General features: G+C 34.4%; 3 protein-coding genes across 3 annotated transcripts; all 3 read left to right on the top strand.

Annotated features, from left to right (window-relative positions):
• Positions 1 to 11,844: 11,844 nt before the first annotated feature.
• On the top strand, positions 11,845 to 16,879 carry LOC107925060 (ribonucleoside-diphosphate reductase large subunit). Its single transcript, XM_016855628.2, has 17 exons — positions 11,845 to 12,333; positions 12,413 to 12,474; positions 12,566 to 12,653; positions 13,258 to 13,521; positions 13,626 to 13,866; positions 13,958 to 14,034; positions 14,167 to 14,337; positions 14,424 to 14,516; positions 14,612 to 14,761; positions 14,853 to 14,939; positions 15,111 to 15,275; positions 15,362 to 15,481; positions 15,616 to 15,818; positions 15,901 to 16,050; positions 16,161 to 16,308; positions 16,398 to 16,481; positions 16,593 to 16,879. The coding sequence occupies exons 1-17, from the start codon at positions 12,106 to 12,108 to the stop codon at positions 16,683 to 16,685; spliced, it is 2,424 nt and encodes an 807-aa protein (XP_016711117.1). The 5' UTR covers positions 11,845 to 12,105; the 3' UTR covers positions 16,686 to 16,879.
• A 15,590-nt stretch (positions 16,880 to 32,469) lies between these two features.
• LOC107925071 (ethylene-responsive transcription factor ABR1) lies at positions 32,470 to 34,038 on the top strand. The gene is made up of 2 exons (XM_016855638.2): positions 32,470 to 33,081; positions 33,235 to 34,038. The coding sequence occupies exons 1-2, from the start codon at positions 32,700 to 32,702 to the stop codon at positions 33,963 to 33,965; spliced, it is 1,113 nt and encodes a 370-aa protein (XP_016711127.1). The 5' UTR covers positions 32,470 to 32,699; the 3' UTR covers positions 33,966 to 34,038.
• Positions 34,039 to 38,117: 4,079 nt separating this feature from the next.
• Positions 38,118 to 42,509, top strand: LOC107963100 (uncharacterized). Its single transcript, XM_041082331.1, has 2 exons — positions 38,118 to 38,151; positions 40,313 to 42,509. The coding sequence occupies exon 2, from the start codon at positions 40,595 to 40,597 to the stop codon at positions 41,981 to 41,983; it is 1,389 nt and encodes a 462-aa protein (XP_040938265.1). The 5' UTR covers positions 38,118 to 38,151; positions 40,313 to 40,594; the 3' UTR covers positions 41,984 to 42,509.
• The last annotated feature ends 10,124 nt before the right edge of the window (positions 42,510 to 52,633 follow it).

The raw sequence follows: 52,633 nt of genomic DNA, 5'->3' as shown, positions 1-52,633 counted from the left end.
GGTTGTCGACAAATAAGAAGATAGTAATCATTTTTGTTCGTAATCATTATATTTTTCAATTCTTCACGTTCTTGAATAATTAATTTCTTAATCCGATTTTTCCCAATCTAAATCAGCTTGTTTGTTCACAATCCCTTTGTGGGTATCTTTTTTTATCTGAAATTCTTTTTGTTGTTAATATTCATATCAAGAATTTTAATTTAGGGTTTTTATTAAATAATAAAAATTTTAATCTTTTATTTTTCAGTATTTAATAAAAGAGACAGATGAATGCAAGGAAGACATACTTGAAACCTCTATTGAATGCATCTTTATAAACCATTCAATTTGATTTCAACTATTTTGATATTAATAATAATTTTTCCAATCAAATGAAAAAAAACCGTTGATAAAAAAAAGAGACTTGAAGAAAAATTAAAAAGAGGAGATTAATAGATTTTTTAGTTAATGTTTAGGTTTAAAAATTTTAATTAATTAAATTTATTAATTAAAAATCTATTTTTATCCTATTTAGAAATTCAAATTGATATCTAAAATCTAATTGAACTATCACATAAAATTACTGTTAGAGAAATAATGAAACTTAACGGTGGAGTAATGATTTCGTAACCACAGTAATTTCTCCGGAGAATGAGAGATCAAATAAAACAAGTTTAAGGCTGCACAGCATAGCAATCCAGTGGCAGCGAGTGATTCCTTCCTATTGGCCCATTGGATAAAGATAACTTGCCTTGATATCATAGACCATGTATAAATTGGTAAATCCCTAAATTTGTAAATAATATGAATTAAGAGATAAACGTACTTTTTTTATGAGATAAATGTAAATTTATATACAGATAAATATGAAGAGAAAACCTTTTTAAACTAAAAAACATTATTAATTTACATATATTTTTTTAATTATTTAGTAGTATAGTTTTTGTGTTCTTTTATACAATAAAAAATGAGATAACAACTTTATTTTAAGTTTATGTCACTTTCGAAGACAAACTAGGGTGATAGGCATCAATTTGAACCAAAAATAAAATATTTACATTTTACTTCTTTTAGAAAAATTAAAATGAGATACTAATATATGTATTTTGATTTTTAAAATTGAAAAAATGTGTTCAACCCCCTTAAAAATGTTGATTTTATAAGTTTAAACATGATAAAATTACACTTTAATCTCTCAGAAATATATAATTTAATTACAATACCTTAAATAAATTTTAACTTCGCCCCTATTTATTCACTTTATTTATGGTTCAGTCGATAATAGTTCAATTCTAATTTTATAATCATAGTAAAAAAAACTATTATATGTCTTTTAAGTTAAATATAAAATAAAATAAATAACATGTAATGCTTTTCCATCCAGTAAGTTGAAAAACCGTCAATTCTTAAAGTGTATGATATTACGCACTTGAGCACAATCGAGTTCATATCCTCTAAGTTGTCACAATAATAACAACAATACCAATTAAATTAAGACTCAAATAGCATCGAGGGGAGGTGGGAAGGATGCAGGAAGTAGCCTTAGCAATTCATTTATAGCTTTTGTCATTTAAAAAAATTTCAACAGAGTTAACTTTTTTCGTTAATTCTAATAAAAAATACAATTATAAATTTAACCCTTAATATTTATATTTTTTTCAATTTAACCCCTACATTTTTTTTTGCTTAAATTATTATAAAATTATAAAAATTTTCTCATACGTGCCAACAGATTAAATATAGGAAATATACTAAACTTACCATTAATCATTACTATTAAAAATTTTAACTTTTAAATCTCATTTATTGGCAATAAATCTCATGTATATTAAATGATTTATATTATAGATCATTGAACTTAACCTCAACTTTGATATAGATCATAAACTTTTGATTTAATCATATTACATCATTTAATTTTAATAATTAATAATTTCAGTCACTTATAATAACACTATTAAAATATTTTAATAAAATAATTGAACTCACATTCTTTCAATTTTCAACATATAAACAAATTAATAGCTAATTAAAATTTTTAAATAAATTTTTTCAGTTTATTTTTTAAAGTTCGATTAGATGGTAAGATAGAATTCCAAATTTTTTTAATCTTTTTCTTTTTAATGTCGACACTAATATCAGATAAATATTAGATTAACATTAGAGATTAGTATTAGATTAATATTATATTAGGGTTTCATTTAAAATTAATTGGATATCATTTAGGTGATTATTATATATATTTTTAAAATAAAAATATTAAGATAAATCTAAAACAAATGCTAAAGGGGTAGAAAAGCCCACAAACTTTTGTAAAAAAATCAATTAAGCCCTCGCAAAACATCACCCAATTAAGCCCCTAAACTTAAAAATTAAGTCAATTAAACCATTTGACCAATGGTTTTCGTTGTTGATCATGGCTATCTTTTAATCCTGCTGACATGTCACTTAATAGTTACCAACTATATTTTTTAAAACCGAAAATTCCACATAGGCTAATGACATGGCATTTTCTTTTACTTTAAAGGAAAACTTAAACCAAAATTTGTAAAAAGTAAGTGACATGGTTAATTCCTTTTATTAACCCTAACTCCCTAAATAAAACCCTAAAATAATATCTAAAGAAAAAATCTAGCCTGAAATAGTATATGAAGTAAACATTTGCCTCTATTTCTTCTTTCCTAGTGAGTTCTCATCTCTCAAATATAGAAGAAAATTTTTCTTTTATAGGCTATTGATTTGATGTATGGTTGTTGTCTCACGAACTCTCTTTTCTTTTATTATAACAATTCTATGGAGTTTAGGAAGATGGCAATGTCATCACGTTTATCATTTGAAGGTAGCCGAACAAATGTGCACTGATCATTCTGTTGGTAGTACAAGAAATTGTATAGCTATTGTGTTGTCAAATGTCTAATGTGGACAACATGGAAATACACTATAAGAAATAACATTTTTAGTGGAGGAAAAGTAGTCACTATAATTAATGGTGACCAGATATAAAGTTGTCACTTGTTCTCGCAAATACCTCTGTCATTATTGTATTTGTGACAATTGTCACAATGTCATCACAATTATTTAATTTTTTTATCAATTTTTAGTCACTAAAATTTAAGCAATTGTGACAAAAAATGTCACATATATTTAATCTTTTGTGACAAAAAATGTCACATATATTTAATCTTTTGTGACTAAATTGTTGACACTAAAACTATAAGTACTTGTGACAGTAATAAATGCTCCCATATATTCAACTTTTTCGTGAATTTTCGACATTAAAATTGTAAGCAATTGTGGCAAAAATAAACGGTTACAATTATTTAATTTTTGTGACCAAATTTTTTACACTATAATCGTAAGCAATTCTAATGAACATAAATTGTCATAATAATTTTTTCTACGGTGACATATTTTTTTACTTTGAAATTATATTTCTAACAAGAAAAAATAGTCACAATAACTAATTTGCTTATGACGAAAGTATTAACAATAGTTATAAAAATTATTGTCACTCCTGTTATTTCAAATGTCTATTCACTAATGTGTATTGAAATTATATCTCATGAGTTGAGTAATAATCAAATTTTATCTAAAATTAAATCAATATTTTATGATAAGCCTGGTCCCAAAACATGTTTCAAAGTTCATATATTGGTTGATTGAACTTGATCAAAATTTGACAAAAAGGTGGGCATAGCCATAAATAATCCATTAGTTTCTAAGTTATAATTATGAACATATGTAACTATATTTTTTATTAATTAAAAATAAAAATAATAGAAAAAATTAAAAAATACCCTCAATATTTTGCAAGAATTAGAATTTGGTCCATAAGACCTACACATGTTGGTAAGTTAGAGTCACCCAAACACTACTATTAAGGGTCATTTCTGCCGATTAGTCGCCATCCTATCAACTAGAACCTTATCATACCCACACCTTCAAACTAGCAGCCATCAACCCCTCCCAAAAAAAAAGAATTTTCCTTAAGTCCAAACAAGAAACCTGCAAAATACAAAATAAGTAAGTCAAATAAGAAAAAAAATAAAGAGAAGAGAAATTAAAAAAGAAGGGAGAACACCTTGAATCTTGCAATGTTGGAGAGGTCTTGGACCTCCATTGTGAGACTCAAATGGTGGCAAGGCTTATAGGATGAAAGTAGGCAGTGGTCCAATGTCAAACTCGATTTGATGGCAAAAAATGCCAGATCGAAGTTTATTCATTCATGTGGTGAAATGGGGTGCGAGTGTTTTCTCTGGAGGTTTGAACCAAGGAAGAGAATTGGAGAAGGATGGGCTTCGTTTTAGAGTGAGAAAAAAAAGGCCACCAAATGGCGAGGGAAAGTGATAAAGGTGCTGGCTAAGTTTTGTTTGTAACATCCTTAACACCTAGTAAGATGGAAATAGTATTATTTCGGGATTTGCACGTGTTATATTTTAGAAAAAAATTGATTCGAATATGGTTTTCTTACACAACGAAAAATTTAAATTTTGAAAACCAAGCCAATTTGTGATATTCTTAGTAATAAACCATTTTTACCAAATCGCACTTGTGTTTTCAACTAAACGGATTATTGTCATTCCTGATTTTCAACCGAACGACCTTCTCCGCTATTCTCATTCTAAAAACTGCTTTGAGTGTGTGCTCAAATGAATTTAAATCAAACACAGAGCCAAAAATTATTTATTTTACTTTTAGTGAAAAAGTAAATCTCTCTTTAATAGAAACAGGTAGAATTGTTATTCCATAAAATATAATTTATAATTATAAAATAAATTCTCACTATTTTCAGGTAGAATAACAATATATCAAAATTTTATCTTTACCCTACAAGTATCATCTATTTATAGGGAGAAGAAGTGAATCCATTGTTGAATTGGTAGAATTATATTTCAATAGAAAAGCAAAATCTCAGTTTAACTGGGATTGGGGGTGGCAACTCTAGTTAAATATATTAGGGTTTATCGTATCGTGTATTTAGCATGAGGAGCTTTTGGGCCTCTCCTGTATCGAATCCAATTAGAAGTAGTTCTTGGACTTTTAACCAATATTTTATAATTCAATCAAACACAATACATTTTTTTTAAATTCTCAAAATAAACATCATAAATTAATTTCTCAATTAAATAATTTTTCTACATGCAACAGATTCACTATGTCTAATTAATTTAATTATATTTTTTAACTTCAATTAATTAATTAATTAATAATTCTTAGGTCATTTCCATACTTAGTGAGAAAATAACATTCATTTCCAAATGTTCTCATTTCTCTAACTTTGCCATTTTTTGTTCATTTGATTTAACATGCAATTCATTTCTAATTTCAACGAGGTAGCGAATGGACCGATTAGACATATGTGAGTAGGGCTCAAACTATTTATAATTAAATTTTACTTTCCACCTATTAATTATAAACTCATTTAGCCACAAAGTTATTCCACTATAGTATCGTGACTCAGCTCTCCCAAATGATATACCATTACGAAAGCAACTCGATCAGTGCTTGTCCAATGACCTTGTCATAAGTGTGTTACCTTTACATATCATTAACCTCTTTGGGATAAATTTGTTTTCCTGATATGATTATATTTTATCTCATGGTAATCATTACATATTCCTTCATGAAAAGTCAATGTTATCAAATAGCAATCAAGTCATTCATCATAAAGACGAACGACCCGCTTTATTCATATCTCAAGCTATGAATTCCACAATTGTAAATGACGCTACATACTGCAAAAGTTATATACCCAACGCACCAGCTTTCAGTTCCTTATCTATTTGAACTCAGGCTTTTATCTATTTGAACTCAGGCTTTTACTTACATCAAAGTATACGAGTTATGCATACATAGTTCGTCATCCACTCAGGATTAAGGTTATCACACTATGAACGTCACAAGTGAATAAATTCATCAATAGATTTAGGATCTATTCTTATTGGGTCCAGTCTAACATGCTTGGTTTTTGATAATATTTACGTTTTTTAGATCGTTGCAGTGTAATGTACAAAGCCCATGCTTGAATTTCTAATTTTGATGAATATTTTGAGTTATGCCATTGATGGATATTTGAGTTTTGTGATGTTAGTTGATGAATTATGAAAGATATGTTTTGGATTAATATGTTTTGTATTAGAATTTTTGATAAATTTGAGTAATTAGGGTTAAATTGTAAAAAAAATAAATTGAGGGACTAAAATGTGAAATAAATAAAATGTATGGACTTGTATGAGCATAAGGAAGATTCGGCCTAAGCATGGTGTGTGTTTTGTGCAATTTGGACTAAATTGTAAAAAGTGTAAAATGTCAGGGGTAAAATGGTAATTTGCTCATTTATGTGTTTTTGGACTAAATTGAGTGAAAGTATGTTTGAATGAGTTTAATTTGAATATGTTTAGACCAAGAACCAAAGAAATCAAATTTGGATCGGAGGAAAACCAAAGTTGTCGATTAGTCGTTCCGTTTCGATTATCGTTGTCCGAGGTAAGTTTATAAGCAAATAAATGTTGTTAATTTTAAATAAATACGAGTTTTATATGTTGAAATGAACTATGTGAAAATATATATGTGTTAGCCAAATGTGTATATGCTTGGGAGCTATGTTTACGAATTCGTTTCGACCGAGTTACGACGTCCGAAAGCCCCATACGAACCTTAAGAATAGCTAAGATACATATGTCATGACATAGGATTTCTGATATGTGATTACATGTAAAACCATGTCTGGGACATTGGCATCGTATTTGATTCGTGTAAGACCCTGTCTGGGACAATGGCATCGATATGTGATTGTATGTAAGACCACGTTTGGGACTTTGGCATTGTACGATATGTGTGATTATCCGAGTATCCTATTCAATTCCAAATGGTTCAATGGGCAATGAAAAGTTGTGATCGAATGTGTAAATCGAGCTAAAGTGATCAGGTATGAGATAGTTGATTACTTATTTGAAAATAAGGTAAGTTGGTTATTTGATATGTGATGCAAATTATACATGATGCTAATGTAAATATATGTGTAATTGTGAAGTATATCCGGCCACATGTCATGTATAATTATGTGATATTAAAGTTTGATACGTGAGTATATGCATATAAGTGTATAAATATTCAGTTATATATATTGATAATATGTCTTTGAAAGTGTATGATACTTTCATAATAGAAATATGTACATTCGGACAAGATAAAGTTCATTTATGAAAGTATATGTTGTATATGAAACTTTAAGCTTGAGATTAAATGTGATTATGTTATTATAAATTGGTTTGGTTAAATTGAGTTGATATTGGCATTGAGCTATTTATTCGCTTATGACTTACTAAGCTATGATAGCTTACTGTGTGTGTATGTTTGCCTCTATTTTATAGATTTTGGAGTCTAGTTACGAGCTCGGGGATCGTCAGTAAAGTCTATCACACTATCGACTGTTTTCAGTACTTTATAAGCTGAATTTCAAACCTATGGCATGTATAGGCTAGATTACATTTGGATATGTTGGATTTTGGTATGTGTATATATATAAGCCATGCGAAAATGGCTTGTTTATTTTGTTAAGTTTTGTTTCAAGATTTAATAAAATTATAGTTATGTTTGATTACGGTTTGGTGATTCAGCTATGGTTTATACATAGATAAATATATGTGAACTTTGTTAATGTGCTTTGTTAAGGTGTTATTATGTGATTTGGGTTTTTTAAAGTATATTAGATTATGGCATATAGGTGAAATTATGGTTGGATATATGGTTGAGTAATATGCTTAATGAATGGTTGTAGCTTGATCATGTTCAAAGGTAATGTGTATTTTAATGATATATGATATGCGTGAGATATGCCTGATATCATGGATGGATATATTTGGCAATTGAAATTGAAAATGGGTTATTATATGAAATGTGGAAATTGTTTATTAATTTGTTATAGATATGTGATTAACTGAGTAGGTAAACTTGCAAAATGAATTGTCGATCATGGAACGGTCACTTAGGTTGGAAATACAAGTGTTTAAGTTTAATAAATGGTACAATATGATTTGAATATAAATTTTGGCTATATATATATGCGCATAACCGAATTTGTATGTAATGAATTGGTTTTGTGTATGACTTTAATTCTTTAAGATATTAGACAAGTGTTTGCAATGCTTATATATATACATATTTGTGATGTATATGATGTGAAATGCAAATTATGATAAACATATTGGTTTGGTTATGTGAAATGTTATATGCGTGTATAATAATAGAGTATAATGGAAGTAGACATTAAATAAAGCATAAGTATTTAGCATGTTTAATATTCGACTAAAGCTTTAGAAATTGACCATATGAATAGTAACTTATGTTTTTAATAAAAAAGATGGTTTGATGCAATTTTAGTATGTTGCTTTGTTATTGTGCTTTAATTATTAAGTATATGTTATGTGACGTTTTATGTGTATTAATGGAATAGCAATTAGGTAAGCTTGGTTTAGTCAAAACTTATAATAAGGTTGCATGTATATTTGGTCTTGAAGAATAAGTAATAAGTTGTTTAATTTATATGCTTGTATTTGGCTGGTTGATAATAATTTATGGTTGATTGTTTATTGATTAAAGTGTAACATGTAATGTTTTGGTTTGGTTAGTAATGTTCGAAAGTTGTGTCTCGTTCGATAATACCTCGTAACCCCATTCTGGTGACGGATACGAGTTAGAGGTGTTACATTCGATGTTGTTGTCAAATGCTTGTTTACCAAAATCTTTTTGGGTTGAAGCGGCCTTTACTGTATGTTTTCTTATTTACCCTTCTCCATCGGTTGCCGTTGAGAAAATGACTCCACAAGAGGTATGGTCTAGTAATCTTACTGATTATTCTAATTTGAAGATTTTTGGGTGTCATGTGTATGCTCATATTGATAATGGGAAATTAAAACCTGGATCCATTAAATGTGTTTTTCTTAGTTATAAGGCTGGTGTTAAATGGTACAAGTTATTGTGTCTTAAAAATAGAAAAGTTGTGATTAGCAGAGATGTTGTTTTTGATGAAACTGCTATGCTACCTAACTTATCTATTAAATACCCTTCCAATAAAGACCAACAAAAGTAGGTAGAACTTTAGATTGATCCTGGATCTATAACAAAGTTTACTTTTCAAGTTAGTATAGAAACTCAGAGTAGAGCTACTTCTTCACCACAATTCAGAGTAGAGCTACTTCTTCACCATAATATTCTATCGCAAAGAACAAACCTATAAAAGAAATTAAATCTCCAAAGAGGTACGTCGAGGTTGATCTAGTTGCTTATACTTTAAATGTGGTTGAAGATATAGATGCAAATCAAGAACCATCTACTTATTCCGAAGCAATTAGCTGTAAAGATTTAGGAAAATAGATGATTGCCATGTAAGAAAAGATGGAATCGTTCTATAAGAACAGAACATGGGATCTAGTGAAGCTTCTTAAAGGTAAAAAGACTGTTCGTTGTAAATAGGTGTTCGACAAGAAAGAAGGAACTTCAGGAGTCGAAGAACCCAAATATAAATCAATGCTAGTTGCAAAAGGTTATAGTCAGATTTCAGGTGTAGACTTCACAGTTGTGTTTTTTTCAGTTGTGAAGTATAGTTCGATTTGAGTTTTGCTTGGTATTATGGCCATGTATGATTTAGAGCTCAAAAAATTAGACATAAAAATAATTTTCTTGCATAAAGAACTTGAGAAAGATATTTACATACAACAACTAGAATGTTCTATAGTCTCAAAAAAGGAGGACTATTTTTGCTTGTTGAAAAAAGTCCCTTTATGGATTAAAACAGTCACCAAGGCAGTGGTATAAGGGGTTTGATTATTTTATGACTACTCATGATTTTAAAAGAAGCAGCTTTAACAGTTGTGTTTATTTTAAGAAAAACAGTGATGGTTCTTTTATGTATCTACTCTATTACGTTGATGACATGTTGATAGCAGCCAATGATAAAGTAAAGATAAGAAAGGTCAAAGCCCAACCTAATAAAGAATTTGAGATGAAGGATTCGGGAGCAACAAAAAAGATACGTGGGATGGAGATTCTTAGAGATAAAAAAGTATGTAAATTGTACCTAAGTTAAAAAGAGTACATTGAGAAAGTTTTTTGCAAGTTCAATATGCAAAATGCCAAACTTGTTAGTACTCCATTAGTAGCCCACTTCAAACTTTCATCGGCTTTGTCTCCACAATTAGATGATGAGATTGACTACATGTCACGTATTTCATATTACAGTGCAATAGGATTTCTCATGTATACTATGGTTTGCTCACGTCCAGATTTATCATATGCAGTTAGTGCAGTTAGTAGATACATGACGAATCCTGGTAAAGAACACTGAAAAGTAGTTCAATGGATTTTCAAATACTTACGAGGTACTACTGATGTTTACTTATAATTTTGAAGAATTGGAGATAGAGTCATTGGGTATGTTGATTCTAATTTTGCTCGAGACCTTGATAAAAGAAGATCTCTCACAGGGTATGTCTTTACTTTTGGGGGTTGCCCAATCAATTGGAAAAACACTTTGTGAACTACAGTTGCTTTGTCTACTACTGAACCTGAGTACATGGTAATTACTAAAGCTTATAAATAAGCTATTTGATTAGAAAGACTGTTTGGTGAACTCAGTAAAGACCTTCAGATCAATACAATATTTTGTGATAGTTAGAGTGTCATCTTCCTTACGAAAGATCAAATGTTTCATAAGAAAACAAAGCACATTGATGTTTGGTATCATTTTGTGCGTGATATCATTGCTCGTGAAGATATTGTTTTGAGCAAAGTTAATATTCATGATAATCCTGCAGATATGTTGATTGAGTCACTTCCTATAACCAAGTTTGAGCATTGCTTGGACTTGGTTGGTGTTCATTGTTGAAGAACACCCCTTAAGGGGTTTCGTGGAATAGATGGAGAATTTGTTCGTTGAGAGTTCGTAGTGAAGAACTTATTTATTGAGAATTCGTGTCAAGGTGGAGATTGTTAGAGTTGAGTGACTCGAATCCTTGTTAAAATAAAATACAGTGATAAAATAAAATAAAAGTAAAATCAATATAGAACTATACTTCTTTTATTTTACATTTATTAGAATAATGTTTTTCAAGCTTACTACACTTGATATATTTGACATTTATTAGAATAATATTTTTTCAAACCTATAAATAGATGTAGTCTAAACTCCTATTGTATTATTCGAATTCGACATTAGTGAATTTCTTTTCCTTTGCCCGTGGTTTTTCCCCGAAAGGATTTCCATATAAAATCTGTGTGTTCTTATTTTTATTTTTATTTTTTTGCTTTGCGACCGTTCTATATTGCCATTATCAATGTTAGTTTCTACAATATTTTTAATGTTTATCAATGTTAGTTTCTACAATATTTTTAATGTATTATATATATTTAAAATAATATAGCCAGGCCAGGCTGAGCATGGTTTTTAACATTTTTATCTGGACCGGCCTTGGATAAAATTTTAGGCTCATTTTTTAGACTGAGCCTAGCAAATGAGAAAATTTTGGATAGGCCCGACTCGAACTCGACCCGACCCATGAGCACATTTAGGAATGCTTCTCAAAAATACTTTTAAATAAAAAACACTTTTAAGGAGAATCTAAAACTTATAACTTCTGAAAAAAGTAAAAGCATTTTTGAGAAATATTTCTATACTATCGCTAAATCTATTTGATATTATAAAAAATACTTTAATAATTAAATTTCCAGCAATCTTAAATATAAAAAATATATATAAGTTGTATTTATTCCAAAAAGAAAACTAAAAAGTGCAAAAAAAAAAAAAGGTGGACCCATGCGACAACAACTCGAACGATTCAAAAGGGATAAAGAAAGGAAAAACCATTTGATAAAACACGTTCCCATTGTTTTGAGCAAAAAAGAAAAAGAAAGGCGCTCCCATTTTATCCACTTTTGGCGCGAAAATTTCAAAAGAATCCCAAACCAAATTTTAATAACGAGGGAAACCCAAGCAAAAAAAATCTCAAATTTCAAAACCATTTGTTCTTTTCTTTTATCGCATTATATAAACCGCGCTTATGGTTACTCTTTTTCTGCAAGCCTTAAACCTGGTCGACGAAATTGCTTAGAGGTAGAGAAGGATTGACGATGTATGTGGTTAAGAGAGACGGGAGGCAAGAGGCCGTTCATTTCGATAAGATAACGGCGAGGTTGAAGAAATTGAGCTATGGACTTAGCATCGATCACTGCGATCCAGTCCTTGTCGCTCAGAAGGTCTGCGCTGGTGTTTATAAAGGGGTCAGTACTAGCCAGCTTGATGAGTTGGCCGCTGAAACCGCCGCTGCTATGACTGCGAACCACCCTGATTATGCTTCCGTGAGTTTGTTTATTTTTTTTTAAATAATGATTCTAAACATTTTGAAATTCTTTTACTAATTCAAATGTGTAATTGCAGTTGGCGGCGAGGATTGTCGTTTCGAATTTACATAAAAATACTAGGAAGTCATTCTCTGAGACGTAAGCGATTTCTATTTAATTTGATAAAGGTTGTTTATTTTTTTGGAGAGAGGCGAGTGATGTTTTGAGGATGGGTGGTTTATAAATGTAGGATTAAGATCATGTACAACCATTTCAATGAGAGATCTGGACTGAAGGCGCCTTTGATTGCTGATGATGTTTATGAAATCATCATGAAGGTACTATGATTATGTTTCATTCTTTTTTACTCTCAAATTTTGATTATTGCTTTTCTAGTTTGAAATATGGTAGATCTTTTGGCTAGAGTGTCACTTTACACTCAAGTTATTGATGCCTTTTTGATCTCTGTTGAAATTTCTAGTTTAAAAAATGGTAAACCCTTTATCTTGTGGTTGATGACAAAATTGTGTTGGACTAAGCCTACAAAAGCTTGGCATGCTTGTAGAATTGGAAGTGATCCATTTGTGTTATGAACGTTGACGAGTTGTGTATTATCTACATTATGATACTTGATACTGACTGCAAAAATAATGGCCTTGCAAAATTTATACAGTATTTTTAATACTTTTTAAAGCCTTTTTAAGCTGGATTTATATTTGATGTCCTTACTGCTTATAATTTTATACATTGTTAGAAGTAGATGATCACATTGTGAGTGCATCAAATGCTGATCCTTTCTAGTTATGTGAAGTTTTTAGTGTTTGCTTTGTTTTGTTGCCCTTCAGTTATGCATATTTTCAACATTGTGTATCCTTTCTAATTCCTCTTATGTGTAATGATTACATGTATAAAGGCTAAATTTTGTTGTTGTGTTGATTTCAGAATGCTGCTCTGTTGGATAGTGAGATCATATATGATCGGGACTTTGACTATGATTATTTTGGTTTCAAAACCCTTGAGAGGTCCTACCTCTTAAAAGTTCAAGGGAAGGTTATAGAAAGGCCCCAACACATGTTGATGAGGGTTGCAGTTGGAATTCATAAGAATGACATTGATTCTGCTATAAAAACTTATCACATGATGTCTCAAAGATGGTTTACTCATGCTTCTCCCACACTTTTCAATGCTGGAACTCCAAGGCCTCAAGTAAGTTTTGTGTGCAAATATTAGATTGAGGCACCTTATTTATTGTCATTGTTCATTAAATTCTTTTGCTTACATATGTAGTTCTTTGACTTGTGTTCTGGCAGTTGAGCAGCTGCTTTTTACTGTGTATGAAAGATGATAGTATCGAGGGAATATATGACACTTTGAAGGAGTGTGCTATAATCAGCAAATCAGCTGGAGGAATTGGTGTCTCAGTTCACAATATTCGGGCTACAAGTAGTTACATTCGTGGAACAAATGGTACATCTAATGGCATTGTCCCAATGCTGCGGGTGTTCAATGACACTGCTCGTTATGTTGATCAAGGAGGGGGGAAAAGAAAGGGTATACTTGAACTGTTGTAATTCTATATGCTGTGTTTTCTGACAATGTTTGGTAGCCCTTTTATTAAAAATGATGCCTTTGATGCATTTAGGTGCCTTTGCTATATATTTGGAGCCATGGCATGCTGACATTTTTGAGTTTCTAGACCTCAGGAAGAACCATGGAAAGGTATTTTATGTAGTTTGAATTTGTTTGCATGAGCTGTGTTATTTGGGTGTTAAGTTCTTTCTTTGGCTGATTTGTTGCAATACTGTATAGTATCATATCATATCCAATAATGTCCAAGTTTTGTTGCTGTAGGAAGAGCACCGGGCGCGTGATCTATTTTATGCTCTATGGGTGCCTGATCTTTTCATGCAAAGAGTCCAGAGTAATGGGCAGTGGTCATTATTCTGTCCTAATGAATCTCCAGGACTGGCAGATTGTTGGGGTGAAGAATTTGAGGAGCTGTATATTCATTATGAAAGAGAGGTTAATGCTGTTATATATTTGGTTAATGCTTTTATATTTTTCGCAACTAGAATTCATTTCCTAAAGTTTTCTTGTTTGATATTCAGGGCAAAGCAAAGAAGGTTGTCCAAGCACAGAGCTTGTGGTTTGAGATTCTGAAATCCCAGATGGAAACTGGTACCCCTTACATGCTATTTAAGGTGATTTGTCCAAACAAGCTTTATATTTTATGGGGTATTTCTGTTCTCAGATGAGTATTGTGTTGTTGACCCTTTGCCTCCCACTGTTTATCCAGGATACGTGCAATAGAAAAAGCAACCAGCAAAATCTCGGCACCATTAAATCTTCTAATCTGTGTACTGAGATCATTGAATACACAAGTCCAACAGAAACTGCTGTTTGCAATCTGGCCTCTATTGCACTACCAAGATATGTGAGGGAAAAGGTAGGTGTTGTATGGTGCTTATGTTGTACATGTTGCTTTATCTTGAATCTGCATGTTAATTTAATTAGCTTTGACTTTTTATCTACTTCAGGGGGTTCCACCGGAGTCTCATCCATGTAAGCTTGTTGGTAGTAGAGGTTCTCAGAATAGATATTTCGACTTTGACAAACTGGCTGAGGTTTGATTCTTTACTTTGCTAAAGCACTTATCCAGATATTGCTAGATCGTTTTTCATCCATCTAGTGTATCATTGTGATGGCATCATGAGTTCTGTGTTGATGCATGATGTCACTTATGATATTATTTGTCAATAATGATTGTTATGTCTTTCCTTGCACTGTTGTGACAGGTTACTGAAATTGTTACAAGAAATCTTAACAAAATAATTGATGTTAATTACTACCCTGTTGAAACTGCAAAAAGATCAAATTTGCGTCATAGACCCATTGGTATTGGAGTTCAGGGGCTTGCAGATACATTCATCTTACTTGGCATGGCCTTTGATTCACCTGAGGTATATTTGATCATGAATATATGAATCTGATATACCATTTAAGTTGAATCAATTTTGTCTGATAATTTACTGGTTTCAAATTTCAGGCTCAGCAGCTGAACAAGGACATATTTGAGACCATATACTACCATGCTCTGAAAGCTTCTTCTAATATAGCTGAGAAAGAGGGGCCATATGAGACATATAATGGGAGTCCTGTGAGTAAGGTATGTGATTTTGGCAATTCTTTGAAATGCATACAAGTATTCTGGTTATATTTGATGTGATTGCAATATCTTACTAAATGCTCATTTCTTGCTGATATGTTTTGCTCATGACTTAGTTTCCTGTTAAATTTCAGGGTATTCTCCAGCAAGATATGTGGGGTGTTACTGCTTCAAATCTGTGGGACTGGAATGCTCTTAGAGACAACATAGCTAAGCATGGAGTGAGAAATTCACTTTTGTTAGCACCTATGCCAACTGCATCAACTAGCCAGATTCTTGGAAATAATGAGTGCTTTGAACCATATACTTCCAATATCTATAGTCGTAGAGTTCTGAGGTTTGTCCTGGCTTTCTCTTATGCGTCTTGCTCCATTTCTTAGTTGTCCATTGCTTAAAACTTATTTTCTATTTTTCTCCAGTGGTGAGTTTGTAGTGGTGAACAAGCATCTTCTTCATGACTTAACTGAGATGAGTCTTTGGACACCTGTTGTTAAGAACAAGATAATACACGCAGATGGTTCAGTTCAAAATATTCCTGAAATACCTCATGAACTGAAAGCAATTTACCGGTATGGATTGCTGGGTTTTTTTGACTTCTTCGTCTCAATCCCCAGTCCCCTTTCCTCTCATTACCTCTTCAGAATGAAGTTAAAGTATATATTTGTTTCTGATTTACTAGGACTGTTTGGGAAATTAAGCAAAAAACATTAGTTGATATGGCTGTTGATCGAGGATGCTACATAGACCAGAGCCAAAGCTTAAATATACATATGGACCAACCAAATTTCGGAAAACTTACATCCTTACACTTCTATGCCTGGTCCAAGGTATTAAAGCTTGGCTTTTATCATGATTAAACACAGATTAATGCCAGTAGTTGCATGATGGTTGCTGATTCCCTTGACTGTATATACAGGGTCTGAAGACAGGAATGTATTATTTAAGATCTCGTGCAGCAGCTGATGCAATTAAATTCACCGTTGATACATCGATGTTGAAGGTAATACATACTGTTCTGATTCATGTTGAAGTTGCATAACATCTAGAATGTCATGAAATTTGCAAATTATATTGATTTTAATTTTTTTATTATTTTCTGTTCATAATATAGGAAAAGCCTAAAGTAGAAGATGATGAAACAAGAATGGCACAAATGGTTTGTTCCCTTACAAATCGTGAAGAGTGCATGTCTTGTGGGAGCTAAAGATCGGTTCCTTTTTGAAGCTTTGAGAGCATGCAATCAGGGAATTTGGTGTCGACGAATGGCGACTCTATATGTGGGTTTTAATTGTCTTCACAATATCTAATCTAATTTAGATTATCAGTGATTGTTATGTATTGAAGCTTGCTTATTGTTAATTTATTATTAATTGATAATTAATGAATTCCAAGTCATAATCAAAGAGTTCTCTCTAGCAAGGTAAAAGGTTCGCCTCCTACAAATGTGTCCAAAGATTCAACAAGTGCAATTTTTGTACCATCTATCATTATGCCGGAAATGCCAGTTATTTCAGTCATTTAATCCACATTTGTTAGGTCTTGTTTTTGACTGTTGTGGATAGAAATGATAGTATAGAAAATGTTTGTTTCTTATTTTATTTAAAAGGTTTAATTTGATTTGGTTTCAAATTTAATTCATCATAATTTTTTATGAAGAATTTATTACCAGTTCTTAGTTAATCCATTATTTTTTTGAGCGAAATTGTTACAATATGGTCCTTAATAAGAGTTATTTCAGTAGGATAATAGTTAGGAGGATTTGAAAAATATTATGACATTAATATTTCTAAGATTTAGCTAAGGATTAGTTTAGGATTCTATTACTTGTTGTATTTAGTTTGGTATTGTTACTGTGCATGACTTCGAGATTCACGATAATATTATTGAGAAACGTCTTTATCAAAATATTTTTGCTTTTCACTTTGAAAAATTAGAAATAATTTTTTTGTGGACTCGTATATAAATTATAAGCTTTTAACATTTTCATCAACTTAAAAAAAATAGTCATTTTATTTTAAAATGTTTATTTTGACTTTCAACTAAATTTATTTACAAAGTCAGGCCATAATTTGAATATTTGTTAGTCTAAATTCATTTTTGATTCCGCTTGACCTAAAAGCTTTAATTATTATTTATTAAATATTAGTTGTTTTATATTAAAATTGTAATCTTCAAACGGTTTGAATAAAATTAATAGCAACAAATAATAGTAAATGAGAAGCATTATGAACAAACAGAACAATTAACGGTAGTAAGTATGCCAAAGCAAAACTCCCCTTTGATTTATTGGCTAAATTAGTTATATATGTCAAAAAAAAATTATTAATTGGTCAAATATGCCTTTTTTTTTGAAAAATTAAAGAAAAGGGCTATTTTTGTAAAGAATATGAAAGCTTGTTCAACTACTGACATGTTAAAAAAAGCGTGTTTAACTGAAATATTTTTTGAAAATTCTAAAGAAAATGTGTCCAATAGGGGCACGTTTTCTTTGACATGTCAACAGAAAGCTCACCTAGTTGGATGAGTTTTCTTGTCAATTGTGCAGAAAGTGCACCCAATTAGAAGCATTTTCGCACACTCCCTTCAAAAATAATATGTTTCTCTAAATTTTTAGAAAAACTGACCTCTTTTGCCAATAAACTTTTTTATTTTTTTATTTTTGGGATGCAACGAACGTGTTGAAACCTTTTAATTGTAATCTTTGAAGGAAAACACATCTCTTCAATAAGGAAAGTTGGACAGGTTAAAAGCCTATGAAAGAGTTATTGCTTGATTTTAATTTCTTCAAAATCAATATTTCTTTAAATAAGGTAAGTAGCTCTTATAAACTTTTGTTTGATTGAATTTCTTCTCCAATTACAATCTTGTGAAATATTGCTCAAAATCTATAACTGAATAATCAAAATACATTAATCAAACATGCCACAGTTAAAATATCTTAGTAACTTTTTCTTAAATTATAATTACCGTTACAACCGACTGTTATAGTTAACGTTGAAAACAAATTTTCGCTCGACTTACAATAGTTGGGTATTGGAATGGTCCACCTCACATGGATCTATCCAAAACTAAGTTAAGTTATTAAATGGGTGGTTGACAATGGAGTAACGTGGGGTGAGGCACCTCCAACCCACTTTTGCTCCAACGTTGAATATTTGTTTATGGAAGTAAATAAATTGGAAAAATAAAATAAAAGAAGACTGAATAGTCATTTTAAAAGATTGAGTGAGCCCAATAAGCATTTAAAATATATATATATATATATATATATTTTGACAATACATTTAGTCGAATTTTGACCTTTGATTGCTATTTAGTTTGTACTTTTTACTTTTTTGAAACATGACTGAAAAAAACTGGAACCGCTTATTATTCATCTTCAAAGTTTGGCATAATCATATTATTACTATTTAATAATATACATGATTTTGTGGGTCAAATCTTCAAAGTGGCATTGTGAAGTAAATCATTTTGCAGTTTCTACAATAGTTTGAAAAGAAATTCATAGCATAAATGGCACAAGTTTTCTACTAATTTTGGATGCATTGTGGGAGTCAGCAATTAACATCTCTATCATTTCTGAGTTTATAGTTAAAGAGGCTATAAGAGCATGGGGATATCCTACGACATGATTGTGACTCTACTTGTTGGGAGATTGGGACCATTTCCTAAAAGGGTTTCATTCTATTTATTTTAATTATTTTTCTTACAATAACTTTTTTAAGATTGGAATAGGTTAATGCAGTCTTCCAACCTTAAATTTCTCAATTGTTTTATATTTCAATTTAATTTTTAAACTTGACAAAGGTTTGAATATATATATATTCTTTTTTGTTAAAGTTAAGTTTTTGAACTTAATAATTATTCCCACATTGGGCTTAAACTTTTTTTAAAGAAATATCATCAACTAATTTAAACAAAAAAAAAGTTTAAGTTTAATGTGAGAACAATTGTCAAGTTCAAAAATTAAATTGGATAAAAATGTTCAAACTCAAATAATAAATTAACTCATTGGAAGTTACTAATAAGAGTTTTAAGGCAGTTCTATTTTCTTTTGCTTCCACTATATTTAGAGTGAAGAACTGAGTCAGACAAAGAATGCTCATTTATCCTTGAGTTTTGAGGTTGTTGGCTTTTGAATTGAATAGGACCGATTGATTGGATCGAGAATCAGTTAGAGTAACAGTCCGAAGAATGTTATATATTAAATCGGTTGGACCGAAAATCAGTACGAACTAATTGAACTGTTTAAAAATCAATTGAATCGATTTTTTTAAATTTTAATAATTTTTAATCAAATTAATTGAATTAACGAATCGATAACTTAATCAATTTAATCACCGATCCGATTTTAAAAAACTCGAGAAATTAGCGGAGAGAGAGATGAATAATTTGTTGATGAGACTATGCTTCAAGTCGACAACATGTAATACAAATAATAATAAAATTAAAAAAAGTGAACGGTTGCAAACATAAGTTTAGAAAGGTAGTGATGGTGTGGCTATTTCAATTTTCAACCTTCTTTAATTCATCATTGTCAACCCCTGTTGTTCCTGGTATTATTTATGTGGTTGTTTTCTTTAATTTGGACTATCCAATGTCGACTCAAACCTTCGACTTTGACTTCTTGGGGCAATCAATTACCCATAAAGACTTGCCACTAATTTAACTTATTTACCCTCCTTTTTAGAAGAAATAAGAATAATGACGGTGTTGAGTAGTTCATATTAAGATTAGTATACTTCATATTTTAAAAATAGGTTAAATTTAGCTTAATTCAAGGTTTCAGTGTTGACCCATATCTAATATATGAATTTAATTTTTCTTGAAATTTATATTTTAAATTCAATATTTTATCCAAAAAGAAATTTTCAGTTTGGAGGAATCACTGAACTTGTGTACATATTTATATATATATATATATTATATAATGAATAGTTTACTTCTTCAAATAGCATTAATAACTAGAAAATTAGTGGCGAAGGTGGATATTAGACTTCGGGTTACTCGGCTCGTCCCCAAGGCTCGTCCAAAATATAGGAAGGTTTGGACAAAAATATAGGTTTGAAAAATGGGTTTGGACAAAAAAATAAGGCCCGTTTAAAAAAAGGGTTGGGCCTCGGGTAAGGTATTTTTGGCCTGGGCCCGGTCCAGCCCAACTTGAATTCACTAAATGCTAAAAAAATTGCTTTTTTTTTGTTTTTGTTTTTGAATGTTATTTTATTGTTGTTTTCTCCCTATTTTGCTACCATATTACTATTATGTTGCTACTGTTTTGTTGTTATTATTTAGATATTGTATAAAGCTTTTTTTATTATTAATTTTGTTATAATTTTAGAGGCATTTGTTAATTTTGTTATTATTTTAGAGGTATTTGCTTGTTAAGTTACATCTATCTTAGTGCTATTTAAGTCTACATATTTTTAAAAATTTATTTTCAATTTGTTGAAAAATATTTATTTTAATTTTTTAGTATTTTTGATGTACTATATATATATTTAAAAATTATATAAAATAATATAAAAAATTAATACGGGCAGGCCGGGCCGGGCCCGAGTTTTAGCATTTTTATTTAGGTCAGGCTTGGGCAAAATTTTAGGCCCATTTTTTTGGCCCGGCCCGGCCGGAGTCAAATGAATGTGCCTAAATTTTTAGTTGAGCCCGGCCCGGCCTGGCCCATGAGCACCTCTAGTGGATATCCAGAATATTTCAACGACTATTACTATTTTTATATTTATAGTAAAAATGAGATGATAATTTCCTTACCTTATTCAATCAAGTCCCATGATTATAAGATTAACAAGTGATTACACACAATAGGACAATCCATAACAATCATGGTTCGGTAATTTATTTTTTCAGTATACTTTAGGTGTTATCCTATTAGATTTATCCAAAAATTTAAGATCTTAGATCACAAATCTATTACGCTTTCAAGAAACTTATGACCTTGGTCGCTATCTTGGTTATCCAATCCACCATAAAAGAGCCAGCAAAGAGGATTATCTTTTCATTGTCAAAAAAATTCGTTCAAAACTTGCTAGATGGAAACCAAATTTCCTTTCCCTTATCAGGGACTTATTCTTATAAAATCTACTACAACATCTATCCCTTCCTATTTCATGCAATCTCAAAAACTCCCTTCCAACATATGTAATGCCATTGATTACATTAATCATAATTTCCTTTGGGGAGGGACAAAATCTCGCACTCGCATTCATTTGGCAAATTGGGCAACTATCTCAAAATTGAAATGAGATGGGAGACTTGAAATTCGCCAGATGAAAGCTAAAAACCAAGCTCATTTCACTAAACTCTGTTGGAAGCTTATGCATTCCAACTTTGAATTATGGACTCAAATTTTTATGCGAAGTACCTCCAAAATGACAACTCCAAAGTTAAATTCTTAGTTACATGGAAAGCCCTAAAGAGTGTGCAACATATTATTGAGAAATGTATCTGGTAGATCATTAAACATGTCTCCTGAGTTAGTTTTGGGCATGATGATTGGACGGGGTTGGGTTCTATTCGTTTTCCTATTCATGGCCCCCTTATGCTAGGCGAAGAAAACTTTTTAGTCAAAGATTACCAATTCGGTTTGTGTTCTTTGTTGTTTGAAATCCTTAATTTCTTATGGGACAATATTCTTGTGCATCCATTATCCATCTTTCCTGATGGTCTTGATACCTTGTGTTGGAATGCCTCATCGAATGGTCTTTTTTTTTTAATCAAATTGGGTAATCATATTGCTTCAAATCTTATCAACCCTCCCCAACCTACTTTAGGGGATTGGATGTGGATTTGGAAACTTAAACTTCCTCCAAAGTTTTCTTTCTTTGTTTGTATTGGAACCCACCCATTGTTTGAAAAGTCAAAAAGGGTGGGCACCGAAAGTAGAAAGTAAAATTGGTTGGCAAGTTGGGTTAAAAGTTGGCATGGGATAATTGCAATTTTGGTCCCTAATTGTATAGGGACATTGCAAGTTGATCCTTGAACCTCAACTATAAATAGGCCTAACCATTTCTTACTTTCTTCATCCCATAATTGCCATTCTCTACTTAAGGCATTATTCTCTCTCTCTATTTGTAAATTTCACTTGTAATTTTTGGAGTGAAATATATTTGGTAGTGCCCGAGGACGTAGGCAAAATTTGCTGAACCTCGTTAAAATTCTGGTGTTCTTTATTATTTGTTTTGCATATTTTGTGAATGTGATTGTAGTGATTTATTGTGCTATTAAATTACGATAGAGGGATATTCTGGCTAGGAAAGACTTGGTATTTAAGTGATCTTCGTGATCTACCTCTCTTTCCTGGGAATTGAACTTAGTGTGATTTTTCAGTACAATAATTTTACTCTTTCACACGCTTTCGCGCAATAATTGGTACCAGAGCCAGGTTCGTACTTGGGGAATACGACCATTTACGGTACTATTCACATATACGGCACTATTCATGTATACGGTACTATTCACGTATACGGCACTATTCACATATATACGGTACTGTTCACGTATACAGTAGTTGGGATTGAGGAGAAAAATGGCAGCAGCATCGTCATCAGCAAGGACTACTGTGACAAATGCAAAATTTGAAGTAGAGAAATTTGACGGTACCAATAATTTTGGTATGTGGCAATGTGAGATCCTGGATGTCTTATGTCAGCAAGAGCTAGATATAGCCCTTGAAGAAAAACCTGACAAGATGGATGACAAGGAGTGGGCCAAGATCAATAGACAGGCGTGTGGTACAATCCGCCTATGTTTGGCCAAAGAGCAGAAGTACTCTGTCATGAGGGAGACATCAGCGAAGAAGTTATGGGATACACTGGAAGAAAAGTTTCTAACGAAAAGTCTTGAAAATAGGCTTTATATGAAAAAGAAACTTTATCGATTCACGTATGTACCCGGTATGTCGATGAATGACCATGTGAACTCATTCAATAAAATTTTAGCAGACTTGCTAAATTTGGATGAGAAATTTGAAGATGAAGACAAGGCATTATTGTTGTTGAATTCCCTTCCTGATGAATATGATCATCTTACCACCACATTGCTTCATGGGAAGGACACGATCACATTTGATGCAGTCTGTAGTACGTTGTATAGATCTGAGACTCGAAAGAAAGATACAAGAGATCACAGAGATACAACCGCAGAAGTCTTAACAGTAAGAGGTCGTTCACACAACAGTAAATCTGGTAGAAGGGGAAAGTCCAAAGGGAGACCCGCCAAAGATGAATGTGCCTTTTGCCGTGAAAAAGGGCATTGGAAAAAGAATTGTCCTAAGCTACAAAAGGGCAAGGCTATTTCTAATGCATGTGTAGCGGAGCATGATGAGGAGTCAGACTTTAGCTTGGTTGGCATGGCAATGGCATGTCAAACGGATGAGTGGATTTTGGATTCAGGATGTACTTACCATATGTGTCCTAATAAGGACTGGTTTTCTAGTCTTAAAGAGCTAGAAGGTGGAATTGTTCTTATGGGCAATGATAGTGCTTGTAAGACAATGGGAGTGGGTACAGTCCAATTGAAGAATCACGACGGCTCAATCCAAGTCTTGACAGATGTTCGCTACGTACCTAGCCTGAAGAAAAATCTCATCTCATTAGGTGCCCTAGAATCTAAAGGGCTTACAATCACTTTGAGAGTTGGATTACTAAAAGTAGTAGCTGGGCAACTGACGGTGATGAAAGGCACAAGAAGAAATAACTTGTATTTTTTAAATGGAAGTACAGTTATTGGATCAACATCAACAGTTTCTACAAAAGATGTAGATTCAGAGGCTACCAGATTATGGCATATGCGATTGGGACATGCTGGTGAAAAAGCTTTGCAGACATTGGTGAAGCAAGGTTTATTGAAAGGTGCAAATTCTTGCAAAATGGAATTCTGTTGACATTGTGTTCTGGGCAAGCAGAAGAGGGTAAAATTTGGTCCAGCAATTCACAATACGAAAGGAATTCTGGACTACGTTCACAGTGATGTGTGGGGACCTACCAAAGTAGCTTCTTTGGGAGGTATGCACTATTTTGTTACTTTTGTTGATGATTATTCAAGAAAAGTATGGGTGTATCTAATGAAAAGAAAAAGTGAAGTTTTGGATGCATTTCTGAAATGGAAGAAGATGGTGGAGACTCAGACTGGTCGAAAGGTCAAACGACTTCGATCAGATAATGGTACTGAGTACAAAAATGATCCATTTCTACAAGTATGCCAAGATGAGGGCATTGTGCGACACTTCACTGTTCGGGATACACCACAGCAAAATGGGGTGGCAGAACGAATGAATCGAACTATACTGGAGAAAGTTCGATGTATGTTGTCCAATGCTGGATTGGGCAAAGAATTTTGGGCTGAGGCAGTTACATATGCGTGCCATCTAATTAACCGTTTGCCATCAGCTGCAATAAATGGAAAAACTCCTATGGAGATGTGGACTGGTAAATCTGCTACTGATTATGATTCTTTGCATGTATTTGGTTCCACTGCATATTATCATGTAAAAGAATCTAAGTTAGACCCAAGAGCAAAGAAAGCATTATTCTTGGGTATAACTGATGGAGTAAAAGGATATTGTCTCTGGTGTCCTGATACAAGGAAGATTGTTTTTAGTAGAGATGTGACTTTTGATGAATCAACCATGTTGAAGTATAAGGATTCACAAAAGGATGACAAAACCAGTAGTACTTTGCAGCAGGTGGAGCTTGAAAAGGTTAACGATGATCCAGCTAATATTGAAGGGACAAATGATGAAGAGGTTCCTACCCAAGAACCTCTACAGCAACAAGATTCAATTGCATATAGAAGGCCAAGAAGAGAGATTCGTAAGCCTGCTCGCTTTGATGATATAGTGGCCTATGCACTTCCAATTACAGATGATGATGTTCCTTCTACTTACACAGAAGTAATAAGTAACCCTGATGGTGTAAAGTGGAAGCAAGCAATGAATGAAGAAATGCAGTCTCTTCATAAAAAAAAGACCTGGGAGTTGGTGACACTACCCAAGGGAAAGAAGGCAATTGGATGCAAATGGGTATATGCAAAGAAGGAAGGATTTCCTGATAAAAATGAAATTCGATACAAGGCTAGATTAGTAGCAAAGGGTTACGCTCAGAAAGAAAGAAAAGGCTACAATGAAGTGTTTTCTCCAGTTGTGAAGCATTCGTCTATTCAGATTTTGCTAGCCTTGGTTGCGCAATATGATCTTGAACTAGTTCAGCTTGATGTGAAGACCGCGTTTTTACACGGTGATTTGGAAGAGAAAATCTATATGACTCAGCCAGATGGATTCAAGGTTGCTGGAAAAGAAAATTGGGTTTGCAAACTGACAAAGTCGCTTTATGGATTGAAGCAATCTCCGAGGCAGTGGTACAAGCGATTTGATCAGTTCATGAAAGGGCAAAGGTACACAAGAAATAAATTTGATCATTGCGTGTATTTTCAGAAGCTACAAGAAGGAACTTTCATATACTTGCTCTTATATGTTGATGATATGCTAATAGCATCTAAGAGCAAAGTTGAGATTGAAAGATTGAAGACTCAACTCAATCTCGAGTTTGAGATGAAAGATCTAGGAGAAGCTAAAAAGATTCTCGGCATGGAAATATGGAGAGATAGAGCTCATGATAGAGTTAGCTTGTCTCAGAAGCAGTATTTGAAAAATGTACTACAGCAGTTTGGCATGAACGAGCAGACAAAACCTGTAAGTACCCCGTTGGCTTCTCATTTCAAGCTTTCTGCACAACTATCTCCTTCGACGAATACGGAACGAGAATACATGTTGCAAGTTCCGTATTCTAATGTACTGGGTAGCTTGATGTATGCAATGGTGTGTACAAGACCCGACATTTCACAGGCAGTTAGTATAGTGAGCAGGTATATGCATAATCCTGGAAAAGGACATTAGCAAGCTGTGAAATGGATTCTACGGTATATTCAGAAGACCGTGGATGTTGGATTACTGTTCAAGCAGGATAATACACTTGGTAAAGGTGTTATTGGGTACGTTGATTCTGACTATGCCGGTGATTTGGACAAGCGAAGATCAACCACCGATTATGTGTTTACACTTGCTGGAGGACCAATAAGTTGGAAGTCTACACTACAGTCTACAGTTGCGTTGTCAACCACAGAAGCCGAGTACATGGCTGTAACAGAGGCTGTAAAGGAGGCTATTTGGTTACAAGGTATGGCTAAAACCTTGGGGTTGCTTCAGGAGCATATTAACGTGTATTGTGATAGTCAAAGTGCTATTCATTTAGCAAAGAATCAAGTCTATCATGCACATACAAAGCATATCGACGTACGATTCCATTTTGTGCGGGAAATTATTGAAGAGGGGAAAATTTGTCTTCAGAAGATCAAGACTGCAGATAATCCCGCAGATATGATGACCAAGGTGGTAACAGCAACCAAGTTCGAACATTGTTTGAACTTGATCAATATCCTGCAAGTTTAACAGTTGAAGAAGGCACTATCAAGTATTGTTGTCAAAGGCAGAAAGAATTGTGTGAAGATAAGATTATCCTAATCAAATCTTCAAGGTGGAGATTATTGGAACCCACCCATTGTTTGAAAAGTCAAAAAGGGTGGGCACCGAAAGTAGAAAGTAAAATTGGTTGGCAAGTTGGGTTAAAAGTTGGCATGGGATAATTGCAATTTTGGTCCCTAATTGTATAGGGACATTGCAAGTTGATCCTTGAACCTCAACTATAAATAGGCCTAACCATTTCTTACTTTCTTCATCCCATAATTGCCATTCTCTACTTAAGGCATTATTCTCTCTCTCTATTTGTAAATTTCACTTGTAATTTTTGGAGTGAAATATATTTGGTAGTGCCCGAGGACGTAGGCAAAATTTGCTGAACCTCGTTAAAATTCTGGTGTTCTTTATTATTTGTTTTGCATATTTTGTGAATGTGATTGTAGTGATTTATTGTGCTATTAAATTACGATAGAGGGATATTCTGGCTAGGAAAGACTTGGTATTTAAGTGATCTTCGTGATCTACCTCTCTTTCCTGGGAATTGAACTTAGTGTGATTTTTCAGTACAATAATTTTACTCTTTCACACGCTTTCGCGCAACAGTTTGGGAATGATATATGCATGGGGTGAAATTTATTAAAGCCAATTCAAGCTGCCAATTTTCAAATTTGGTAGATCAATTGATTTGCAATGAATTTTTGGATGGAATTCAAACATTTTTGGGTTAAGATATCTACATAGTGTTCAAAGAACCATTTCATATATTCGAAATGTACTTTGAATCACTCAATTTTGAGTCCAGGAGCTCAAGTGATGACTATTTAATTAAAGATTGCTTTAGCAGAATTTTTGGATGATATTATTATGGGAAATTATGAGTTTCAAGCTTCAGTTTAAGTTTGAATCATATTGGGTTTGAGTTTAAGACTTAATTTTGATTATATATGAGCTCAATTAGGTTTTATTTATTTATTCCGAATTTTAGGATATTTTTAAATGCTTAAAATTCTTTAGGAGTTTTATATTTCTTAGTCAACAAGAAAATTTAAATTAATTAAAGTTTCATTACAGTTTTATTTCGATGTAATTAACCTCTTCATTATTCATTAAAAGCAATTAATTCATTCATTAACAAAAATTTCAACTCTTATAGTTACTTTTTTTGTGAAATATTTCTTTATTGTAATTTTTAGAAGTTTTTTTTTTCTTGATTTTCTTCAAAAAGTCATAGGAGTCTACTCTCATCCTTCAAATTTCAAAGAATTATTTCTTGGAGGGTTGATTAGAACCATTAATTAAATTTGTTGGGGGTTATTATCTTAAAGGGTTCAATTGAATAACAATCTCTATCTATATCTATCGATTTATTCGATTAATCTTCCACCTTTAAATTTTCATTTTATTTATGTACGTTTTGAATATTTTTAATTATGAAGAAAGTTTAAATTGATTTGATACCACTCAAATTAATATAATCTTCAAACTCTGAAGTTGAGGTACCCAAAAAAAAGAAGATATTATAGATTTAATTATAAATAAATATGTTGGCTAAAAGGAGGAGTATTTTGTTTGATGGTTTTAATATTCCATGTGCCAACAAATTGAACGTACTTAACCCTATAATTTAATCACCGATACCGTCAAATTAAAAAAAGAATCCCACAAATTGCAAGTTGAAATCAAAATTTTATTTAATCTACACTGAATTATACCTTTTTTTTTTGTTTTGATAAGTCTTACCGACGTCCATCACCTTTTTGCCAAACCAACCTACACATTATCAATCACTATTTAAATTTCGGTGCTGAGTGAATAACACTCCAGTATATCTCACATTATCTAAATGTCATCTCTCATAAACATAAACTTTTGGTTAAATCTTGCCACTTTATAAAAATTATGGATTTAATCCCTGTATTTTTATTTAATCATTTTTAGTTCCTGTACTTTCTAAATTTTAATATTTCAGTCATCACCAAGTCGTAACTATTAAATTCATTAAGTAAAGTTTTGTTATTTCTGAAATCTGATACGCCAAACATATTATCATATGTGTAATGTCATGTCAGTTTATTATTTCTACGTATTATTCACTAATGGATTAACGACTGTCATTTGCGTTAATACTAAAATTCCAAAATTCAAAAAGTATAGGGACTTAGAATGATCCAATTGAAAAAAAATAGACTAAATCTATAGTTGTACGCATAATACATGACTAGTAATTGAATTTAACCAAACAAGTTTAATTGCAATTGTAGGGTCAAGACTAAAACTTCATAATTACAAAAGTATAGGGACTAAAAGTGAGCAATTTGAAAAGTACATGGACTAAAATTGATCAAATAAAAGTATAAGGACTAAATTTGAAACTTTTACAAAGTACAGGGATTAACAACACGATTTAACCTAAAAATTTACATTAGGTTGGGATTTATATTGTGAAGGAAAAGAATGTCAAATTCTGTTATTAGCTTTATACAAGTTGTGGATTTAGTCCTTGTACTTTAATTTGGTCATTCTTAGTCTCTTTACTCTTCAAATTTTAAAAATCCAGTCCTTATCAAACAATAACTGTTAAATTCATTAAGTTAAGTTCTACCATTTTCAAAATATGATATGACAAACATATTATCATATGTGTAATGGTACATCATACAAGCTTGTTATTTCCACATATCACTAACTAAAAATTCAATTAATGGATTTTCAATTGTCGGTTGCACCAAGACTAAAATTTCAAAATTTTAAAAGTATAAGGACTTAGAATGATTTGTTTGGAGAATATGGATTAAATCTACAATTGCACGCATAGTAAATGACTGGTAATTGAGTTCACCCGAACGAATTTAATTACTACAGTTTGAGTCAGGACTAAAATTGTGTCATTCAAAAAGTATAAAGACTAAATTCATAGTTTTCATAAGGTGCAAGGACTAATAATGAAATTTAACCAAAAAAAGAAAAGAAAAGAAAGTTTAAAAAAGAAGAAGAAGAAATTAAAAATTAATTTATTTTAACACATCAATCGTTAAAATCATGACAATAATCATAAGGATGAAATTATTATATATTTAATACGTAGTCACCTTAGTACACATAATAAATTTCTTTTCATAAATGGTGTATTTTGTTTTGGTTTGGAAGGATAAAAAGAATGATGAGTAAGTGACAGTGACGTACCTAAGCCGCATTCTTGTTTAATCTAAATATTGCACTCTCATAATTATTTGGTTATTTACTCCACAACTTCCTAACTACTTGTTCTTTTTTCAATTCAACCCTCCAACTTTTAATTACTAAATTCATATTTCTTTCACTTGCTAAAGATGTATGAGCATACCTTTATTTTTATTACCAGGTACTGCATAAATGTGTCAATGCCATAGTTGTGGATAAAAAACAATGAATGACGTAAAGTAGTGGTGATTAAAATTTTTTATTACCAAACTGAAATTAGGGTTCAAATTTTATTATTGTCGTTTTCTTTTGTGAAATAAATCCAATAAATCAATAAAGTAACAACAATTGTAAAACTTTCAATGTGAAATTAGATGATGTTTATTTGCATTGGAATCAAAATTTGAATTTGAGGTAGGTTATCATCCAATAATGTACCAACAATAATCATAAAAACATGAAGGTTGGTTGATGTTCACATTCTTTGAAGAGATATTTTTGGAGGGGTTAATTGAATACTATTAATGAAATGATGGAACCTACAGTAAAATTTGCTTTTCTTTTTATGTACTAGATACTCTGGTGTTTAATATTCACATTCAAATTTGACTAGATAGAAAATATTGACATTCAAAATTATCTTAAAAGGGATTGAATTTCCAACTATTCCAACCATTAAACTATGTGTATTATTTCTTTTTTATTTATAGATTTATTTCTTTTTGAATATCTTTGCTATATTTATAAGTTGTGATTAACAGATGCTGGTGTTTGTCGTCACTGAAACTCCATCGACCACCAACATTTTCTTTTGGAAAGTAGGTGGTTATTTGTTGGTTTCTTAATATATTTTTGTTTTGAGAGTATTTCAAAATAATAAATGATTTCACAGTTGGTTTAGACCCGTTTTATCTTAAGTTTATATATATATTTGTTCGTTTTTCATTGTTTAATAAGTTTCAATTTTAGAAGTTTTTGTTTGTTCTTATAGCACGATGCATGTAATCATGCTTTTACAAATGAATTTAGAGATGATTTTCTTGTTGTCTTTTCTAGTGTTACTTATGCTCGATTCTTTTACTAAGTTTTACCTATCATTTTGGATCATATGAAGTTGAATTCCTTATTATATTATGTACTTGTAATCACTTTCGTGCTCGAATTGTGATGAATTCAATTGTTAATATATTATAATATTCTACTAATTTTGAAGTTAAAACTTTTATTATGTTAATAAAACTTATCTTTCACCGCTTAAAATGAATTATTAAATTAATATTTTTCTTAAAAAAAAAAAAAAACAATGTCGGACAGTAGTCCAAAGGGAAAGATTGGAACGTACGCTCAAACAACTTGGTGAAACAGTGATGGCCCCCACCTAATCTATTCAGCTAGTAACAAACCGCGTCTTCTGATAACAAGCTTTGACCTGGGTCAGCTTTTAGACACTCACCACCGCCGTTCTATCCAATCAAATTACGCCACCACATCTGTCAAAGTAGTGAACCATTTTTTATTATAAGAAAAAAAAGATGAAGAAGGGTGAAAAAACTCACTATACATTTTTGGACGCCGTTTCCTAAATTGAATATACTGCTACAAAAGGTTTTGCAAAAATTAGGAAGTTTGCACGTTTAGGTTTTATTGGAATTGAACAAAATTTGGGTGATGAAACGGTCAATGTCCTCTCCCATTGAAATTAAAAAGAAAAAGAAAATCACCTAAATTATATTCCCTACAACTTGTGGGTTCAGCTTTGGATTAAGAAGTTAGATTATGCATTGTACACCATCAACTAGACCTTTGCAAGTGTTTGATATGATAAAAGCGAAATGAAAAAAGAAAACAAAATTTAACTTTTTCTTTTTAAAAAATGAAACACAAAAAGCAAAACTTGTTTTTTCTTTTTGAGTTGTAATCAATTTAAATTAAATGAGTTTTAGCTAAAATTTCTTAAAAATGGTTCATTAGGGTAAATTTGTACAAGTCACTATAAAATGCTATCGTACATAAGATGCCTCAATACCCCACTCACACCTTACTTCTCACATCACATTTTATTTCATCATGTGCGTGAATATATTTAAATTAATTATCAAATTTTAGTACCATTAATCAAAACAAAAATATCAATAGTCGGTTCGTTTCTCCCCTTTCACACTTGAAAACGTAATTTCTAGTACACAAATCTCAATTTGCCCACTTGCCAGGTCATCTTTTTTTCCCAAGTACAAAATTCCGTCTTTTTTTCTTTAATAAATTATCCACAGATCTTTTGTAAAATTTTAAAAAGCGGCTTTCATATTGAGCCAAACTGTCCTTTGTTCCAAGGAGATTCAGTGTCGAATCCCCTATATAAGTCTTGTTTTTATTTTTATTTTTATTTTTATGTTGAACTGAAAAAAAAAAATAGAACTTGGTTAAGTTTTGTACGACTTGATTTTTGCAAATTACTGCGTAATCATTACAGAGGTGGCGAACAAGAAAGGAAGAGTGGTCGGTGAGAATAGCAGGGGAGCCGGTGACCTAGACCAAGACTATCAAGGATCATTGATGTATCAGTTGATGATGATGAGAGAAGAAGGGTCATCGTCTGCGGCGGTGGCGGAGGCAGTGCCGTCGTCGTCATTGATGTTGTCCGATGTTTGCAGGGAAAGGGAGATGTCCGTTATGGTTTCAGCTTTGACTCAGGTCGTAGCCGGCGATGTGCCTGCTGATGATGAAGAGCTTTCAGGGAATGAATACTTGGATTGGCGGTCTAACAATATCAACTCTTCATTGGGATTTGGTGGGCTAAAGAGAGGAAGGGAAGAAGTCGACGGTTGTGCTACCGGTAGTGGTGGTGGCGGACGGATGGCTGTCGAGTCTGTTGCTAATCTTTGTTCGCAATTTGTCCACTTGCCACATGGTGGCTCGTCTTCTGCTGTTGCAGGAGGTAAGCAACATAGTAGAAATTTCAAACTATTATTAATTGTTCTTTTTTATAAGCTAAGTCAAAGTTATAGACTTTCCACGTATGCTATGTTTTTAACCTTTGCCAATTATAGTATATGTTGTATTAAGTTAAGCCATCCCCTGTTTTTTGCAGTGAGAGAGGCAAACACCCCAGCGCAATTGGTCCCAACATATGAATACAATAGCAACGAGAACAACAACAGAGAAGAACCAAGGAGGAGATACAGGGGAGTCCGACAGAGACCATGGGGTAAGTGGGCAGCCGAGATAAGAGACCCATTCAAAGCTGCTAGAGTTTGGTTAGGCACATTTGATACCGCTGAGGATGCAGCCAGAGCCTACGATGAAGCAGCCCTTCGTTTCCGAGGCAACAAAGCCAAGCTTAACTTCCCTGAAAATGTCAAGCTCCGATCAGTTCCCCCCAATCAAACAGCAACCCATTTCCCCATTTCCGATTCCCCAAACACCCTTTTCTCCATTCCTACATCTGCTGACCCAATCATTCACCACTCTCAGTCTCATTACTTGGTCCCAAATCCTCAAGTTGCCGGCGGATATCTCGATTATTCTCAGCTTGTTTTGGGTTCTTCCACCAGTAGTGTCCCAAGAGAGCAACAACTACAGCAGCTGCGGCAAAATCAACCCATTTATCCATACGATCGAACAGTTTTGTCTTCATCAGAAAGTTCTCAAGCACAATCGTCTTCCTTATCGTCGTCATCGCCTGCTTCGCCGCCGACTTCATATCCTATCGTTTTTCCGCTACAAGCGTCGGGTTGTCAGTTCAACTTGGGTAACAGTAGTCAAGGTGGCGGTATTGGAGATTTTTCGGTGCATTCTTGGTCATCAGATTCCAACCACTAAATAAAGTCATATGATTTTTGCCTTTTTGGTCATTGTATGCCCTAAACAATGTGATTATTGGTTTTTTTTTTTTACTTCTCTTTTTGAGAGTTCGATATTTTATTTTATCTATATAATTGTTTTCCGTATTTAGCAGTTTTTTCTAAAGATATTTTATATTAAGAGAAAAAATTTAATTTGTCATACAATCTTTCTCTGTAACTATTAAACAAATAGAAAATATTTCAATGTAATAAACTAAAAGAAAAAAATTCAGACATAAAATTCCATATAAAAGAAAATGGTTGAAGCTCTTTATTGGCATTCTCTCCAAAAATATGTATTTTTAGCACATTTCCCTTTATTTCAGTATAAGATACTGTACTTAGAAATTATGTTTTTGTTTTATGTGATTTGAGATACTATAATAATAAAGAAAGAAATAAAAAATGAAGCATATCATTGAATAAAAGATGTTGGAGTTTAGACTAAATTCATTGGTGGGGAGGCAAGTCAACTCTATCAAAAGGAGTTACAATGTTTGGAGGGACGTTGAAAGGTTCAGAACTTTCTTTTCTATTGTGTCCCCTGCGTCTAATGAAACAGTTGATACAATCATAGTTCTCCAACTATGAAACAGTAGCGTCCTCGTTAAGAAACGTGTTTTTTCTTGGAAGTGAGGCCCCAAAGATAAGGTTAAAGATGATGATTAACTAACTATTAGAGGTGTGCATAGGCCGAGACAAGTCGGGTTTAACTAAAAATTTAAGTTTGTTAACTAAAAAATATATTAAAAATATTTAAAAATATTAAAATAAATATTTCTCAATAAATGTTTCTAAAATAATAATAAAATTAACAAATATCTTTAAAAAAATAACAAAATTAACAATAAAATAAGTTTTATACAATATTCAAACAATAACAACAAAAGTAGTAATATAATAGTAAAATGGTCGCAAAATAAGGAGAAAACAATAAGAAAATAATATTAAAAATAAAAACAAAAATAGATTTTTTGTCATTTATTGAATTCGGGCTAGGTCGAGCTCTGGCCAAAAATGTTTTACCCGAGGCCAGGCCAATTTTTTAAACGGGTTTTATTTTTTTTATCCAAGTCCATTTTTCGGGTCTATATTTTTGCCCAAACCCTCCCACATTTCGGGCAGGCTTTCGGGCCGAGCTAGGTGGCCTGACCCATGAGCAGGTCTACTAACTACTCATATTTCGTACATTTTACGTTATTATATTTAATATTTTGTTTGATTCTTAAAACAACAGTCTACAAGGTAACTCTCTGAGTATACAGGTACAAGTACATTTTCCATGGGAAATGGTAATTCTGTTCCTATTGCTCATATAGGTTATTCTGCTCTCGTTACTACTTCTAGGCTCTTACAATTAAAAAAAATGTTCTTCATGTGCCAAATGTCTGTAAGAATTTAATGTTTGTTGGTTAATTTGCAAAAGGCAATAAGGTTTATTTTGAGTTTCACCATTTTCATTATTTTGTGAAGGACATACAAATAGAGATCACTTTGCCAGTGGACCACATGTATGATGGGTTGTACATGTTTAACATTTCATTTTCATCACACGTAACTATTAGAGCTCGTTTTGATCTTTCTAATGTTTCAAAATCAGTACATAATATTCAATTAGAAAGTGTTGATTTGTGACACAAAAGACTTGGTCATCCTTGTAATAATGTGCTCGTTCAAGTTCTACAAGATTGTAATGTTGTTTTCAATAAAACTAACCTGCCACAGGTTTATTCAGCATGTCAATTGGGAAAAGCTCATAAGTTACCTTTCCCCACTTCTCAAATTGTATATTCTTCTTCTTTTGAGTTAGTGGTTTCTGATTTGTGGGGGCCGGCACATACAACTTCAGATGAATATTTGTATTATATTTCGTTTGTTGATGTTTACAACAGGTACACTTGGTTGTATCTCCTTAAGAATAAGTCAAAAGCTTTGATGTGTTTTGTGTTGTTTCAGAAATATGTTGAAGCTCCGTTTGGATGTCATATTAAGATGTTTTTAAAGTCACTGGGGAGGAGAGTTCCAATCTTTCACAAAGATGTTGTTTTAGAATGGCATTCAGTATAGGATTACTTGTCCTCACACCTCTAAACAGAATGGTGTGGTCGAAAGAAAACACAGGCACATTGTGGAGATTGGACTTACACTTCTGGCTCAAGCTTATTTGCCTCTTGGTTTGTGGTCTCATGCCTTTGTTGTAACGTCCCCTAACCCTTTACCGTCGTCGAAACAAGGTTACGAGACATTACCAGTCAGTACAGTCCAATTCCTGGTCATTAATTAAAATAAATATTCACACACATCCTAGTTTGAAGATGTCGTCCCTTTAATGGGCCCTCGCGGTCCAATATGAACAGTAAATTCAATTCGGGACTAATTTAGAATCACTACGAATTTTTAGTAAATTTCAAAATTCATACTACATACCTTTGCCAACCATAATTTACACATTTCATCAATACTTCTACAACCTAAATGACTCTCACAAAACATCCTAGGTACATGCCATTATCAATACTCAACATACTTTACCTCATTGAATTCGGGATCGGCCTGGGATGCTGATTCAACAGTCTAGCCTTAACTTAATTTGCGCACAGAAACAAACCGTACGCTGAGTATACACTCAGTGATATTTTTATAATCTGAACACTTAAACAATTATAAAACATATTAATTTATATATATTGAACTATTCAAACTCAATGAGAATTCAAACATTCACTTTTCAACCAATGTTTTGGTCTACTTTAAATTTCATATCATTTATTATTTTTCAATAACAATTAATCAATCAGTAATGTTCATTAACACTCAGAACAATTATTTATTCAGTAACAGTCAGTTATTCGGTAACAATCAATTATTCAATAATAACCAGTTATTCAGTATCGATCAATTGATCGGTTATCCAGTAACAGTCAATTATTAAGTAAAATCAGATATTCAGTAACAATTAAGTTATTCAGTAACAATCATTCATTCAGCGACAATCAGTTATTCAATAATGATCAATTATTCAGTAATATTCAGTTATTCAGTAACAGTCTAATATTCAGTAATAGTCAATTATCCGGTAACAGTCAATTATTCAGTAATAATCAGTTATTTTATACTTTTATTTACCCCTATTAACATGACTCGGACTCAGACGGATACACGGATCCAACCAACACACCAGTATGGCACATAGTGCCTCATCGGCCGAAGCCGAAACAGTAACAGTAACAGTAGCAATACGGTACACAGAGTACCTCATCGGAACAAATCTGGAACAGTACCAGTAACAGTATTCAATACACAAAGTGCTAAATCGATAACGGTAACAGTAGCAGTAACAGTATTCGACACACAAAGTGCCGAATCGGTAAAAGTAACGGTAACAGTAGCAGTAGTCGGCACATAAGTGCCTGATCAGTAAGCCGGCAAAAACCTGTACTCTTTTATATCCTATGGCATGCCAACTATATCCGACTAGCTCGACTAGTTAATAGAGTATTTAACTAACTTTTCAGTATAATTTCTATCTTAGTTCAGTATCAATTATAATTCACTTTCTCAATTCAATAATTCTTTCCTTAATATACCATTCTAATAATTACATATATTCACACATTTTCACAATCTCATACATTTTCATTCAATTCAATATATATATATCTCAATTATTCACATTAATTCATAATTTAATACAATTCAATTCACTTTTCATTTTCATATAATTAAATTCCACAATAAACACATGTTCATAATTGTAAAGGCCCAATTTTGGCCCAACTTAAACCAACCTAATCCCAACCCAAACACAAAAAATAAATAAATAAATAAATAAAAACCTTGGCCACCTACTCCACCACCTTTGTTGGCCACCCACCTTAGCCACCTACTCCACCACCTTTGTTGGCCACCCACCTTAGCCACCAACTCCACCACCCTTGGCCACCTAAACCACCCCAACCACTCCACTTGTAAAATTTGGCTATAAAAGCCATTCAAGACTTTGTTTTTAGGGGTGGGTTTTTGGTTTTTTGGAGAAGGATTGTTCTTTGTTTTGGAGGAGGTTTTTTTTTTGTTTTTTGGAGGTGTTTTTTTGTAAAAAAGGTTATTTTTGTTTCTTGGAAAGGCTAGTTTTTGGAGATTAATCAAAGATCAAAGCAAAAGAGGTTTCTTTTGTCTATTCTTATCTTTAGTTCTTTGTTTGTTTATTGTTTTCCTTTCAATTTTATTTTGTTTTTTTTATACGAAAGTAAAAATAAAAGTAAGAAGCTTACCCATATTTTCATTATCGAAAAAGGTTTTTTTTGAGGTCCGGCCGCCGTGTACGGTGGCGCCGATGGCGGCCCGTGGGGGTCCATGACCGAAGCAAAGCCGGACCAACGGCCGGATTTAGAAAAGAGGGAGAAAGAGAGTTGAGAGCTTTGTTTTATTATTTTATTATTTTTACTATTATTTATATTATTATTATTTCTCATGTATATATTATTTTTTATATTATTATTATATTATATATGCCCTCTCCATATTTATTTATATTATTACTATCATTATTGTTACTTTTATTATTTTTTATTTCTAACTACTATTATTATATATATGTATTATTGTTTGTATTATTATTATTATCACCCCTATTGTTATTACTTTACTTTTGTATTCTAATATATTATTAATATTACTTATATTTTTATTATTTTTGCTATCACTATTACTATTATATATTAGTGTATATTTTTATGTATATATATATTTTATATATAGTATTATTTTTTATTACTTTAATTTAATATTTTTATTATATTTGCTTTTTGTATTTCTATATTTATTATTATTATATAGTAGTGTGTATTTCTATTATATACATATATATATACATTTATATATAGTATTATTGTTTACTTTACTTTAATATTATTCTTATTATCATTATATCCAACCCAATAATAATTCTTTCATAAAAGTAATATTCCGTATTTGGTAATTCGAGACAATCGTGCCCTAACTTATTGGGTTTCGATTTTTCTCCTTTAACCTAAATAACGGAATACTCTTTTAAATCGTGACATGAGTTTTGAAAAATGCTTATTCTCGGAGATACGAGGTGTTGTTCCCTAACTTACTGGGTATGGCATTTCGTTACCTCGAAATAAGATTTTTGCAAGTAAAGGCAATATTCGGTGTTTGGGAATTCGAGGAAACGTGCCCTAACTTACTGGGTTTCGATTTTCCTCGTTCACCTTAACTAACTGAATAACCTTTTGAAATACACGAATTTTTATATAAAAGGCAAGCTCGTTCTCGAAAATTCAAGATGTCGTGTCCTAACTTACTGGATGTGACATTTTATATTGTGAGACGAGAAGGTCCTTAACATTTGAGCATTTTCTTTACAAAGAGGGATCGTATTTTAAATTCTTTCAAGTTTTCAAATTTTCGACACTAAGACACTAATTAATCAACTAGGTACCAATTTTGGGCGTATCGAGGGTGCTAATCCTTCCTCGTGCGTAACCGACTCCCGAACTCATTTTTCTGAATTTCGTAGACCAAAATCGTTGTTTTAATAAAATTAAATCATTTATTAAAAACAACCACCTTTTGAGGTGACCCAATCACACCTCGTCAAAAAAGGATTGGTGGCGACTCCCGTTTTCATTCTTTTTTTTCAAAATCCAAGTCGACCCCGTTTTCATCCAAAAAATGGTGTCAACAGCTTGGCGACTCCACTGGGGACTTTTTCAAAATAAGTGAGTCAAGCCACGAGTTGATTATTTTTTGTCTTTTTGTCGAAAGTTGAAAATTTGATTTAAATATACGATCTTCTCATTGCATTTCATTTGTTTTGAGCTATAGTTTTCATCATGTTTCGTATTTTAAACTTTTATATCTTTGCATTGCATTGCATGACCGTTGGTCACACCTTTTAAGTGGGAGTGAGAAGCTACTCCTTCGTGAGGTTTTCACCTCCGTGCAGGATAGTGGATCGCTTTCGGGATACATCCGTACCTATGTCTTCGTGAGATTTTCATCTCCGTGCAGCCATAGGGAAATGTATTCCCCTAAACTGAACTCGGTCTATATGAGCCTATAATGGGTGAAGATCGAGGAATCTGCTGGTTCGGGTACCTTTGCTTTAGAACCAAACCCCATGTAGTAAACCTTAGGAACTCACCTTAAGTAGAACTACACCAAACCCTAGTAGATACCCTGATGTGCTTTTATTTTTTTTGAATTGTCTTGGATTATATGTTTATATCTGGTACTGATATTTGTTGTTTTACTTTGGATGCATGACATTTCAACTGCATGGCATTTCATTATTTCAAGGCGTTGGTTCATATTCGGTTTCTAGAAAGAAAGCTTATCATGGAAATAAGGTTTCTTGATAAGGTGGAAGATAATGCGGCAGTCCGAATTTGGTCGGAAATGACACAGCAAGAGAAAGGGGATAGTTTGGCTGAAGGATATATATCAGAGCTATGGGACTTTACCCGCATCAGCATAACCCAGAACGATTTACAAGAGTTGAAAGGAATTTGGGACCATTGGGACGAGGAGGCCAGACAGTTATTTTATTCCCATTAGGGGGACTTGCCGTACCTGCTAGATATGAAGGTAGATAAGCACCTATTCCGGGCTCTCGCACAATTTTGGAATCCCGCCTATAGTTGTTTTTTGTTCGGGAAAGTTGACTTGGTGCCTACGATAGAAGAATATATGGCTTTACTTCGGTGTTCAAAGAGTCAAGTCGACAGAATCTACTCAAGAGCCGCAAATGTACCCTTTTTGAGAAGGTTAATGAACATAACATGCATGAGTGAGCAGTGGGTTACGGCCCGAATTAAACAAAAAGGGGATAACAAGTGCATTTCTTGGAGGAGTTTGAAAGATGTGGCTTTGGTGCACCCGGATATAAAAAAGAGGGTAGATATCTTCGCCCTAAGCATATATGGCTTAGTTATCTTTCCTAGAGCTTTGGGGCATATTGATGAGGCGGTTACTGATTTGTTCGACCGCCTTGATAAAGGAGTTACCCCGGTTCCAGCAATTTTAGCGGAGACATTCAGATCATTGAGTACCTGTCGGCGAGCGGGCGAAGGCAGGTTCATTGGATGTGCACAGTTGTTACTTGCGTGGTTCCACAGTCATTTTTGGAAAGTGGATAAGGTGTCATATCGGGTCTTCTCTGAAAACTATTCACCGCTAAAGGAGATGATAGCTACACCGAGAAGGGACGACATTTCAATGGAAAAATGGATGGCAATTCTTCAAAACTTGCATGAAGAAGACATTGAATGGAGAGCTCCGTGGTTACTTCCAGACGAAATTTTGTACCGATGCGGTAGTTTTGATTGGGTCCCTTTGCTTGGAATCTGGGGAGCTATTGGCTATGCCCCTTTATTAGTGCTCAGACAGTACAGATCAAGACAGTTTATACCCGCAACCCAGGGGTTGGCCGAGTGTGAATTCTCGTATGGGGGTGATGGCTACAAAAAGAGGATTCGAGAGATATCCAATGCGTGGAATCAGACTCGCCAAATGAAGCGATTAGCTATAGGACCAATGACAACCCCCGAATATGAAGAATGGAGGGTCAGAAGAATCAATGACAATGTCCCCAAATCAAGCCCCGAAGGCAGTCATTCGATAGAGGAGCACTTACGGGTCATCCCTTCTGAACTAGAAATTTTGAAGCAAGATTTTGAAAGAAGAAATGCAGAGTTGGAAAAACAGATAGAGCAAATGGAGGAAGAAAAAACAAACTTAAGGTTGGATGTAGATGTCCAGAAGCTCGAGATGGAGCGATTAAGAAAAGGAAAAGCTAGGGCTGAAGAAGATCTGGACAGTCTGAAAACAGATTACAAGAAGTTGCGATCATCAATGAGAACCGCCGGGTTGGGAAAGACTTCTGAACAATGGCGCAAGGAAGTTCAAGAAGAAAAGAACAAAGCTGATAGATGGGAAACGAGGTTTCAAGAAGTTCAAACCCAGAACTAGACTTTAAAGAAGAGTCTGTCAGAGAATCAGAAAGAAAAAGGGGAACTAGAAAATAGAGTGTCCGAGTTAGAAGAATCTCTCCATCGGCATCGAAATCGAAATTCTGTGATGGAATTAAAAGCAAGCCTAAGTAGAATTGAAGAGATGAAACGAAGAATTGAAGAGTTAGAAGCAGCATTGCGAAGTTGCGAGATGCGGATTGAGCACATGAGATCTAATGAAGATCGTCAAACCGAGCAGTTGCACTACTTTCAGAACCAAGTAAGAGATAGAGATCAAATCATGGGAGAAGCCGTGCTTCAAATCCGAGAGGTGGCTGATCACTTGCAGACGTTAGCAGTACAAGCTGATGTGTTAAGCGTGAAGTACGAATTAGAGTCGAGTCGAGGACAGGAGCTAGCCTCGTTGCTTAGGAGGATTAGAATTTTGAGTTTTAGGGCTAAGTCGTATATGTAATCCACCTTATGTAAAAAAGTTTATTTTCTAGTAAAGTTTTCATAATGAAATTGAACTAGAATTAACGCCTTTTGCATTCATTTCATGCATTGCATTATATGCATTAATGACCATTAAAAGACCGTAACTAAATAAAATTATTTCAGTTAACCTGGAAAACCGTCACTCTTACGGAACTCGAGTGAAGTCAAGAAACATGGATCAAAAACTAGAAAAACTTGAGCAGCTCCAAAGAGATATGCAAGATCAGATAGAAGAGCGGTTGGAAAAGATTCAGCGAGAGATGCGAGAATCCCAAGACAACATGATGGCAAAGTTAACGCAACTGTTGAAAGGAGGAAAAGACAAGGGAAAGGACCCTATTGTTAATGTTGAAGATGGAAATAGTGATGAACCCCTTTACCCTCCAGGCTTTACCCCTCTGCACGCGCATACTCAAGCTGAAATGTATCCACAAAGACCCTCTGTTACAATTAGACCCCAACAATTCCAAACGAGTCCTCCAATCGGAATAAGTAACAATTCCGGAGAGAATCCCACCAATCTCATAGTCCCTGACCTCGATGACGTGGCAGAAGTGGAAAAGACGAAAGTGGATCTGTCAAAGCAATTGGAAGACCGATGTAAATGGCTGGAGGAAAAGTTTAAGGCCATGGAAAGTGCTGATTACCACCGAGGAATGGACGCTAAAGATCTGAGCTTGGTGCCTGATTTAATCCTCCCTCCTAAGTTTAAAATGCCAGAGTTTGAAAAATATGATGGGACAAGTTGTCCCGATGCTCATATCACTATGTTTTGCCGAAGAATGACCGGGTACATCAACAACGAGCAGCTGTTGGTTCACTGTTTTCAGGATAGTTTGATCGGGTCAGCGGCTAGATGGTACAATCAATTGAGTCGAGCTGAAATCCACTCTTGGAAAGATTTGGCGCAGGCCTTTATAAAACAGTATAGACATGTGATGGACATAGCACCCGATCGAATTGTATTGCAAAATATGGAAAAGAAAACTAATGAGAGCTTTCGCCAGTATGCTCGAAGATGGAGGGAGGTAGCAGCACAAGTTTAACCACCACTTTTAGAAAAAGAGATAACCATGCTTTTTATCAATACTTTGAAAGCTCCATTTCTCAATCACATGCTGGGTAGTACCACCAAAAGCTTTTCAGACATAGTAATGTCTGGAGAAATGATAGAAAATGCCATAAGGAGTGGCAAGATAGAAGCAGGAGAAAGTGCTAAAAGGTCAGCACCGAGAAAGAAGGAGCATGAGATAAACAACACAAGCATGTTTAACAAGGACCATTCTAGATCAATCACGGTGGGACAAGCCAGAGCAACAACCACTAATCAGCAAGGTTCTTAGAGACGGGAGTCCAATTCAAGGCCAAATATAGAAAGACCTCAATTCACACCCATCCCGGTGACTATAAAGAATTGTATCAGAATTTATTTGATGCACATGTGGTATCTCCATTTTACCTAAAACCCATGCAACCTCCGTACCCCAAATGGTATGACACAAACTCCCAATGCGAGTACCACGCGGGGATTAAGGGGCACTCGATTGAGAACTGCACTGCATTCAAAAAGTTAGTGGAGAAACTTATCAATATGGGGATCGTAAAGATTGGCGACTCATCAGGGCCAAATGTAGCAGAAAATCCGTTGCCCAATCATGACGATAATAGGGTAAACGCGATAAGTGAGAATGAAGGAAGAAGAGTCAAAGCCAACGTGGCAGAGATAAAAACCCCTCTTGGATGGGTTTGGAAACAAATGGTAAAAAGAGGTCTTATCAAGCAAGATTCGATAGAAAGGCCTGAACAAGCAAAGAGATTTTGTGAGTTCCACGCAGAAGAAGATCATGACATCCAGGAATGCACCGAGTTCGGAATCGTGGTGCAAAACTTTATGGATAGCAAAGAGATGGAGTTTTATGAAGAAATCAAAGGGTTAAAAGAGGAAGAAGTTTGTGCTACAGGAGAAGGATCTGCAAGGAGAACCCAAGAGCTTCGTCATCCAGTGGTTATCATTTCAAAGCCAATGAACAAAGAATCTGGAATACAAATAGGGCCAAAAGTTATAATCCAAAAACCTGTATCCTTTCCTTACAAGGATAACAGAAAGGTTCCTTGGAGTTACGATTGCAATGTAACGATTCCAGGAAAAGAGAGCTCGGTAAATGCTTCAGAAAAGAAGGAAGGATTCTATACACGAAGTGGAAAGCGCTATGATCCGGCAGATGCGATAGTGGAATCTGGAAAAGAAAAAGCTTTAGCAGTTGAGCTAGGAAAAACAAAAACAGACGAAATTGAATCGAGTGTCAATCAGCCGGTAACTGAAAATCAAGCCAAATAATTTCTAAAATTCTTGAAACATAGCGAGTACAGCGTGGTAGAACAATTACATAAGCAACCGGCTCGTATCTCCGTATTTGAGTTGCTTATAAGTTCAGAGATACATCGTAATGCGTTGATTAAGGTGCTAAATGAAATTTATGTCACTAAAGATATCTCGGTGAATAAGTTGGACCGCTTGGTTAATAATATCAATGCCGATAATTTCATCTTTTTTAATGATGATGAAATACCGCCAGGGGGAAGAGGATCTACCAAAGCATTACACATCACTGCTCGTTGCGGGGAGTATATGTTAGCTGGAGTGCTAATTGACAATGGATCAGCCTTGAATGTTTTACCCCTATCTACCTTAAGTAGGTTACCGGTGGATAACTCTCACATGAGATCATGCCAAAATATAGTGAGAGCGTTTGATGGTACCGAAAGAAAGGTGATAGGAAGAATAGAAATACCTCTTTTAATTGGCCCGAATACATACGATGTGGACTTCCTAGTGATGGATATCAAGCCGTCATATAATTGCTTATTAGGAAGACCCTGGATTCATTCGGCAGGGGCGGTGCCTTCATCATTGTACCAGAAGTTAAAATTGGTAATAGAAGGCCGGTTAATTACAATTGACGCCGAGGAAGATATCATTGCATTGGTAACCAATGATACACCATATTTGGGAATAGACGACGAGGCAGTTGAATGTTCTTTTCGATCTTTGGAGTTCGTAAATGCAACCTTTGTCATAGGGGGAAAGAAGATTCCGGCGCCCAGCATGTCTAAAGCCACAAGGATGGGATTACAAGCGACAGTTGGGAAAGGAGCTGTGCCTGGAAGAGGACTTGGAAGATGCCTTCAGGGAAGGATGGGGGCACCAGTAGTGAAATACAAACAAGATCGTTTTGGTTTAGGATTTAAACCAAATACCAAACAGAGAAGGAAAGAGTTAGAAAAGAGACAAGATAGAAGGAAGGCGCGTTTGAACGGAAAAGAAGTCGACTGGGAACCTATGGCTTTCCCCACATATCCAGGACATTCATGTCGGGATGAACTATGTATTCTGAACTGAGGGCTCCAAGAAAGAAGACCGCAGAGGAAATGTTAAGAAACTTAAGCATCAATGCCATATGTGAAGAAGAATTTGAAGGAGGAAGTACGTCAGGCATCTATCCCGTTGAACCTGGGAGTGTTTTAAACAATTGGACTGCGGAAGAAATGCCTGAAGTTTTTAGAGCTTTTCCAGAGTAATATTCAAAACATTAATTGTTCTAAGCCTAGAGAAAATGAAAACTTTTTGAACTGAAATAGGCTTATATGTGGACATTGTGATTTCAATGAAATATATCTTCGCATTTTGAGTATATATTCTTTTCAAATTCTTTTTTTCATACATTCATGGTCATACTAAATAAGAATCCTTAAATTCATACATTCCCTGTACATTCTTTGATACCTATAACAGGTCCCAAGATATCAATGATATGAGTGACTCTACTATGGACTTAGAAAATCTTTTTGAACGAGATATGTGTCCAGAGGAATCTCAAGATTTTGAAGATAACACAGATTGCAACCTATCTCCGGACTTGTTGAGAATGGTAGAGCAGGAAGAGAAAGAGATTCTACCCCACGAAGAGACGATAGAGACAGTGATCTTGGAAGAGGGAAAGGTGTTAAAGATTGGTACCCGCATAGCTGAAGAAGTAAAACAAGACCTCATTGAATTACTGCGAGAGTTCAAAGATGTCTTCGCATGGTCATACCAAGATATGCCGGGGTTAAGTACTGACATCGTGGTTCACCGACTTCCTATAAAGGAGGATTGCAAACCAGTTCAGCAAAAACTCCGAAGAATGAGGCCTGATATCGTGTTAAAAATAAAAGAAGAGGTGCAAAAGCAATTCGACGCTGGGTTCCTGAAGGTGGTCAAATACTCCGAGTGGGTAGCTAACATTGTTCCTGTCCCTAAGAAAGATGGGAAGGTACGAATGTGTGTGGATTATAGAGATCTAAATAAGGCTAGCCCAAAAGATAACTTTCCCTTGCCGCATATCGACGCCTTGGTAGACAATACAGCAGGACATTCGCTGTTTTCTTTCATGGATGGCTTCTCGGGATATAACCAAATTAAGATGCATCCCGAGGATATGAGGAAAACTACGTTCATAACCCTATGGGGAACTTTTTGTTATAAGGTAATGCCATTTGGGTTGAAAAATGCAGGGGCAATGTATCAGAGGGCCATGGTAACACTATTCCATGACATGATGCATAAGGAGTTAGAAGTCTATGTTGATGACATGATTGCAAAATCTAAAACAGAAAAGGAACATGTGCAGGTCCTTAAGAAATTATTTACGAGATTGAGGAAATTTCAGCTAAAGCTAAATCCAGCAAAGTGCACATTCGGGGTCAGATCATGAAAATTGCTTGGATTCGTGGTCAGTGAAAGAGGAATTGAGATTGATCCTGACAAAGTAAGAGCAATACAAGAATTACCCCCGCCGCTACTCAAAAGGAGGTTCGAGGTTTTCTAGGAAGGCTGAACTATATTGCTCGGTTCATCTCACAGCTAACTGAGAAATGCGACCCCATATTTCGCCTCCTCAAGAAACATAATCCAGGTGTATGGGATGAGGAATGTCAAAAAACTTTTGAAAAAGTCAAACATTACTTATCCAACGCCCCAGTACTGATGCCACCCTGCCCAGACAAACCGCTCATACTGTATTTGGCAGTATTTGAAAATTCCATGGGATGCGTGCTTGGTCAACATGACGAATCAGGACGAAAGGAAAGAGCGATCTACTATCTCAGTAAGAAGTTCACCGAATGCGAAACAAGATATTCGCCAATCGAGAAATTATGTTGTGCTTTAATTTGGACAACTCGGAGACTGAGACAGTACATGTTGTACCATACGACCTGGTTAATCTCCAAATTAGACCCTCTGAAATACTTGATAGAGTCAGCCGCTCTGAATGGAAGAATGGCTCGATGGCAAATTCTTCTATCTGAATTTGACGTAGTCTATGTGAACCAGAAGGCGGTCAAAGGGAGTGCAATAGCGGAATTCCTAGCAAGTAGGGCTCTCGATGATTATGAGCCATTGAACTTCGATTTCCCAAATGAGGATTTGATGTATGCCGCAACCGTAAAGAAAGATTTCCAAGAAGGTGGTCCTTGGAAGTTGAGTTTTGACGGAGCTTCAAATGCTATAGGCAACGGAATTGGGGCAGTACTCGTGTCCCCTAGTGGAGATTATTATCCTTTCACTAGCAAATTGGACTTTGACTACACAAATAATATGGCTGAGTATGAAGCTTGCATTATGGGCATTCGGGCAGCCATAAAGCGAAAAATTAAGGTGCTAGAGGTATACGGGGACTCTGCATTAGTAATTTACCAGCTCAAGGGGGAATGGGAAACAAGAGACCCGAAGTTGGTTCGCTATCGAAAATTGGTTATGGAATTGATCGAGGAATTTGATAGTGTCACCTTTAGTTACCTCCCACGAGATGAAAACCAGATGGCAGATGCTTTGGCCACTTTAGCCTCCATGTTTAAAGTGAACAAATTAGAAGATATGAAGCCTATCCAGATCAGCATCTATGAGGCTCCAGCCCATTGTTGCAACATTGACAATGAAGAGGGAAAGGATGATCACCCTTGGTACCATGACATATTGCGATATGTGAAGAGTCGCGAGTACCCTGACCATGCGACAGAAAATGATAAGAAGACATTAAGGAGATTAGCCATTGACTATGTCCTTGATGGGGAAATTTTGTATAAAAAAGGAAAAGATCAAGTACTGTTAAGGTGTGTGGATGCTGTTGAGGCAAAGGAAATTTTGGAAGAAGTGCATGAAGGTATCTGCGGAACGCATGCCAATGGCTTCACGATGGCCAGACAAATTATGAGATTTGGGTACTATTGGTCCACCATGGAAGGGGATTGCATTAATTATGCCAAGAGGTGCCATAAATGTCAAATTTATGGTGACAAAATGCACGCACCACCTTCACCCCTTCATGTTATGGTTTTTCCATGGCCTTTCTCCATGTGGGGAATGGACGTTATCGGGCCAATATCTCCAAAAGCTTCCAATGGGCATCGTTTTATCTTTGTGGTTATTGATTACTTCACTAAATGGGTGGAGGCGGCTTCATATGCAAATGTCACGAAGTCGGCAGTTAGCAAGTTTCTGAAAAAAGAGATCATATGTCGATACGGGATGCCTGAAAGGATCATATCCGATAATGCGCTGAACTTAAACAACAACTCAATAGCGAAAGTTTGTAGTCAGTTCAAGATCAGACACCACAATTCGTCACCGTACCGTCCAAAATGAATGGTGCCGTGGAAGCAGCTAACAAAAACATCAAGAAAATTATAGGAAAAATGACTGAAACCTACAAAGATTGGCACGAGAAATTACCTTTTGCTCTCCTGGCATATCGCACTTCTGTTAGAACCTCTACCCGGGGCAACACCATTTTCTTTAGTCTATGGGATGGAAGCAGTTTTACCCATAGAAGTTGAAATTCTTTCTCTCCGAGTATTAACTGAACTAAAGTTGGATGAGGCTGAATGGATTCAATCCAGATATGACCAGTTAAACTTGGTAGAGGAAAAGAGGTTAAAAGCTATTCGTCATGGTCAGATGTATCAGAAACGAATGATGCGAGCTTACAACAAAAAGTTCGTCCCAGAGAATTTTACGAGGGGGACCTGGTGCTGAAAAAGATTCTTCCTCTACAAAAGGATTTTAGAGGAAAGTGGATGCCAAATTGGGAAGGTCCTTATGTGGTAAAAAAGGCCTTTTCAAGAGGAGCTTTAATCCTGAGCGAAATGGATGGTAAAAGCCTGTCAAATCCTGTAAATTCAGACTCAGTCAAGAAGTATTTCACTTAAAAAGGGGGCATTCTTAAAAAAAAAAAAAAGGGAGAGGCCAAGGTGAAAACCCGCAAAAGGCACCTTGAGACCAAAGGGGATTTGAGTTGAAAACCTGAAAAAGGCGGCTCGAATTTTGAAGCGTGAGGTGAACGGAACGGCTCGAATTTTTGAGCAGGATCTGAGGCATGTGGTGGTCTTACTACACCTGAATCGCAAGAAGGAGTAGGTGACATCTTGGGGTATCGACAAAATACTGTAGATTCCAAACACATATTAAATGGTCTTTAGAAAACTTGTGCAGGGAAGCTCGTGCTGCGATATCTGGGGCACCTGTTGTCATCTTATACTTTGAATCTTGGCAAAATTTGTTGTCTTGATTATTGTATTCAGTTCAAGCTTTGCTCCCCAATAAAATTTCATTCTTGTCCATTGTCTTATTTCATTTTTTATCTTAGCAAAATTTGCTATCTCGATTAACTCATTCATCTCGAGATTTGTTCTCAATAACATTTGTTTGTTCGTTGTGGTAACCTTCTCGAAAAACATTTAGAATAACTATTAATAAACTGAATGTTCAAGCAATTGGAGTTTTGCATATTACTCTAGAAATTTCTAAATAATGAAGGAGCCTGAAACAGGACTGTTGTTTAGAGCACACCAAATTCAAAGTGTCCAAAAAGGAAGAGTCCAAGTCGGGACTATCCTTTCAAATTTTGTTGTCCAAACATTGACAAGATGTCGTGTTGGTGGCAAAGCTTCAATGAACAAACAAGCGATGTTCACCAAGTAATAAGAAAAGGTTTTCTCGGAGAAGGAAATTTTGCATTTGTACATAAACATTTGGTATGACACCTTGAGAATAGTGTAGGAGATCAAAGAGTTTCACATTCTGTATCCTTGAATTGTGATAGCAGAGGATCGAGAAAAAGCCATATCCTTCTACCCTTAGTTTACGGTGAGATTGATGGTACAAATTTTATGTCCCAGTGGATTAAACTTTGACGTTCGCAGTGGGGGCAATCTGACTAAGTGTTTCTTTGGATGTGCCAGCCGAGCAAGAAGGCGTTGTAACACGTCAGTGATAAACATGAGCAATGACAACTCAAACATTAAAAATGGATCTTCTCATGACATTCTGCATTCATTCATACACATCTAGTTAGAAGCATTTGATTCATTCTGATCATGCATCCTAAACTAGGCATAAATAGGTCCATAAAATGGATTTTACAGGTCATATTCCCCAGAGAACAGATCAAAGAAACAGATCCTATACCCTTGAAGTTGCAATGGGAGGGATTGAAGTCATTAAAGTAGATCTTATCTTCATGTATTGGCGTGAAGCAGATCGAAGATAGCAGGTCCTATCTTCCTATATTGATAGGAAGTGGATCCAGGATGCAGATCTTGTCTTCCCATATTGGTGGCGAAGTAGATCGCAGAAAGCAGATCTTGTCTTCATGTATTGGGTGAAGTAGATCGAGTAAGTCCTATCTTCTATATTGTAGGAGTGGATCGAAATGCAGATCTTGTCTTCCATATTGGTGGCGAAGTAGATCGCAGAAAGCAGATCTGTCTTCATGTATTGGTGAAGAATCGAAGATAGCAGGTCCTATCTTCCTATATTGATAGGAAGTGGATCCAATGCAGATCTTGTCTTCCCATATTGGTGGCGAAGTAGATCGCAGAAAGCAGATCTTGTCTTCATGTATTGGCGTGAAGTAGATCGAAGATAGCAGGTCCTATCTTCCTATATTGATAGGAAGTGGATCCAAGATGCAGATCTTGTCTTCCCATATGGTGGTGAAGTAGATTGAAGATTGCAGATTTGCTTCCTGTATTGGCGTAAGAGATCAAAGTGCAGATTTTTTCTTTGAAAGTGGAGTAATTGAGATTTTTCTTCTTTTGGTGGAATAGATGAGAGCAGATCTTGTCCTGTAGGGTGAAGCAGATCGAAGATGGCAGATTTTATTGTATACCAAATGCGATCTTTCTCCCTATTGGTGAAGTAGATTGAGATGCAGATCTTGCTTCTGTATTGGCGGAAGATCAAGATGCAGATTTTATTGAACAGTGGACTTGAACGATACCTATCTCAGTAGCAGTGGAATAGATTGAAGATTGCAGATCTGCCTTCTATATTGCGTGAAGCAGATCAAGATGGATTACCTCCTGACTACAGACATTGAAGCCGATCCTATCTCCCTGTATCTGGCAGTGGAAAGATGAAGATTGCAGGCCTTCATAGAGGGTGGATTTACGACTCATCCGATTAGCAGTGGAAGATTGCAGTGGATGCGATTACCTCCATTACAGGAGTACTAAACCAGTAGTTCTATCTCCTTGGCAACGTGGAATAGATCGAAGATTACAATCTTATCTCCCTAAGCAGTAGTGGAGTAGATCGCATTAAGTCTTATCTCCCTAAGCAGTAGTGGAGCAGATAAAACCACAGATCTTATTTCCCTAAGCAATAGTGAAGCAGATCGCATCAAGTCTTATCTCCCTAAGTAGTAGTGGAGCAGACTAAAACACAAATTCATCCCATGGAGTCGTAGCAGAGTAGATTGAAGCTACAAGGCGTATCTGAATTGCAGTAGAGGATCGAAGCAACAAGACGTAGCAGACTGGAATAAGGCTACTGGAAGAAGATGACACCAAAAATCAAGACTCGGCAGACCGGGCAAAATTGGCCCTTTGATGTCTTGCTCATTTCGTTCACGAAAATGAGCAAAGAGGGCAGCTGTAAAGGCCAATTTTGGCCAACTTAAACCAACCTAATCCCAACCCAAACACAAAAAATAAATAAATAAATAAAAAACCTGGCCACCTACTCCACCACCTTTGTTGGCACCACCTTAGCACCTATCACACCTTTGTGGACACTTAGCCACAACCCACCACCTTGGCCACCTAAACCACCCCAACCACTCCACTTGTA

This window comes from Gossypium hirsutum, chromosome A02 (assembly GCF_007990345.1).
Source record: "Gossypium hirsutum isolate 1008001.06 chromosome A02, Gossypium_hirsutum_v2.1, whole genome shotgun sequence".
Classification (NCBI taxonomy): domain Eukaryota; kingdom Viridiplantae; phylum Streptophyta; class Magnoliopsida; order Malvales; family Malvaceae; genus Gossypium; species Gossypium hirsutum.
This window is presented reverse-complemented; position numbering and strand designations above follow the sequence as displayed.

Bases quoted from the DNA above. Each gene is read 5' to 3' on its own strand.
- LOC107925071 (XM_016855638.2), top strand. From the start codon at position 32,700: ATGTATCAGTTGATGATGATGAGAGAAGAAGGGTCATCGTCTGCGGCG. The intron at 33,082-33,234 runs GTAAGCAACATA...TGTTTTTTGCAG, and splicing joins GTCTTCTGCTGTTGCAGGAG to TGAGAGAGGCAAACACCCCA.
- LOC107963100 (XM_041082331.1), top strand. From the start codon at position 40,595: ATGAAGGTAGATAAGCACCTATTCCGGGCTCTCGCACAATTTTGGAAT.
- LOC107925060 (XM_016855628.2), top strand. From the start codon at position 12,106: ATGTATGTGGTTAAGAGAGACGGGAGGCAAGAGGCCGTTCATTTCGAT. The intron at 13,867-13,957 runs GTATACTTGAAC...TGATGCATTTAG, and splicing joins AGGAGGGGGGAAAAGAAAGG to GTGCCTTTGCTATATATTTG. The intron at 16,482-16,592 runs GTAATACATACT...TTCATAATATAG, and splicing joins TTGATACATCGATGTTGAAG to GAAAAGCCTAAAGTAGAAGA.